This window comes from Osmia bicornis, unplaced genomic scaffold (genome assembly GCF_907164935.1).
Source record: "Osmia bicornis bicornis unplaced genomic scaffold, iOsmBic2.1, whole genome shotgun sequence".
Lineage (NCBI taxonomy): Eukaryota > Metazoa > Arthropoda > Insecta > Hymenoptera > Megachilidae > Osmia > Osmia bicornis.
In genome coordinates this window covers 32,435-104,523 of record NW_025791328.1, presented here as the reverse complement: position 1 = coordinate 104,523, position 72,089 = coordinate 32,435, and the positions used below count along the sequence as shown (strand labels likewise).

At 39.4% G+C, this 72,089-nt stretch overlaps 3 protein-coding genes across 3 annotated transcripts; all 3 read right to left on the bottom strand.

The window, feature by feature from the left end:
• Positions 1–13,708: 13,708 nt before the first annotated feature.
• LOC114881554 (putative nuclease HARBI1) lies at positions 13,709–14,680 on the bottom strand. Its single transcript, XM_029198369.2, has 4 exons — positions 14,399–14,680; positions 14,132–14,318; positions 13,930–14,041; positions 13,709–13,886 (listed from the first exon to the last, which is right to left on the bottom strand). The coding sequence occupies exons 1-4, from the start codon at positions 14,678–14,680 to the stop codon at positions 13,709–13,711; spliced, it is 759 nt and encodes a 252-aa protein (XP_029054202.2).
• A 15,174-nt stretch (positions 14,681–29,854) lies between these two features.
• Positions 29,855–32,756, bottom strand: LOC123989033. Its single transcript, XM_046289749.1, has 2 exons — positions 31,866–32,756; positions 29,855–31,362 (listed from the first exon to the last, which is right to left on the bottom strand). The coding sequence occupies exons 1-2, from the start codon at positions 32,754–32,756 to the stop codon at positions 30,289–30,291; spliced, it is 1,965 nt and encodes a 654-aa protein (XP_046145705.1). The 3' UTR covers positions 29,855–30,288.
• Positions 32,757–36,131: 3,375 nt separating this feature from the next.
• Positions 36,132–40,067, bottom strand: LOC123989032 (uncharacterized protein K02A2.6-like). The gene has a single exon (XM_046289748.1). It carries the CDS (start codon positions 40,065–40,067, stop codon positions 36,132–36,134), a length of 3,936 nt encoding a protein of 1,311 aa, XP_046145704.1.
• Between the last annotated feature and the right edge of the window lie 32,022 nt (positions 40,068–72,089).

Here is a 72,089-nt window from a genome sequence, read left to right as displayed (position 1 = left end):
AACTCGAAAACGAACCAACATTTTGGCAAAGGAAAAAGCTGTTTAGTATCTACTTAGCAATCATCCCTCTTCGGCTGTCGAGGTAGTCGCGTGACACGCTGTATATCCGCGATGATCCCACTTGCAGAGATTTATGAAATTTGTTGTTTATTAACCTTTTAAATCCTGTCAATTTTTTTTCGGTTTATGGTTATTAGCTAAGCAACGAAAGGCCAAAATCACCTTATACTATCCTAGAAATACTACGGGTTCCACTAAAAAGTGTGAAATAAAATAATTTTTAACAAAAACCAAATCCGACTTCGTAGTGCGCTAAAAAGTGTTAAATAATTTCTATTTCATTTATACCAATATTCCATAGCTATTAATAATATCTACTTAATCGTTAAATAGGATACCAAATACATTTCAAAGTTTTCGGAAGCGGCGCAAAATTAAAAATACCCAAATATACGATGCTGCCAATAACGATTTGATTGCGGTATGGCAAGCTTGGTTATTTAATAAGTCGTAAGAGAAAAATTATAGGTACGGCTGAAAACATTTGTAATTGTAACGATTGTATGAGAAATTGGCAGCACTCCTGATGTACATGCACTATACTGCAGTTCACAAGAGACCATACTTAACTCCCGTCGCTCACTAGGTCCAGAGAGATTTTTAATAACGTGTGTTATTCCCCTCTACAGCTTGCTTCTTATTATACTTTGCAATCATGTAAATGGTGGGCAGAAATATATGACGTGCGATAACTGATAACCAGTGATGATATTGTAAAGTTTCGCGATACAATGAAATTCCTATTATTTGTCGCAAAAAAAATGATGTGAACGCAAAGGAAGAAGCAAGCTGTAAAGGGAAATCACACGCACTATTAAAAATCTCCCTAGACCTCAGTAGGTCACTAGCTGCGCGAGTTAAGTGCGGTCACTCGTGAACTGCAGTATAGTTAATTCGCAATGAGTTTGTTGATTCCCGTTGAGTATTGTTTACTTGAAATTATCAAATGGGTGATTTATCATAGGGTGCCGACGACCGAGTTAGGATCTATCTAGAAGAGGAATAGTTTTTAATTTTGCGCCGCCTCCGAAGACTTTGAAATGTATTTGGTATCCTATTCAACGACTAAGTAGATATTATTAATAGCTATGGAATATTGGTATAAATGAAATAGAAATTATTTGACACTTTTTAGGGCACTACGAAGTCGGATTTGGTTTTTGTTAAAAATTATTTTATTAATAATTTAAAATCATAATGTTATAAATGAATACAACTTGAAAAGTTTTTTTTGTAATAAATATTGTCGTCATTGTTCTTTATTTTTCGTAGTCCTTAGAAACACTCCCCACCATGGTGCCCTATGTTTCTCCGTATTGCATTTTACGATTTCGTGACAGTTGCATTCGAAGCAAGAAATAGATAGCATCATTGAATTTATTTCAAAGCTTTGAAAGTGTGAAGTGATCAAAGTGAGAGGTGAATATTGTTGTGTGATAGTGACAGTGAGTGATAGTGAAAATGTTCTCACGATTGAAGTGATTGAAGATAGGAGAAATGAATGTGAACATCAATGTGTGGCGGATAATAGAAGTCGGCGGCCAAAATATACAACCAGTACGAAAAGATATTCGAAAAAAACAGCATGTCGCGGAAGAAGGCGGCGGTTAGCCCTTCAGAAAAGTTCCGTACAATCAACATCCGATGGAAAAAGATACACCCCCGAGAAAATTTATTTGCCATTGGATGAAGAAACAGAAACGGCAAATTCGACCGAAATTTTTGAAGAAACGACGAATGAATTGTTTGCAATTGAAGAACGAAACAATGCAGAAGATGGGAAAAATATTGAAGGCACAAATTCAGAAAATGAAGAATTGATGATACAGAAAGTTGTAACGAACGAGCCTGAAGAACAATTCTGTATATCAAATGGCTTCAGTGTCGTGGACATGCAGCACATTTTTGCTGAATTTCAGAAAATAGGCAACCATGCTAGAAACAGGGAGGACTGTGGAATTAGACACCTAAAAATAACCGGCATGAAACGGTCTGGCCTGAGGACCACCCTCAGTGTAATATGCGATATGTGCAAATATAAAGGTGAAATCCACAGTGAACCTGACGAAAGCAATAAAATGGAAACAAACCAGTGTGCAGTTGCTGGAACATTTGTGAATGGAGGCAGTTATGCCCAAATGGAGGAGTTCCTTGCAGCGATGAACATACCCTCCATGACGAAGAAAGAATTTAGAAAGCATCACGATAAAATCGTGAAAGCACTAATTGTTGCTGCAGAAGAAGAGGTGGTAGCAGCGGCAGAGGAAGAAAAACGCTTGGCCATTGAAAGAGGCGATATTGTTCCTGGATTTGGAATCCCTCACATCCCCGTTGTGGCCGATGGAAGCTGGATGAAACGATCATATCAGACTGGAACGTATGATTCCGCGTCTGGAGTCGGCGTTATAATTGGATACCATACGAAGAAAGTTTTATTTATCGGTGTGAGAAACAAGGTGTGCCGGATTTGTCGATGTGCTTCGAAAAAGAAAGAAGAGCCACGGAAACACACCTGTTTCAAAAATTGGAGCGCAAGCCAAGCATCAACGGCTATGGAAAGTCACGCTATAGTCGAAGGCTTCAAGACCAGCGTAGAAAAACGTGGGCTGATTTATTCAACACTGATTGCTGATGGGGACAGCAGCGTTTATAAAAAAATTATAGATGCGGATCCATATAAAACGCAGATTCGTGTAAAAAAATTGAATGCACAAATCATTTGTTGAGAAACTTTTGCAGAAAAATGAAAGAAGTTGTAAAGATGACAACACCTGGTCCATTGAGAAGAATCGTTGAAAGCAGCATTCGGCGAATGCGTGCGGACATAGTAAAAGCCGCAGAGTTCAGATACAGTCAGCAAGTAACAACCGCTGAGAAAATTAAGAATTTGTATGCCGACATACACAGTGTTCCTAGCCACGTTTTTGGTGAACACGCAGATTGTTCAAAACTACAATACTTCTGCGATGGAACGAGTAAAAAAGATGAAAAGAACATTGTTCCCGAATTGATGAAGATGGGAGTGTACGAACACATCAAAGAAATACTTCGACCTCTGTTGGCGCATGCTGAGAGTTTGCTGTATAACAGCAACAATAATGGCGTCGAAAGTTTCAACGGAATCATCGCAAAACACACAGGAGGTAAAAGATTGAATTTCGGAGAGAGAGGATCTTACACGGGAAGATGTGCTGCTGCTGTCCTACAGTATAACACAAAACAAGTGTTGTCGCGTCTGAATACGGCGATGAACAAGAAACGGCCCGTTATTTTACGCAAAATAGAAAATAGAAGGAAGAAAGAAAATGAGAAATACAGTGAAAAGAGAAAGGAAAAAAAAATTACAAAGCACGTGCGGAAACAATTCCGTTCAGAAAAGGATTCCAATTACAGACCAAACGCTGAAAAGCCGGATATGGCCAGCAATATTTATGAATTAGAGCAAAAAAAACATATGGAAATGTTACAGAATTGGCAAAATAGAAGAGATGCCATTGAAGAAGAAACCATCGGTCAAGCGAAAAATCCGAGATGGTTGAATTACAAATCTAAATTATTGACGGCTTCTAATTTTGGAAGAATATGCCGTCGTCTAATTGGTACGCTCTGTGGAAATTCAGTGAAGTCATTAGTGTATCCACGACTGATTAGTGCACCTGCAGTACAATATGGACAGGAATGCGAAAAATTCGCACGTGAAGAATTAAGTGTGTGCATTGGTGTTGAAATTATAGAATGTGGATTATTTATTGATAGTGCCATCCCGTTCTTAGGAGCTTCGCCAGATGGAATTATAGACGAAGAGGGCATTGTGGAAATCAAATGTCCGAGAACGGCGGAGAATTTATTGCCGGAGGAGGCAATCAAAAGTGTTGCAGTTATTCGGCGTATATTTGCAGATGGAAATGCATTGAACAGGAACCACTACTATTACTACCAAGTACAAGGACAATTACATGTCACAGGTAGAAAATATTGCTTGTTTTATATTTGGACCCGAAAAGGGTTAAAGTACATTAGAGTCGATAGAAACGATAACTTTTGGCAAAACAATATGGAGCCAAAATTAATTCAATTTTATTTATTGTGCATGTTACCGGAATTAATAGATAGCCGGTACAATAGGGGAATGCCCATTCGGGAACCTCAATTTATAACAGAGGAGAGAGCAAGCTTAGAAAAGCGCAAAAGGTCTCTCTCAGAAAGTAGCACGAATACTGCTGCTGTCCGGCGTCGCACTACACTGTGAAGTGCAGTAACACTGACTCTGTTAGTGGTTCACAATTGCATGAAATAGCAATTGTACTCGCGGATCATACGATCTCGTGAGTTACGCGATGCCATACTATATTTCTTAATTTGTTACAGATTTTCGAAGGAAGGATTCCTGAGAAGAGGTTTTTTGGAGCGAAGCGAGCGTAGGACTCAAAATTTATTTTTTCAGCTGAAACAATTTTTTTCTTATTCCCGTCATGAAATTATTAATGTCCTATATCATGTATTTCCATTAACTTTTTCTTTTTTCAATATTTATCTTCATTCATCTTCATTCATCTTTGCATGAACATTTTTGTCGTTTAGAAATTAAACACAGCATTTTCCTCTTCTCGAAATAAATTAAAAAATTATATATAGGTATATTCAAGAAAGCATTACCTACCAGGACAAATGGAATGCAAATATGCTGTCTGATCACGTATAATCGGCAAGTATAATCTTATATAATTAACATTACGTTATCTATACTGTTACGTCCGGATTATTTTTAATAATCCGACCGTGGCTAGGATCTGTTTTCCCTTTTTCTTTACTTTATTTTCGATAGTTTATCAGCTAGGGTGCCTAATTTGTGTGCCTCGTTGATGCGACGCACTTGGAAGTATCCCAGACGAGAAACACAAAGAAGGCTATATTTGGCTCTTTCAAATAATACAAATTAATCTTCCTTGGAACGATTGCCGTTGGAACCACGTGTTAGAAATGTACAGAAATTTGAAACCGTTAAGGTCAAGGAGAGGTATCATAACATCCTTCGCTGCGCGGTTAAGCAGTGCGACGCACTTGGAGGTATCCCAGCTTAACCGCGCAGAATAAAGAGAATGCGATTTTTGCTTTACTTTACAAGCGGATGCCTCTCACACCTGTAAAGCATGCGTCAGCCGGTCCTTCCACGGGAGAATGAGTGCAATAAAGAGTGAAAGTGATTTGTTTGAAATATTATAAAATGATCTGAATGGAATGAAGGGCGAGGTTTGCGTGACAACCACTGAGAGTTTGAAAACGTCGACGAACGTCTAGGAACGTTCGAGACAACGGTCGACGGGGATCGTAAACGCGTATTGTCACAAATAGGCAACAAAAACTGCCAAGCAATGTTCTGGAACAAATTCCAAGAATATTTTAACGGATATATGTATATTATTCGATATGCGTGAACTTGCGAAAACGCGAATAGAATGTTCCCGAAACTAATTGAAATTAAAACATCAATCTCTTTGTCACGGAAGCCGGAAAATGCGTGTAATAAAACAAACATCGATTATAAAATACCGCGAATGAATCAAAGCCCTAATACTATTATTTACGCGAATACTATAACAATTAACATAAAATAAAACGTTAATCGACACCAGAGTTCGTTCCTAAAAACTTCGTTAATTAATTAAGAACCGAATAAGATCAAATAAAAGTATTTCGAAGATTCTAGAAGGCATAGAAATTGCGACGCACGAAATTTACGAAGCGCTGTAGGGGAAAAGAGAAAGACGGTCAACCATTAGACAGAGTCAGAAGAAGGTCAAGGAGGGATGAGAACTCGGGAAAACGCGCCTAGACAAAACCAATACGCGCGGGCCATCCCCTTCGACACGTACCCCGATTTGCCAAATGATGTCCCCACTTTGGGCCCATGATCGCGGGTCGAACCCTGAGATACGATCGCTTGACTGAGGCAAATGACTCTTCGTCGAAAAATCGCAAGGTACGTGACGGGGAGCCCGTGTCCGCGTAGAGACAGAGTTGTCTATGGTATCGTGAGATCGGATTGCCCGGCAAAGTTCCTCCGTGTAACGAGGCAGAGTGTCGGGAGTGTGTCAATTCGCGATTATCGTGTCAAAGACTCATACGGATACGTAAAATCTTTCACACTTTTCAATTTCTATCCTTTTTCTCTTTCATTTTAAATCGTTCGCTAATAATTATATTCTTTTCTCGCGTCGCGTTGTATTTCGTATATTTTGTCAATCGTATTCCGTAATTCGTAACACCGTACAAAGCTCAAACGCGAACGCGTAGTGCGTGTGCAAATAGTTCTCATCCTCTCTTCGTTTTTCCAGATTTCAGACCATCACCACAGCGTCCAGAATATTGAACATATCGCAAATATTTTACTTTTTGTATTACATCGAATTGGTGAGTTGCACATTTTATATCTTCGTTAACACAACGAATCTGGTGTCGAGTGAGGGCAAAACGGCAATCTGAGAGACTGCTAGTCGTGGAAGTATCCAACTAGATCGACTTTTTCCTGTCAGTTTCTGTTAAAAGTTCGTTCATTTCCTTACAGTAATTTAACATCCGTTCTAACATATTATTTTCTAACATTTTTCTCATATATTTTATACAGCTCGTATACTTTGTGAACTAAACTATTTTGTTGTACTTATTTTTCTCAAAATTATACACATCTTACCCATATTCAACTTTTAATCATTTGCATTCAAACACCCTTAACATTTCCTTATTAACACGCCTACCTTCTTGCACGAATTCACACGAGGGGCCTGTATAGGAGCAGAGCATTGACGAACTCAATAATTATATTGAGAATCTTACTTCAAATTAAACGATTCTTTTTAAATTGTTCTGATCGTTATCGACCTAACATCGTCGAGCGCGATTGGGACCGGTGGCAGCGAAAAATACCGTTCTCATCCGCGTATCAATCATCAATTAATTTCCTTTTCTTATTATTTTTAAATTTGTACGTCGCGCGCCGTATCACGCTCGCGACGTAACAATACATAAATTACTTTCTTCACAGATGGACGAGGAAGAAGAAGAAGAAAAGAAAGAGGATAGAAGAAACAGGAGAAAGGGGTCTAAGGAACGAAGTCGGATAAAAGGGAACAGAAACGAGAATCCGAGGCCGTCAACGTCGCAAGTAAGTAAAGGCGTTGATTCTTCTATGTAATAAATGTGGCAGAATTAGATTTTTCGTGAAATGGAAATTATGTCTACAACAGTAGCCACTGAATTTCCATGATTGCTTTTACAGTATTGCCTCGTAATAAGCAAGTGGTCTCGACTTCGAAATAAGCAAGTCGCTATCCCCTCTTCTTTGTTTGAAGTCGCCCGCAAAGTGAGAGGTACGAGAAATGAGTGAGAGGTCCATGAAAGCGCGAAGCCGATGTTTAGGGTAATAAATTTCACGCTTGACTGAGCAGTGACATCGGTTAGTAGAAGAAGGATGGAATATATGTATATAATGCTTTCTATCCTTGTTCAAAAAATAACATCGCTGCTCGGCCGATCACTTTATGATTTGCCGCTACCTCGCGTTCTCTATCGTCCCGTTTCGAGAACAAAGTCAAGCCGAATAGCTACCTCCCTCGAAATAAGCAACGGTTCGGTCCCGAGCCACTTGCTTATTTCGAGGCAATACTGTACTTCTTATAAAACATTCATTATTATTTTTCAGATAAAACAAATTCAATACCACATGACTGGGATGGCTGTCATGGTAATCGACGATGCAGACGCCACGGAGAAAGAAGAGGCCGAAGCGGGCGGCGGGCGGCGGGCGGCGGGCGACGGGCGACGGGCGGCCAATTACTGTTTATATATATTGATAATATTTCAATAAATAAATATTGTATATATAGATCAATTTACATCTGTTTATTTTCCATTCCTTTTCTGAAATTATTAATGCCATGTAGTTTTTATTCGTACAAGTTTTATAGTCGCGTACATTATGTGTATTACAGTCTCATCGAATCTGTCGTGGCGTGTGACTGGAATATACATATGTATTTCCGCCGATCGGTACTACGTTGTTTGATTCATGATACTCCTTCTCTTTCTATCGCGCTGTCCTTTTCTATGTCCGCCTGGAATCAAAATCTCGCTCGGCTCGAGCGAATTCATTTTGCTAGATGGTCAGGATTGTCACAGATGTGGCAACACCGCGACAGAACTCTCAAATGATGTGATTCGACAACTACGCCACCTCACTTTCGTTTCTTATTCTGCATAATGACGTTAGATGTCACACCGTCAAATGTCACATTTATCAATTATATGTTTTCACGATTGCCCGATTCTTTATAATGGCGCTTACATCGATTCGGAGGAGGCCTCGAAGGAGTCTGTGCCCTTGACGTGCACACTGCGCCAACTAAATAGTTGGGTTGGTAGTGAGTGCGCAGACCAGCCTACAGTCGGTCGATTGCTCTGGAACAATTTGCTAGTTGACGATTCGTGAAGAGAGCGGTTGCATAATGAAAGTTAATAGAATATTGTCCAGAAATGTTATTATTGCTTTTATACAACGGAGGAGAAGGATCAAGAAGAGAAACCGAGAGTATTGGGTGCATCCCATCCACAGTGATAGATGATTGCGAGGAAAGTTTTACACAATGCATTCCAAATTTATTAGATTATCCGAAAAAATTTCTCGCCTTTTATCGAATGAGCATAACTAGCTTCAATGAACTTGTCAAATTAATTGGACCAGCAATAGTGAAAGAGGATACACATCTTAGACTTTCTATACCTGTAGAGGAGAGATTGAGCATTACGATACGGTAAGATAAACGACAAATACTATTAACTGTTTTTTATTAAAATTAAAATAAAATAATTTTTAACAAAAGAAACATCCGACTTCGAAATGCACTAAAAAGCGTAAAATAATTTCTATTTCATTTATACCAATATTCCATAGCTATTAATAATATCTACTTAATCGTTAAATAGGATACCAAATACATTTCAAAGTTTTCGGATGCGGCGCAAAATTATAAACTTTTCCTCTACTAGGAAGATCCTAACTCGGGCGTCGGCAACCTATGATAAACCACCCATTTGATAATTTCAAGTAAACAATATTCAACGGGAATCAACAAACCCATTGCGAATTAACTATACTGCAGTTCACGAGTGACCGCACTTAACTCGCGCAGCTAGTGACCTACTGAGGTCTAGGGAGATTTTTAGTAGTGCGTGTGATTCCCCTTTACAGCTTGCTTCTTACTTTGCGTTCACATCGTTTTTTTTGCGACAAATAATAGGAATTTCATTGTATCGTGAAACTTTACAATATCATCACCGGTTATCAGTTATCATACGTCATATATTTCTGCCCACCATTTATATGATCGCAAAGTATAATAAGAAGCAAGCTCTAGAGGGGAATAACACACGTTATTAAAAATCTCTCTAGACCTAGTGAGTGGCGCGAGTTAAGTATGGTCTCCTGTGAACTGCAGTATAGTGCATGTACATCAGGAGTGCTGCCAATTTTTCATACAATCGTTACAATTACAAATGTTTTCAGCTGAATCTATAATTTTTCTCTTACGACTTATTAATTACCTAGTTTGCCATACCGCAATCAAATCGTTATCGGCAGCATCGTTTGTTCGGGTATTTTTAATTTTGCGCCGCCTCCGAAAACTTTGAAATGTATTTGGTATCCTATTTAACGATTAAGTAGATATTATTAATAGCTATGGAATATTGGTATAAATGAAATAGAAATTATTTTACGCTTTTTAGTGCATTTCGAAGTCGGATGTTTTTTTTGTTCAAAATTATTTTATTTCACACTTTTTAGTGGAACCAGTAGTATTTGTAGGATTGTGTAAGCTGATTTTAGATTTCTGTTGCTTAGCTAATAACCATAAACCGAAAAAAAATTGACTGAATTTAAGTTGTTAATAAACAACAAATGTCATAAATTTTTGCAAGTGGGATTATCGCGGATATACCTCCTACTAAATATGAAAGGTTTTATCGCTATCGGTACATTCCCTGCAGCATAAACGCCGGAAGATATAAATGAAGTATTACGTATTTTGTGATAAAAGTCGTTAGGAATGAAAAAATACAAAAATCTTTTTGCAGGACCAATTGGAAGATATACTCTACAAGATGCAAAATTTTCGATCTGACTGGTCCATCCGTCTCGCGGGAATCGGTGAAAAATATAAATCAAGCATTACGTTCTTGCAAAAAAAATCGTTCGCAATGAAAAAATGCAAAATGCCTTTCTGACGGGAACAAGTGAGAGATATACTCTACAAGATGCAAAATTTTCGATCTGACTGGTCCATCCGTCTCGCGGGAATCGGTGAAAAATATAAATCAAGCATTACGTTCTTGCAAAAAAATCGTTCGCAATGAAAAAATGCAAAATGCCTTTCTGACGGGAACAAGTGAGAGATATACTCTACAAGATGCAAAATTTTCGATCTGATTAGTTCATCCGTCTCGGAATAATCGGCGAACATTCATTTTAAAAAAAAAGTCATTAGGAATGAAAAAACGCAAAATATTGTTTTTACAGGACCAATGGGGAGTTATACTCTATAAGACGGAAAAAGTTTCGTTCCGATTGGTCTATCCGTCTCGGAGTAGTCGGCGAACGTACGGCGCACGTACATGAAATAGTACGTTTTTCTGCAATAAAAAGCGTTCGGAATGAAAAAATATAAAATGTTTTTTTAACCGGACCAATCGGGACACATACTTTAGAAGATCCAAAAGGTTTCGTTCCGATTATTTCATCCGTCTCGGAATAATTAGCGAACATACATTTAGAAAAAACAGTCGTTAGGAATGAAAAAATCCAAAATGTTTTTTTAACGGGACCAATCGGGAGACATATCCGACAAGATACAAAAGATTTCATTCCGATTGGTCCATCCATCTCGGAGTAATCGGTGAACAAAGCCAGGAAAAAATAAAAAATAAAAAAAAATATATACTGATCGAATTGAGTATCCTCCTCCTTTTCGAAGTCGGATAAATGACAAAGTTAAGTATTTTTTTAAATCATAAAGTCAAGTAAGCATTTTGAAAAATTAAACTATTTACAAGTCGTATATTTGTGAATCATTTGAAATATTAGAAAATAAAGACTGGCCTGTATCGTTGGAATTGCCTGGTGATGGAACCATAGGCAAATTGGGGGATGGAGTAGAACTGGTTGTACAAACTAATAGTTGTGCTGGTAGCAAGTTGTTAGTCCCTCGATGATATACGGGAAAAGAGGACAAGGGCTGCTGTAATATGTTGTAGTTACATGTTGATTGAGGGGTAGTCTGTACACGCCTGGCTAGTCTTATCTGTTTAAAAATGTTAAGAATAGCAATCTTAGCATCGAGTTTTTCTTCTGCTGTTAAATTCTCGAGTGAGGGGACAAGAGATAAAGCAAAGTTTGTATCTTCATCAACAGTGTTAGTCTCATTTAAGGCTTTTAATAATGCTTCGTCCAAATCCGTTTGCTTCGGTACATTAGTCCTCTTCCTCCGCTGAGGAATAGGTGTGGAAGTGGAAGGACCAGATTCGTCATCATCTTCATCATTTTCTTGAGAATCATCCTGTTCCAAGTTTCCTTCTGTTCGTCGATTTTCCATGCGTGGAAGTAAAAATAGTAGTTGCTCAAAATAGACATATTTACACCTCTAGGTCGCAGATTGTCCTGACTTTGTGTTCTTTTGTGCGTTCAATTCCCGACGAAAGCAAGTCCGTAAATTAGCCCATTTTTTTTGCACATCGTGACCTGAAAAACAATAATAATTCTTTACAGATATCTGGCTACCGGTGCTAGTTTCAATACGTTGTCTTTTGATTATCTGATGGGAGCTTCTACAATACGAGATATTACTAAAACTACATGTGAGCAAATATGGAACATACTTCAACCGTTGTATATGGCAAATGTTGTATTGCTGATGAATTCTATAACCGCACAAATTTCCCAAACATAATTGGAGCGATAGATGGAAAGCATATACGGATGATACAACCAGAACATTCCGGGTCATCATATTTTAATTACAAAAAATTCTTCTCTTGCGTTTTAATGGCTTAGACAGATGCAGATTATAAATTTGTATACATAGATATTGATTCTTATGGAACAGCTAGTGATTCAGAAATATTTAAAACATCTGAAATGGGTAAAAGGCTTTCTGAGAACGGATTAAATATTCCCTCCGGAAGGTAACTGCCCAATGAAGATGACGGAAATGTTATTCCATTTGTAACGACCCAGAGACAGGTACGTCACTGCACCGACGTACAGGGAGAGCGGTTCCCCGAGAAGGCGACTCGTATGAATGAAATAGGGATTATAGGTTCGCGTGGTGTGCGGTTGAGGAGTAAAATCCAAACATTAATGGGCTAGACTAATAGTTTATTCAAATAGGTAAGTGCTTGATAATTGAATGTGCTTCTTCAAATTATAATATAAAATAATAATGTTGGTATAACAATAAGTGCGGGCTAGAATGTGGAATACAGTAAGAAATTATAATAAGTTCGCCCTAGATTAGAAAATACAATGGAAAATATATGATTAGTAATTAGTATATGAAATAATATCGCGGCTTAATCTATGGATACAGCCAACACTCTGTACAATCACCAACTACACTAAGTATTGGAAACTATACTTCAGTGGCTTGTACGGTACCCTCAGACACGAGCGGATTTTGCCTACAGGTCGCAATCGGTTTCTGGACTGGCCAGAGTTGTGTTAATACAGGCCGTTTCAAGGAGCTTCGCTCCTCGCTAACTCTTTATACTTGAGTATTGGCTTAGTCGAAACATCTGGTTAACACGCTGCGTACCATGAGTAGGGTGTCCACAGATCCGAAGTCTCGTACGTCACCACTGAAAGAGAAGGACAAAGCTACTCTTGCGCTCTATAGTTGCCTAAGCAATTCAGCGCAGAGCTTTCCTCTACATCCAGAGTGCTGTCTGTATTTGACCGAAGTCGGAGAAGATCTGATCTGATACCGCGTGGAACGCCTCTATTTGTAGTCAGATTCTGCTGACTTAGCGCTTTTTTTCATTATAGGATTCCTTTCGATTTCTGGAATTCCCCATCACGTGACGGCCGAGCACCCCTGCTCCTTAATCTACGCGGTCTCCCTACTCTAGGGGACGTATTCAGAGTCGCAACTTAAGGGGGTAGACACGGGTAATGCAGCGAGATGACATTACCGGCAAAAATGGGCCTATTAATGGGTTTACGGGAATCGGTTATTTGTCCTTATATGAGAACACATAGGGCTGGGTGAGGGCTCATTCGAAAGAGGAAGGTCCAATGCACGGCGGTCAACTCATGGTTTAACGAAATTGTGTCCATATTTAATAATATCAGTATCCAAAGTAGAAGAAAAAATCGACAAAATGCAGTTGCGGAATCGAAGCATTTTTAGGCCACTAAAAGAGTTTTATACCTCAAACGGTGAGTTGACCGCCCTGCATTGAACCTTCCTCTTTCGAATAAGCCCTTATTGAGCTCAAGATCTTCTTATATAAGGACGAATAACCGATTCCCGTAAAAGCATTCCCACAGACAAGTTCCGCCATTATCTGGATATTACAGAGCAAGTCACGTGACAAATTTAGTTCAGCTAGTAGTTGTAAAAGGCAGACATGGATATCCACCATCCCCGACAAGGATTCCATCTAATTCTCCCGTCGCATATCGCATGTGTAATCGGGATGTACGAAAAATTCTGCTATCATGAGCACTGCCAGGCCACTCTGGTACGATATCCAAAAATTCCATACAAGGGCCCAATAGTTCATTTCAATTAATATTGGGTAAAATAAATAACTTAATGACATACCTGAACATTCAATGAAAAATATCCTTTTCTATTCCGGTACAGTTCTTCCATGTTGTTGAATCTGGATGCTGTTAATCTAATGTGGGTGCAATCAATAGCGCCATCCACACCTGGTAAATCAATTACATTGTATACGTATGTATGTATGTATGTATGTATATGTATATATAGAAAAAGTTATAATGATATAAAATCCACACCTGGTAAACCAATAGTTCCGTCTCCGTGTCCCAGATTATTGAATAACCTGCGATTTTGAGTGGAATTGTCCGGATCCCTGGGAAACTTAATATACTCTGTGATCAGACTGCCTATTAGTGAACGCACCCTAAACACTATGCGGGAGACTGTGGGCTGAGAAACATTCATCGTGTCTCCCAGAATAAGCTACAATTACAGTACATATATAGATAATCTTTATTTTTTTCTTTTACGAGTAGTGATACTGATATATTTATATGACTTACTTGAAAACTTGCAGTAGCATAATACCGCAAACAAATTAAGAGCTGCATCGCAGGAGGGATCGGTAAACCGCGATTATTACTTTTCTGTAGCCCTGCTTCAATTTTAGGCAAAATTTCATTTAATACAGAGTCTTTCGTGAAACGGTAGCGTCTACGGAATTCGTCCTCGTCAAAGCAATCAAACGGATCACTCCCGTCTCGAATGTATCGCCTTGATATTTCTGAATGTTCATTCTGGATGTCCTCAATGTCCTCGATATCATCGATATCCTCGAAGTCCATTTTGTATTTAATCAAAATAAATTGTTTAATACCACAGTAACACCTTCAAACGCGTGCTTAAGTCCTCAATATTGTCGACTTAAAAATCTAACCTCAATAAAGCCAAATAAGAACTCGTTTTCTACAAATAAGGCGGACTTATTCGACTATGAATTCATAAGAGCTTAAGACTTTATTAAGCATCGACTGTGAATCTACACCGATAAGCATTTACTTTTCTAAGCAAATGTTTAAGCTGAGACTTAAGACGTTGCTTATACCCCCTGTGGCTCGGGGGGCTTAGAATACGGCCACGGTATCCCCTGCCTGTCGTAAGAGGCGACTAAAAGGGGTCACACAGACACATACACGCACGTACACACACACATATACACCGATGAGCAGACTCTAAAAGTATGGATTGAATGGGGCTTAAAAGTATGGACAAGTATGAGTAACAAAATGTAAAAATGCGCGAGGTTTGGTGTTGGCGGGGCTGCCAGCACATCCCCGAAGGCGCGTGGCCGATAGCGTTCGTTGGGCAATAAGGGGACAGATAAGTCCCCAAAAGCGCCGGCCCCTTAAGGGGCGAAATTAAGAAGAAGAAGAAGAAGAAGACGTTGCTTATTCGGCGACTGTGAATCTAGCCGATGTCGTAAGGTGATGCGAGCGTCCAGGCCGAACTTCGACTTCCGGGTCGGTAAAACAGTCAACGTTTCATCGAAAATTAGGCCGAACAGAAACTGATTTCAGCGCTACCTCAGTTATTGCATCCAACTAACGGCATGCTATTCTACGTCACTTTTCGCATACACCTAAATGACACACGGATGCTACGATAGCTATATGTATTATGTACGGTGAATCAGACCAATTTTTGCGTCTCGCCGAAGAAACTACAGTTTCTCGAGCGAGTTCGGCTCGCCTTTGATGTGGTGACAGCCGAGAATCGAAGCAGCGTACAGGGAAGAAAACAAGTTTAATACCCGTGTACGTGTGAGACAATACTAACGCAATCAAAATTTAAGATTAAAACCTTTTTATTTTTGAATTTTTTTTAATGACAATGTTACTAACGTATTTATGAGATTTTTCTGATTAAAACAAGATCAAACATGACATAATTTGAATTATAATTATTTATTTACTTATTTATATCTAAATAAGTAAAAATAATGTAAATTACATGGTGTTTGGTCTTATTTTAATCAGAAGAACTTTACAATTACTTTGGTAAAAGTTTCATTTAGCAAAAATGAAAAATAAAAAAGTTATTGTTGAATTAATATTGTATCACTCAAATGTTTTTTCTCAGGCCCTTTAATTCTCGGACCACTTTCTCTTTCGCTATTTGTCATTTCTACGTTCGTCAGCATTGAAGAACTCGCTCCGGCGGTGTTGTTCTTCCAGCATCACATTTTCGTTACCTATTCATCCAATATTTGGGCGTAACGCAAAATCAGGAGAGTCCAGCATAATATCACATTGTATGCTGAAAAAACATACTAACTTATCTGTCTAAAAAAATTTTAATAACTCTGGCAACAGATTTATTTTCGGACTGCCTTTCATAAGTAATCAGTATTTCACCAAATTGTTCAGAATATCAATTTTTATAACATATCAAAAAATCATTGAAATCGGGAAGGACGTATTTGTTCTTCAGTTTCACTAAAAAAAAGAATAATAATAGCAACAAAAAATAATGATAGTACGTCTTGTGACACATGGGTTGAAAATCGCTATGTTAGTCGACAGAACGATGCGTGAAAAAAAAGTTTACGCGTCGGAGTTCATCGCCGTTTCGAGACTCGAACTTCCCATTCGCCACGATACAATGTATCGTCGTCGACGGTTCGGTCAACGCACATATATTCACATATACGAGCTGCGAATGAGCGCGCGGTCGAGCACAGAAAACGAACAAACTGCGCCCTACAGAAAAAACGAGGAACTAAATTTGTGGTCTGCTTTACCTTTTTGACGTCTTTCGCGAGTGAACAATCAACGAAATCGTAGAACACACTATTTTTCTAAACGAAAGCTTGTACACCATTACCCGAGTGCTCGTTTTGCTCTATCCGATCCAAAGAATGGCGCTCTGGTCTCTATTTGGACATTCGATTCGCAAAAATGTTTATATTACGAATAAATTAATGCAGGTGAGTCCGATCCGCCATTTTCTTGACCGTGGACAGACAGTAATTTCAATATTTTACACCTTTTTGACGATTTCGGTAAAATAAGGACCAGAGCGCCATTCTTTAGGGCCTCCTGAACACGTCCGTCAAATTTCTTTGCAATCTGTTCAGCAGGAACAAAAAATCATGTGTTCTACGTTCTAGGGATTAAGGTGATGCGAGCGTCGAAAACTTTACCGACAGTCCCTAGAAAAGTCCCTAGACGCGAGTTTTCAAATTACGTCCTAATTTCTAAACAGAATGAAAAAAAATTTGAGGGTCGTGTTCAGGAGGCTCTAAAGAATATTTGTCTGGTCCTTACATTATCTAAATCGTCAAAAACTTATAAAATATTGAAATTGCTGTCTGTCAACGATCAAGAAAATGGCGGATCGGACTCACCTGCATTGATTTATTCGTAATATAAACATTTCTGCCAATAGTTTGTCGAAATAGGGACCAGACTGATATTCTTTGGCGCGGGTATAATAAAACGAGCACCCAAGGGATGATGTACAAGTCTCCAGGAAGAAGTAATTTGAAAACTACGATTTCGTTGATTGTTCACTCGCGAAAGACGTTAAAAAGGTAAAGCAGACCACAAATTTAGTTCCTCGTTTTTTCTGTAGGGCGCAGTTTGTTCGTTTTCTGTGCTCGACTGCGCACTCATTCGCAGCTCGTATATGTGAATATGCGTGCGTCGACCGAACTGTCGACGACGATACAATGTATCGTGGAGAATGGGAAGTTCGAGTCTCGAAGAGGCGATGAACTCCGACGTGTAAATTTTTTTTTCACGCATCGTTCTAACGTCTAACTTAGCGATTTTCAACCCATGTGTCACAAGACGTACTATCATCATTTTTGTTGCTATTAGTATTCTTTTTTTTAGTGAAACTGAAGAACAAATACGTCCTTCCCGATTTCAATGATTTTTTGATATGTTATAAAAACTGATATTCTGAACAATTTGGTGAAATACAGATTATTTATGAAAAGCACCCCGAAAATAAATCTGTTGCCAGAGTTATTAAAATTTTTTTAGACAGATAAGTTAGTATGTTTTTTCAGCATACAATGTGATATTATGCTGGGCTCTCCTGATTTTGCGTTACGCCCAAATATTGGATGAATAGGTAACGAAAATGTGATGCTGGAAGAACAACACGACTGGAGCGAGTTCTTCATTGCTGGCGAACGTAGAAAAGGACAAATAGCGAAAGAGAAAGAGGTCCGAGAATTAATGGGCCTGAGAAAAAACATTTGAGTGATACAATATTAATTCAACAATAACTGTTTTATTTTTCATTTTTGCTAAATAAAACTTTTATTAATGTAATTGTAAGGTTCTTCTGATTAAAATAAGACCAAACACCATATAATTTACATTATTTTTACTTATTTAAATATAAATAAGTAAATAAATAATTATAATTCCAATTATGTCATGTTTAATCTTGTTTTTATCAGAAAAATCTCACAAATACGTTAGTAACATTTTCATTTAAAAAAATTCAAAAATAAAAAGGTTTTAATCTTAAATTTTGATTGCGTTAGTATTGTCGCACACGTACACGGGTATTTAAACTTGCTTTTTTCCCTGTACGCTGCGTCGATTCACGGCTGTCACCACATCAAAGGCGAGCCGAACTCGCTCGAGAAACTGTGGTTTCTCCGGTGACACGCAAAAATTGGTCTGATTCATCGTATGTACATAATACATATAGCTATCGTAGCATCCGTGTGTCATTTAGGTGTATGCGAAAAGTGACGTAGAATAGCATGCCGTTAGTTGGATGCAATAACTGAGGTAGCGCTGAAATCAGTTTCTGTTCGGCCTAATTTTCGATGAAACGTTGACTGTTTTGCCGACGCGGAATTCGAAGTTCGGGCTCCACGCTAGCATCGCCTTAAGGGGGTAGACACGGCACGTGACCTGTCCGATTTGGCCGGTCGGTATTACAGCAGATTTTTCTGCACAAAAATGGTAATACCATAGACATACGGGTGGCCGATGAAAACGAGAGGGCGCTTTTTACTAATTCTGTATTCTATTCTGAATGTAAAAGAAATAGTCAGCTGTCGCATTGTACTTGACAAAATTTTTACGCAAAATTTGGTTGATAGTGCAAGCGTAGAAAATTTATTATACTTTTAATTAATTAAAATATGCTTATGCTACAATATGTTACGTTGGAGTGAGGAACTATAATTGAGAATGAAAAATAAATGATGGGAAATCCCAGAAAAATAAAGTTTCTTAGGTTACATCTTTTTTTATATAAAAATACTAAACGGTTAGGTTATGGTTAGATTGGTAAATAAATAGCGAATGAATATTTAAACAAAAAGGGATTAAAATACTACCCATTAAAGAACAAGCCTTTTTTATTAATAAAATAATACAGTAGAACATGAACTCTATACACTTATAAGATAATTGAAAGCAATTATTGAACAAACATTATGTATACAATTTGGTTGAGACGATTCCGGATCGCTTGTACTATCATGCTGTACATCCTTGATCTGTAAAAATAAATAAGTTAATAACAATTTCCTTTTGATTTTATACTATTTGAATGTAACAACTGTTACTTACACTTCCTGATGAATCCACTATTAGTAAAGTAAAAATTAATAGGAGAGTGTGAAGAGACCCACCACCACCCCCGTCAAAGACGGTCCTCTTCACTCTCCACATCTGTACATTTGTGCATTTGTATACTTACGCTTTTGAACATTATTGGAGAGCTCTTCATATGCGCTGTGTGCACTCGCAGGTGCAATTGCGATTTTCGATTGTAATCCTTTACTGCTAAATAAATAAATACATATTGCGGACCTCCTAAATAAATAAATAAATACAACATGATAATGATTATAAATGAATTCACGTACAGGTAATAAAAATAGAAGCTTTGTACTGTGGGATCAGAATAGCGGGGAATATTTATTTCACACGATAAAAACAGCGTGGATCTAGATTTAGTATTTATTATAAGAAAAAGTACAACTTTCGATACGCATATGACCGGAAATGAGAGAGAATATGGCTTGCGACAACAACCACGCACATATCGACCGTCTTGTCCGTTTTTTCGTCCGTTCTATCGACCATTAACGACGCGACTGTTGATTATCCCGCGATTGCTACGCGATTTATGTTTGTTCAATAATTGCGACGCGATGCTGTTACTTGGCAGAGCTTGCTCCGAAACAGCCGCTCGCGCGTTTGCTCCAAAGCAGCCGCTCGCGCGTCCACATACACGCACCACAGTACTTACCTTTTTATACACGTGTGTTCCCGTTTCCTCCCAGATTATAAATTGTTTTCTCTTCCGATAAAATGAACAAGTAGCTGAAAGTAAAAATTAATAGGAGAGTGTGAAGAGATTCACCACCACCCCCGTCAAAGATATTATTATACACCTCATCATGTGTGGTGTGTGCACCGCCGAGTGTAGTCTCAATAGACTGTAGAACAGCTCATCATATGAGCTGTGGGTACTCGACGGTGCAGTCGCAATAGACTATAGAACAGCTCATCATATGAGCTGTGTGCACCCGCAGGTGCATTGCGACCTTAGATTGCAATCGTTTATTATACACTTCATCATATGAACTGTGTGCACTCGTCAGTGCAATTCTGATTTTTATGTACATCGTCACATGTATTTTCTTGTGTACTGCTACATGTATTGTTGCTCTGTTGTATGTATGCAGGCTCTCTAATCGGTTGCTGCCGATTAAATCTACTGTCTATAATTTCTGGCAACATGGAGTCTTCATAAAACCCTTTCAGTTTTTGCTCCATTTCTGTTGCCCAGAATCTGTCGTCTCTTTGTACTTTTGTAATTTTTATTACTTTCTTTGTCCATAAACAGAATAGAGCACTTTGTCTATTCGTTATGTGCAACTGTCCTTGCACTTGATAATAGTAGTGATGAATTTTATTCATTTCATCACCCCGGAAAATACGCCGTATTGCAGGAAGTTGCTCTATAGCTTCAGCAGGCAATAAATCCTTGGCCGGTTCTGGACATTTTACTTCGACGATGGTATCATCGTCTACGATGCCGTCAGGTGTTGCACCTAAGTAAGGCACAACGGCATCGATGAAGAGGCCACATGGTCGAATATGAATTCTTAATTCGTCTTCTAATTGCCTCAAGGCGTTTGCCTCGTTCTCCCTTCCGTATTCTAGGGAACGTAAATTCGGTATATGCGGATACATTATACTCTTCGAAGTATTTGCCCGCGGTGTATCTTTTCGTAATCTGCATATCCTGCCGAAATTTGATGCGGTTAATAATTTTCTCCTGTAAGCTATCCACTTTTCGCTTTTCGCTTGATCGCGAGTTTCTGCTTCAATGTTATGTCGCATCGTTTGCCACTGAAGGAGTGTAAGCATGTGCCTCTCACACTCAGAAGAGAATATTGCTTCTTCCATATCTGGTGTTTCTGCCGTGGGGCCGTAATCTTTGTCGCACGATTGCTTTTCGTATCGAGATGCTTTGGCTTTTTCCTCATATTTCGCTGCCATTTGCGATGCATGCTTACATCGTTGTTCCATATTTTGTACGATAGCTGTCGGTTCCTTGTTCATAGCAGTACTCAATCGGCTGAATGACTCTCCTGAATTGAAATGAAGAACAGCAGCAGAGACTCTACCCTGATACGAGCCCTTGCGTCCAACGTTTATTCTTTTGCTACCGATGAATTTCGCAATTATGTTATTGAAACTTTCCACTGCATTATTATTTAATCCATATAACAAGCTTTCAGCTTGATGAAAGAGCGGTTGAATCGCTTCTTCAATGCTTTGATAAATACCGATAAATACTGATGTTCACCGAAAATATGGCTCGCTACATTTTTCATATCTGTTTTTAAATTTTTTATTTGATCAGCGAGTGTTACTTTTTCTTTGAATCGGTATTCTGCAGCTTTCTTCACACCAGTGCGCAGGCGAAGGGCATTCTCTTTTACAATAGGTCGTAGTTCCTTGAAGCGGCCTTTTGTGGCGATCTCATTTATTTTTCTACTAAAGTTGCGTAGCAAGTGATTGGTACATTCAATTTTTCGTACATGCACCATATACTCTTTGTATGGATCATTGTCCAATATCTTTTTGTACACACTGCTATCACCGTCGGCAACTAATATTGAATATATCAGGCCGTGCATTTCTATGCTGCATTTAAATCCGTCTACAATAGCAGCACTTTCCATACCAGTTGAATTCTGGTTACGACCCCAATTTTTGAAGCAACGATGCTGCCGTGCCTCGTCCTTCTTCTTGGCAGCGGTTTGGCAAATTATACAAAATTTATTTTTTACATTGATGTAAAGCACCATTTTGGTGTGGTATCCCGCGATGGCTTCTGCACCAAACAGAGAGTTGTAATCACCTCCACGGTATGATATCTTCATACAGCTGCCATCTGCGACAACTGGAATCCATGGTATATTACAGCCTGGAACTATATCGCCTCTTGCTATGGCTAGCTCTGTTTCTAATTTCCCTGCGTCTTCTATTTCTCGTTGCGCAGCCAATTCGAACGCATCGATTATTTCATCTTGGCATTTTTCGTAAATTCTCTTGCTCATGCACGATACGTTCATACCAGAAAGTATTTCTTCTAGTTGATTGTATCCGCCGCCTGTCATCATTGTACCACAAACAGCGCTGCGGTTAATGTCCATTGCGTTATCACTGTTATGAAGGCACGATACGCACTCAACGTGATTACACATTTGGCATTTTACTTTATACTTTTTTTCCAGTCCGTTTTGTTGATATCCAATTATTTGGAAGTGTTCGACGCCACAGCCGATACTTGAATGTTTTCCAAGCTGTATTATTTGCTTGAAAACATGTTGAAAATCGACGAAATCTATCCCGTTAGAAACTGGTTTTTCTTCTAACTGCGGTGGTTCTGCTGTTTCTATCAATGCGTAATCTTCTAAATCAGATTCAATTTCTTCCAGCTTTTCTTCATACGCTTCAATTTCTTCCACGTTTTCTTGGTACGCTTCCACGGTAGAAAAATCATTCGCAGCTGGCGAGTGTGGCAGCATCTCGTAAGAGGTGGAAGGTTCTTCAATCACAGAAAAATCGTCCGCTGCAGGCGAGTGTGGCATCTCATAAGAAGTGGAAGGTTCTTCAATCGCAGAATAATCATTCGCAACAGGCGAGTGTCGCTTCTTTTCGGAAGAGCTGATACCTGCATCGTCTACGGTACAGGTGCTCTGACTTACCGCGAGGTACGCTGCCTTCTTCAAACGTCGCCTAAGTAGAAATAACACACACACATGCAGGTACCAAATAAAAACAATTGCTTATTACGGAAGGTAGGACTATTCAAAAGTTATGGCGACCGAATAAGTGTGAAGTTGAACGAATGAGGCGAGTGTGCATGAGAGAGAGAGAGAGAGAGAGAGAGAGAGAGAAAGAAACCGGACCGTTCAAATGTTCGAGTACCTTGATCGCAGCTGATAGCTTGATCGCGACGGGTAATCCGACACATTCCAGTCATACAGGATTGCCTCGAAATAAGCAAGTGGCTCCGGACCGAACAGTTGCTTATTTCGAAGCAGGTTGCTATTCGGCTTGACTTTGTTCTCGAAACGGGACGATAGAGAACGTGAGAAACGAGTGAGAGATCAGAGGTAGCGGCAAATCATAAAGTGGTCGGCCGAGCAGCGATGTTATTTTTTGAACAAGGATAGAATATAGCATGCCCTCTCATTCTCGCACTATGCGTTTCCGAAGGCATGTAGAAGCACATGAACGAAACATGCTCCAATTTACTAATTGCGTGTTACACTTCCTCTTATTTCTTTTGACGATTATTAATATTAGTGCACATCTGTGTACGACAAGGAGTTTTGTATATTTTGTATATTGTTGTTGCTCGCAGTATAGTAATTCCTCCGAGATTGCGACTGTGGTCGGAATCGAAATGTTGCAGTGACGATAAAGGAGACTCGAAATTCTATGACTGAGCGGCAAGACTCTGTCGCCGCGGCTCGCCTTTGTAGTAAAAGAGGGTCGTAAAAGGGAAGGATAGCATGAAAGGCTCGGAACACATCAGAATAGCTAATACTAGAATGAGAAAGCATATTCCATCGTTCTTCTACTAATTGCCGTCACCCAAACAAAACATCGACTTCTCGCTTTCACAGACATCTCACTCATTTTTTGCACCTCTATTCTAAAGGAGAAGGATGGAGAGAGAGCTGGAGCAGCGTAAAATTGCCAATGTTTCACGATATACGTCGGATTATTTATAACAGAGCTCGGTATGATTTGCACTTTTCAGCTGATTTTCAGCTGGCTCCGCGTACCACTATTCCCCTTGCCTCGACGTTCAGCACGCAACCTACGATCCGTTCGAGGCTCAGGAGCGTATCACTCATAAACTTACGCTGGCAATAGCTTTCCACCTCACCCACGAGGTATTATTGTCGATGCGTTTTTTTTCAAGTGGTTGCCAGCATACGTTTACGAATGATACGCTCTTGAGCCTTGAATGGTTCGTAGGCTGCGTGATGAACGTCGCGGCAAGAGGAATAGCGGTTGGCGGAGTAAGCTGAAAATCGGCTGAAAAGTGGAAATCTTGCCCAGCTCTGATTTATAACAATCCGAGTTTGTAAGAAACGATAATTTATAACAGACATTGTAACCGTAACAATGATAAAAAAAACGTGGGCATCGCGGGACGGCCGATAAGAGCGAAGCTCAAGTCATAATGCGTAACTTTACAGTTTAGAATTGATTTAGTAATTTCATGGTATAATATTGAAAATGAAAATAAAATGGTCAGTATTAGAGAAACGATATTTATTACTATAAATAAATACGGCGAGATCATTTTTTGTCGCGAACGTTCTCGTACGCACGATCGACGCGAAATTTCGCTGGATATCCGCTTTCAAAACATGCGAATGGGTGACAAATAGCGGAGAGGGGCCGGAGAATTGGAGTCGATGGTACGCGCAATCATGGTAGGCGCCGAACGCGCAAAGGAGAGCTCCAATATAAAGAATGAAAGAAGGGAGAGAATGAGAGAAGGGAATATGTAATATTGTATTACATATTATATAAAATAATTTTTAACAAAAAAAACATCCGACTTCGAAATGCACTAAAAAGTGTAAAATAATTTCTATTTCATTTATACCAATATTCCATAGCTATTAATAATATCTACTTAATCGTTAAATAGGATACCAAATACATTTCAAAGTTTTCGGAGGCGGCGCAAAATTAAAAACTATTCCTCTACTAGGTAGATCCTAACTCGGTCGTCGGCAACCTATGATAAATCACCCATTTGATAATTTCAAGTAAACAATATTCAACGGGAATCAACAAACTCATTGCGAATTAACTATACTGCAGTTCACGAGTGACCGCACTTAACTCGCGCAACTAGTGACCTACTGAGGTCTAGAGAGATTTTTAATACTGCATGTGATTTCCCTTTACAGCTTGCTTCTTCCTTTGCGTTCACATCATTTTTTTTGCGATAAATAATAGGAATTTCATTGTATCGTGAAACTTTACAATATCATCACTGGTTATCAGTTATCATACGTCATATATTTCTGCCCACCATTTATATGATCGCAAAGTATAATAAGAAGCAAGCTGTAGAGGGGAATAACACACGTTATTAAAAATCTCTCTAGACCTATTGAGCGGCGGGAGTTAAGTATGGTCTCTTGTGAACTGCAGTATAGTGCATGTACATCAGGAGTGCTGCCAATTTCCCATTCAATCGTTACAATTACAAATGTTTTCAGCCGTACCTATAATTTTTCTCTTACGACTTATTAAATAACCAAGCTTGCCATACCGCAATCAAATCGTTATTGGCAGCATCGTATATTTGGGTATTTTTAATTTTGCGCCGCTTCCGAAAACTTTGAAATGTATTTGGTATCCTATTTGACGATTAAGTAGATATTATTAATAGCTATGGAATATTGGTATAAATGAAATAGAAATTATTTAACACTTTTTAGCGCTGTTACGAGCCGGAGGGGGCGGCTGCGTAGCCGGGGCTTAATTTAGGTAAATGGTAATTGTTAATGGCTTGACCAGTGTTGTTATTAACACTGGGAGCCTAAGGAAGTAGACGTGGAGACGAACCTACGTATGGCTAACGTAGGGAGCTCCAGGAGGTTGGCTATGGTGGACGAACCTACGTATGGCTAACGTAGGGAGCCACAGGAAAGGTGTAGAGTGGAGGACGAACCTACGTATGGCTAACGTAGGGAGCCTCAGGAGAGTGATATGCGGACGAACCTACGTATGGCTAACGTAGGGAGCTCCAGGAGGTTGGCTATGGTGGACGAACCTACGTATGGCTAACGTAGGGAGCCACAGGAAAGGTGTAGAGTGGAGGACGAACCTACGTATGGCTAACGTAGGGAGCCTCAGGAGAGTGATATGCGGACGAACCTACGTATGGCTAACGTAGGGAGCCGCAGGAAGCGTTAGTATTAGGTCTCGTAACTTGATTGATGTACCTCGAGCGGTAAAGGTACACCTTAGTGGGTTTCTGGACAGTAAATATAATTGTACAATAGTATGTAAATTAAACTAGTATGAGTTTATTCTCTATTCCGGACCTTACAATTGTTGTGTGTAATTGTCGCGGTATTCAATGAATTGAACTCTAAGTTGCACGTTTGAAATGAGTTGAATAAAATAAGTTTAGTTTCGATTCCGCGAAGCAAGAATCTAATCCTTCTCGGTTTTCACGAACACGAGCAAACGGGGGCGGATTACAACGATTATAATAATGCTTAACAGCCGACAACGTACTGTATAGTTACTGTGAGTGCTTGAAAGGGACTTGAATACCCGATCTCGCAGAGTTTCCTCGTTGCAGAGATTATCCGAAAAGAACGTACTGACGTGTATCGAACTGATTCTAGACTTCAACTAGACCCGAGGTGCCCTTGTCGCCACCCTTTTTATACTCAAAAACTAGAGTAAAAAGGGTGGTGGGGACTGACTCTACGTGACCCGTAGGACCGCGCCCTTGCTTTGCGTTGGTCTCGAATTTTCTAGAAGACGGTTGGTGTCGGGTGCACACATCCGATTCCATATAAGGAAATTTCTTGAGAAGGGTTTGTAACACCATATAAGGAAATTTCCAAGACGGATACGTAACATCTCCCCTCTAAGATGAAACATCGTTTGTTACGATGCTTTCACCATTCGGAGTCGGATGAGTACACCAAAATTGCCAAATGATTCTATTACTTTTGAACTGAACTATTGCGATGTGTGGTGTGCGTGTATGTAATTGTGTATATGTGGGGACTTAGCTTAGGGAGTCTTTGATTGATGGCCACCGTTGCTGGTTGATCGGTTGGATGCTGGTCCTTGGAGTGGCTGGTCCCATGTTGGTGGAGGGGTGCCTGGGCGCAGTTTCCTGCGTTTCCTCAGGCTATCACTCGGCGTCCAGGTTGTGATGTTGTCATCGGTGATCTGGGCCAGGAGCAACCCATTCTCCCAGATGTAGGACACCGCAGGTTGTCGGTTCTCCTTTCCTCGTTGCGATGCCATTGAGGTTCCCTGGTCGATTGCCTTTGGGTCTCGTGTCTGGCTGGCACGTCCAAGGTTGAACTTGCCGCTGCCTGGCTAGAAAGGTCCCTGTGACCTTATAATGGACCCGGTGCGGTACTCCTTGAGCCAACTACCCATTTGTCCGGTTTGTATTGCGATCGTCCTTTGCGGTGTTTAAATTATCTGCTGCTATGTTGCGGGTTTCAGTCAGTCTTGTGATTAGATGAGTGAGGTAAGTTCCATAAGTATCCAATTCTTCTCCTTCTGGAAAAGAACTTGGTTGTCGGGCTGGTTTTCCAAATATCAGCTCGTGCGGGGTGAAATTGGTAGCTTCGTGAACTGACGTGTTGTAGGATAGCGTTGCGAAAGGTAGGTACAGGTCCCAGTCCTCGTATGAATCCATGTAATGTTTTAAGTATTCTATAAGTACGATATGACTTCTCTCCAGAGAACCATTGGTTTGTGGTCTGTAACCTGAAGTAGTAACTTGTTTAATTTTGAAAATTTCTGCCAAGTGCGTCATGACTTTTCCCATAAAGCTTGTTCCTCTATCCGTTAAAATTTCACGAGGTGTTCCGAAAATTGAAATGAAATGTCTCGCGAACGCATCAGCTATGGTTGTAGCTTTGATGTTTGGTAGTGCAACGGCTATGCAATATTTGGTCAAGTTATCCTGCATGGTTAAGATGTGGCGGTTTCCCCCAGAAGTCTCAGGGAGTGGTCCAACAGTGTCTAGAGCGATTTTATCAAACGCTTCCAATGGTGTGTCTGTGATTAGCATCGGTTGTCGAGTTTTCGCTCTCACTAACTTCTGTTCCTGACAGCTTTTGCATTTCCTGATGAACTCTTGAATATCATTTCTCATTCCTGGCCATGAATATTTTGCTCTTATACGTTTGTAGGTTTTTGTTACTCCTTTATGTCCTCCTAATAAACTGCTATGGGCTTCCTCTATTATTTGTTTTCGGATGTTTTCAGATGGTAACCTTATTGTTCCCAGGCATAGGGTAATCTCTATGCTGGTATCTTTAAATACTTTATTAATCAGGGCTTGATATCTCTGAATGGTAGGTCGATCCTGCTTCCTGGTTATAGTCAGTCGAATATTTGTTGTCCTGGTTTCTCTGAGAGCGGTTCTCAAGTTTTGCAGTGCCGAAACGACGTCTTCTTCTTTGATTTCTTCCCAAAAATTCCGTGTAACAAAAACGGTAAAGATTTGAAATTCTTGCCTGGATGTGGTAATGACTTGTCCTTTCTTTGGATTATTGTTGCAGAGGTCCTCCTTTCCGAGATAGCCAACATCGACAAGCATTCTTCCTCCAGGATCAATTAGTTGGCAATCTGCGGATGTCAAGTGTGCGTAGTTTCCCTTTGTGGTGATGAGCGTTTCTTCGCAATTTATTATTTTACAGCGGCCGTGATCATCTTGTTCTTCTTCCGATGATGAGTCTTCTGGGTGTGATGATAATGAGTCCGCTGCTGATTCATAGCAGATGAGCAGAGTATTACTAAAGTGCATTGGAGTGCTTTCTTGAATTTGTGTACCCGGTGGAGTCTGCGGTCTGGCAGGTTGTAGGGGTGGTTGTAAACCTTGAACATCTGGTCCGTCTGTTGGTGGTGTAGGAGGGTCAGGTAGTTCCACGACAGTAGACGCAGGCCTTATGGTAGTCTGACTGTTTTCCTCTTCGTCGAAAGATATTAAATCTTCAGTATTTTGTGGAGTCTCGGAAGTGGTTGGACTTGGTATGAAATGACCAGCGGTTTGAGTGGAATGCGCTATTGGCATAAATGGAGAGGTTAGGTTGATATCATCCCGTAGTTCCAACAGATTTTGTGAAGGGGTAGGTAATGGTGATTTTATGATTGGTGTGATCCTGTCGGTTGGATCTTGATGTATTTTCCTTCTTCTAATTGATCGGGGTTGAGGCGTGATTGTCGCTTCATCAGAACTGCTGGTATCTTCCGTGTATGTTGGTCTTTTCTCCCGATCTCGTCGCAATTCATGGATGCGTCGACCAATGGTATCCGGCTGAGGGTCCGGGTTTGGTATTGGCACTTTGAACTCCTTGTCTTCTCGTGGAATCAAAGGGAGACAGACTGTAGGAGGGTTCCGGGATAAAGCGTCTGCGTTTTTGTTTATTTTCCCAGGCTTGTGAATAACATCGTACTCGTACTCTAAGAGTCTTAATTTCCATTTTACTAGCCGTGAAGTGGGGTCTTTAACTGAATGTAACCAAACCAGCGGTCGATGATCCGTGACAAGTGTAAATCTTCGTCCGAAGACATATGGTCGGAAATACTGTACTGCGTATACCATGGCTAGACACTCCTTTTCCGTTGCTGAATAATTTCTTTCGGCTGGATTCAAACTTCGAGAAGCGTATGCAATTGGTAAGTCTCGTCCAATTTCTCCTTGGCTTAAAACTGCCCCAATCGCATGATCCGAAGCATCCGTCGTGATAACAAATGGTCGTTCAAAATCTGGATATTGTAATATTGGTTGTGTACAGAGTTCTTTACACAATAGTTCAAAACTCCCTTGTTGTTCTTCAGTCCATTGGAAAGGGGTTCCTTTTCCCAACAGCTGAACTAGTGGTTTTGCCTTTAGAGAGTAATCCTTGATGAATCGGCGATAGTATCCCGTCAGTCCCAGAAACTGTTGCACATTCTTCTGTGTTTTTGGAATCGGAAAGTTTTTTACGGCGTGAAGTTTCCTAAGATCTGGTTTAACCCCGTCAGCAGACAAAATGTGTCCCAGATAGGCAACCTCTTTGCGTAGGAATTCGCATTTATTAGTCTGTAGAGTAAGTCCATATTCCCTGAGGCGATCGAATAGTTTTTTAACTTTAATTTCGTGTTCACGCAGCGATGAAGAAAAAAACAATCATATCATCTATGAACACAAGTACGTTTTCCAGGCCTGATGTTACCCGGTTCATGACGCGTTGGAATGTCGGTGGTGCGTTCTTCAAACCAAAAGGCATACGCACAAACTCGAAATGTCCATGTGGGGTTGTAAACGCGGTCTTCTGTCTGTCCTTTGGGTTCATTTCAATCTGATGAAATCCATTTGCCAAATCAAATATTGAGAAGTATTTTGCTCCGCCTACCTTGTCTAGTATTTCTGGAATATTAGGTAATGGAAACTTGTCGCCTGTTGTTTTTTCGTTTAATGCACGAAAGTCGATTACCATTCGCCAACGTTTGTTACCATCGGCGTCCGGTTTCTTCGGTACAATCCATAAAGGAGAATTGTATGGTGAGGTGGATGGTCTAATAATACCCTGCGATAGCAGAGCTCCAACCTGTCGTTGTATCTCCTCCTGATGTACTGGTGGGTACCGATACTGTCTAGTATTAATCGGAATGTCGTCTGTTGTGTAAATGGAGTGATGAAAATTTGGAACCTTGCCCAGGTTATCTCCAGGTAGGAAGAATCTATCAGAAAATTCCCTGACAATTTTGAACACATGTTGTCGTTCTTCAGAGTTTAGATGATCGGTCCTTAAAAGATCTTGGATACGTGTAGTTCTGTCTTCCTTTGTTTCCTTTGCTAGATACGAAGGAATAGGATCGTCATCTGATGAGTCAAAAATCTCATACGGATGTATGCGTTGTGGTTCAATGTCGATTTCGATTTCGTCTTCTCCGGTGTTTGTGGCTAGGACATAGCAAATTCCATCATGATTGCAGACTGCTGCTTCTCCAATGTAGACCTGTTCAGGAGTCTTGATTCGTGCTAGGTACCCTTCCATAACCTCCGGATTTGCGACTGGAACTGCAATTTGGAGAGCTGTGCGTCCTGGCAATCTATGTTTAATTGGCAATACTGGATGCAGTTCCATCTCCTCAGCGTTACTGAAGAATATAGGTTTATTAGGTTGGTTACGAGTTACCAAGGTTTTATGGTAATAGGAAATTTCAGCCCCTTCCTGTAATAAAAAAGGGCTTCCTATGAGTCCATCAGCGGAAATAGGCAAGTCCTCTACTACGTAAAATTCCGTAGCAGATCCATTAATTTGCAAACTGGTAGTTCCCAAGGTTCGGATCGTAGATGATGCGAGCCCAGCGATTTTAAGACCTTCCTTCGATGTGATTCCGGCCTTTTCTCCTAGAGCATGAAGAACTACCAGATTTACAGAAGCTCCTCCATCAATTAGAAATTCTCCCGTTCCTTTTTCCAGTTCTGGAACCTTGATCCTGATGCGTGGGGTTGGTGCTTCCTTGATTCGTCTTCCTGTTTCTGGTCTGCAAATCGGACCATTTTCCGGCGATCTTCGTTGCGTACGCTCACCGCCTCGCCGTTTGGGTGAGCGTTGTTGGAGTTTAAAGGTTTCCTCAAAGGTGAAAAATCACCTCGTGACTCCCTTCGATACTGGAATCGGGGTCTTTCGCGGCGAGGTGATTTTTCACAATCCTTCCAACCGTGTCCGACCGTACTGCAGTTTGCGCAATAAAAGTCGTAAACATCGTGTTTGGTGTTGAACGGCTCGTCATATTTTGGCGCCTCCGGTGAGTGGTTTGGAGAGCGTGAATAATCATGCTTACGTAAAGTCAACGCCGTTGCACGTGAAGCTCGTTCTTCGAACTCCGGTTCGGAACCAGATGTGCTGCGATCCCTTGGTCTTTGCCGATAGGGTGACGGTGACTGAGGGTACACACGCCTGTGTTCCTTCTCTCGAGGACGTCTCCAGCTGAGAAAATCCTCTTCTCTACGACGACTAGGTGATGCCTTCTCCTGAATCTGTCGTCGGTTCTTGACGCGACGTTCAATTTGTAACACAGCTTCGTACGCCTCTTCTAAAGTTTTAATCTTTTTGTCCAGAGCGGCGATTCTCCAGGCCACACGCTCCGGTAAACCCTCAAGGAAATTCTCCAAGATGTCCATTTCCATCTCCTTGATGAGCTGATCCACGTTGGTCGTGTACCTCTCGCGGATCGCGATACGAGATCCATGGGCAAGTTTGCTGGCTCTGTCGATGTACTTCCTTAGCGATTCGTCCTCACGGATCTTAAGGCGCGAAACCTCAGCTTGGAAATACGCCAAGTTCTTCCCAGGAGCGTATCGTTTTTTCAAATGTTGTAACAATTGAGTTACATTGTTGAATTGTTTATCTTGGATACTAATCCACGCCGGACCGGTGAGTTTAGTCAACACGATACTCAGATACTCTGTTTCCGACGTATCTGGTATTAACGCGAGCCCGTTTTCTACACTCTGAGCGAAAACCGACAAAGCTGGATTCTCGCCATCGAAAGTGGGTATCGGCGCGGTAGCGAATTGAATACAATTACGCTGTGTTAACAAGGCCATAGAATTAGCCATTGTTAAGGTAAGATTCGCGACTTCGTCAGCCGAAAGCCTGGTTTCTGGCATTTTAACGCGAAAATCCTATAGAACAATTATAATACAAGTCCAGTTGTATCCACGGTATCCTTACGGATATTTATTCAGTGGATCCCACCGCTGTCACCAGTTTTGTTACGAGCCGGAGGGGGCGGCAGCGTAGCCGGGGCTTAATTTAGGTAAATGGTAATTGTTAATGGCTTGACCAGTGTTGTTATTAACACTGGGAGCCTAAGGAAGTAGACGTGGAGACGAACCTACGTATGGCTAACGTAGGGAGCTCCAGGAGGTTGGCTATGGTGGACGAACCTACGTATGGCTAACGTAGGGAGCCACAGGAAAGGTGTAGAGTGGAGGACGAACCTACTTATGGCTAACGTAGGGAGCCTCAGGAGAGTGATATGCGGACGAACCTACGTATGGCGAACGTAGGGAGCCGCAGGAAGCGTTAGTATTAGGTCTCGTAACTTGATTGATGTACCTCGAGCGGTAAAGGTACACCTTAGTGGGTTTCTGGACAGTAAATATAATTGTACAATAGTATGTAAATTAAACTAGTATGAGTTTATTCTCTATTCCGGACCTTACAATTGTTGTGTGTAATTGTCGCGGTATTCAATGAATTGAACTCTAAGTTGCACGTTTGAAATGAGTTGAATAAAATAAGTTTAGTTTCGATTCCGCGAAGCAAGAATCTAATCCTTCTCGGTTTTCACGAACACGAGCAAACGGGGGCGGATTACAACGATTATAATAATGCTTAACAGCCGACAACGTACTGTATAGTTACTGTGAGTGCTTGAAAGGGACTTGAATACCCGATCTCGCAGAGTTTCCTCGTTGCAGAGATTATCCGAAAAGAACGTACTGACGTGTATCGAACTGATTCTAGACTTCAACTAGACCCGAGGTGCCCTTGTCGCCACCCTTTTTATACTCAAAAACTAGAGTAAAAAGGGTGGTGGGGACTGACTCTACGTGACCCGTAGGACCGCGCCCTTGCTTTGCGTTGGTCTCGAATTTTCTAGAAGACGGTTGGTGTCGGGTGCACACATCCGATTCCATATAAGGAAATTTCTTGAGAAGGGTTTGTAACACCATATAAGGAAATTTCCAAGACGGATACGTAACAGCGCACTACGAAGTCGGATTTGGTTTTTGTTAAAAATTATTTTATTTCACACTTTTTAGTGGAACCCGTAGTATTTCTAGTATAAGGTGATTTTGGCCTTTCGTTGCTTAGCTAATAACCATAAACCGAAAAAAAATTGACAGGATTTAAAACGTTAATAAACACCAAATTTCATAAATCTCTGCAAGTGGGATCATCGCGGATATACAGCGTGTCACGCGACTACCTCGACAGCCGAAGAGGGATAATTGCTAAGTAGATACAAAACAGCTTTTTCCTTTGCCAAAATGTTGGTTCGTTTTCGAGTTATCAACAGAAAACACCGACCAATCCGAGTGCGTACAGCACGCGGGCTCAGGGACTGCAATGTCGGCTACGGAAACAGGGCCTGACGTAGGTCGCGAACGAACGGCACGGCACCCCGTTGACATAGCCCAATAAAAAAACTGAACTGGTAGAACATTTTTAGTCGTTTAAAATGAATACGGAACTTAATCTCTTGTCGCCTGTCATAATGTAAAAAAGGAAATTCTAAGCATTCTAAACAATAAATAAAAATGATTGAAATGGAATAATTAATAAACGTTTGAATTGTAGGCTACGTTAATGGTGAAAAATTTGAAAACAATTTAAATGAAACTTTCGCATTCGTTCCTAAATTAATCTGCTACGCTGAAAGCAGATTATTGTCACTGGGAAACCAGGAAACACGTTCGGTAGAACAGCTGTTTTCATGATAGGGCCAGTGAACTCCCCTCATTTATTGCACTTAGGTATGAATAATAGGCGAGGTGTTTCCTCGTCGAATGTTCAGAATCGACACAGTGACCTAGTGGAAATTATTTGCTTTCAGCGTAGCAGCTTAATTTAGGAACGAATGAGGAAGTTTCATTTAAATTGTTTTCAAATTTTTCATCATTAACGTAGCCTCCAATTAAAACGTTTATTAATTATTCCATTTCAATCATTTCTATTTGTTGTTTAGAATGCTTAGAATTTCCATTTTTACATTATGACAGGCGACGAGAGATTTGGTTCCGTATTCATTTTAAACGACTAAAGATGTTCTACCAGTTCAGTTTTTTTATTGTGCTAGGCCAACGGGGTGCCAAACCGTTCGTTCGCGACCTACATCAGGCCCGGTTTTCGTACCAGTCAGTGCAGTCCCTGGGACTGCGTGTTATACGCGCTCGCATGGGTCGGTGTTTTTTGTTATTAACTCGAAAACCATGCCTTAACCAACATTCTGGCAAAGGAAAAAGTTGTTTAGAACCACCATAGCAATCATCCCTCTTCGGCTGTCAAGGTAGTCGCTTGACACCCTGTATATCCTACCAAATATGAAAGATTTCACCGCGAACGATACATTCCTTGCAGAGTAACATGAAGGAATAGATTTTTTGCTATAACAGTAGTTACTAATAAATTCCATAAATTTTTGCAACTGGGATCATCGCGGATATACCTCCTACTAAATATGAAAGGTTTCATCGCTATCGGTACATTCCCTGCAGCATAAACGCCGGAAGATATAAATGAAGTATTACGTATTTTGCGATAAAAGTTGTTAGGAATACAAAAATACAAATATTTTTTGCTGGACCAATCGAGAGATATACTCTACATGATGCAAAATTTTCGATCCGATTGGTCCATCCGTCTCGCGGTAATCGATGAAAAATGTAAAGCAAGCATTACGTTCTTTGCAAAATAATCGTTAGCAATGAAAAAATGCAAAATGCCTTTCTGACGGGACCAAGTGGGAGAAATACTCTACAAGATACAAAAAGCTTCCTTCTATTTCGAAGCTTGGTCCATCCGTCTCGAAGTAATCGGCGAACGTGCGGCGCACGTACATGAAATAGTACGTTTTTCTGCAATAAAAAGCGTTCGGAATGAAAAAATATAAAATGTTTTTTTAACGGGACCAATCGGGACACATACTTTCGAAGACGTGTTGTGTACGTCGGTGGGTGTAAGGATTCGGGTGCCTCGGATTGAATATGTACAGTTCCTTAAACAGGCTTACTTTATTAAATGGTAGTTACACAAAAAGAATGCGGTGTGCATCGTGCGTGCACGTGAACGAGACTGGTTCGATTCTCCGGTCTCTTCAAAAAACAAAAAAGAAACGTGGACAATTGAAATGACGCGACGTCATAACGCCCGCGCTGTTTGAACGCGTGACACTCTAACACCCCCTCCCCTTGAGAGGAAAAATTCTAATGTACATAAACTTCGCCGTATCGCTGGGGCGGTCTTCGATTTCGCATGTGTCGTTCTAGCGTTCCCGTATCCCTCATCTGTTCTGGGGGATCTTGAGGGCCGTTCTGCTCCTCACTCTGCGGTTGCGCGGTTTCCGGATCTTCCGGTGGTTTGTAGTCGAAGTTCCAGTCATCATTGGCTTGAACTTGCGTACCCCGGCCGATTTTTTGTATCTGGTTTATGTGGCGCCTCCACGTTCGCCCGTCGTCCAATGCGATTTCGTAATTCAGCTTTCCTATACGCTGTTTGACTGCTCCGAAACACCATTTCTTTGATCCAAAATAATTCCTACACTGCACTCTCTCTCCCCTCTCAAGCTCACGCACTCGCTTATCTGTATTTACATCTGAACGCGGTTGCTGCTTGGCCGGCAAAACTAAATCTAAACGCGTTCTTATTTTCCTTGAAAACATTACTTCCGCTGGGGATACATTTGTATTCGCATGTACAGTCGTTCGGTAATGGAGTAACAATTGTTGTAACGCAGTGTGAATATTTTCTTCTGTTGCTTGTTTTTGTTCTAGGTTCTCTTTAATACCAATTTTTAACATTTGGACGAAACGCTCCGCCTGTCCATTTGTCGACGGGTTATACGGTGCCGTAAATTTCGGAGTAATTCCGTTCGTTTTCAAGAAAGACATGAATTCCTGGGAGCGAAAACTAGTACCATTATCCATCACCATAATTCGCGGGATACCGAATGTACTGAAAATTTCCCTACATTTTTCTATTGTAGTTCTTGATGATGTATTTTTAGCTATTCGAACCTCTGGCCACTTTGAAAATAAGTCGACCAGCACGAAGAAGTAATGGTTTAAGAAAGGACCGGCGTAATCAACATGTACACGATCGAAAACAGTATTCGTAGGCTCCCAACAATGTGTGTCCACTTTTGCCGGATTGTTTCTATTATTATTACAGTGTACGCAATTTTTAGTGACGTTTTCTATATCTCGATCTATCCCCGGCCACCAACATATTCCTCGAGCTAAATGTTTCATTCTAATTACGCCAAAATGCCCTGAATGTAATTCTTGTAGTATTCTGTTTCGTAATTTTCCGGGAATAAACACCTTATCGTTGACCATAATGATACCTTGTTGTAAACTATACGCTGTTTGGTTAACATTGAATCGGTCGCGGGCGGATAGCAGCTTCCCGCTTTGTAATGCTACTTTAATTTTGTGTAATTTATCGTCTGTTTCTATTTCTTTCACTATTTCCTCGGCTGTAACCGGTAAAGTATTTATGCTATTTAACTCGTGAGCATCTACCACGTCATACTCGAAATCAGTTTCGTTTCGTACGGGTAAGCGCGATAAACCGTCCGCGTTACTGTGTAATTTCGTATTTTTGTATTTAATATTAAAAGAAAACCCTTGTAAGAATAATGCATAATGTTGCATTCTCATGGCACTGTAAGCGGGCAGTGCTTTAGTTGGCGAGAATATTTGTACTAACGGTTGGTGGTCGGTGTACAGAGTGAAATGATTCCCGTAAAGATATTGGTGGAATTTTTTAATTGCAAAGATGATTGCGTAGGCTTCCTTGTCGATTTGTGAATATCGACGTTGGGTTTTCGACAACGTTTGTGACGCGTATTGCAGAACCCGTTCCGATCCATCTGGGTATTTATGCGAGAGTATTGCTCCGACACCGTATGAACTAGCGTCGGTAGCTACAATTAACGGTAGTTGCGGATTGAAATGCGCCAGGACTTTGTTACTTTTGAATTGACATTTAGCATCTAAGAACGCTTTTTCGCATTCCTTCGTCCATTTAAATGGCACGCGGTCGCTCAATAATTCGTACAGGGGGGAAAGTAACGAGCTCAAGTTTTCTATAAACCTGCCGTAATAGTTTACAAATCCAATGAACGCTCGTAGTTCCGTTATATTTCGCGGTCGCGGCATCTTATCAATCGCGTCCATTTTTGTTTTTGTTTTGTGAATACCCTGTTTATCAATTCTGTACCCGCAGTATTCGATTGAATTCTTGAAAAATTCGGATTTTTCCGTATTGATTCGGATATTTGCTTCGCCTAATCTAGTTAATACCTGTTCTAGGCGTTGCAAGTGAACTTTATCATTTGGAGCGGTAATTCGAATATCATCGATGAACACTGAGACTCCCGGAATGTCTCGTAGCAAATTTTTCATTTGTCTTTGCCAAATTGCGGGTGCGCTTGCAATGCCGTACAGTAATCTGGTGCATCTATATAATCCTTTGTGTGTATTTAACGTTACCAGTTCGCGGTCCTCGGAACGAATTTCTAATTGTAAATACGCGTGTTGTAAATCGATTTTCGAAAATTTATCTCCGCCGGCCATGGTTGCAAACAATTCGTCGATTGTCGGGAGCGGATGCTCGTCTACGACTAAATGCTTATTTAAAGTTACGCTGAAATCGCCGCACATTCTAATTGTATTATTCTTTTTTAGAACTGGGACAATGGGTGTAGCCCACTCGGACGCGTTTACCTTCTCGAGTATTCCCTCTTTTTCTAACGTATCGATTTCTTTCGTTACCAACTCAGCCAGACGGAACGGTACGGTACGCGCTTTGACAAAAACCGGGTTCGCATTTTCCTTTAATGTAAGCCGCGCTTGGATTCCACGAATCTTTGAACTGGTCGGATCCAGTTTTCCCTGGTAATTCTTTAAAATTGTGTCTACTTCATTATGCGAGATCGCGGTCGCATGTGCAATTTCTTCCGTTAACGAAATTTTGAGCTGCCGGATCCATTCTCGACCTAATAGCGGTTTCCGGTCTACATTCGCGACGTATACATTTAATCTTTTCACAATACTTCGATATCGGACTTGCACGCTGTACATCCCTACGATATCCACGATCGTTTTGCAAAATGTTTGTAATTTAAGTGCAGTATACCTTAGAACTTTATTCGGAAACAATTGTTCGCTCATTCGCTTACTGATGATGGTTACTGCGGCTCCGCTGTCTACTTCGAACTTCACCGGTGTATTCTCGACTGTTAGGGTGACGTAGTATCCCTGCCGATGTTGTAGGTGCTCGACCAGCAGAATTTCCTCCAGTTGCTTCGTATTGGCTCTTGCTTTTTTGCATACTTTGGCTAAATGTCCTGCAATACCACAGTTTCTGCACCGGATGCCCCGATCCAGGCTGCAATGGGTGGCCAAATGATTTGCGCCGCACCGGAAACAAACAACGTTTGTTGCCGCTCGTGCGTTTGTATGTGGGGTCTTCGACGACGCGGGGCGCGATTGAACATCTAACTTCATCGGTGCCGGTTTCTTCGCTGGCGTATTGTATCTTTTGTCTCTAGCCGGTTTCCTGATCTGCACCGAACCGGTGTAATCCACTTTAGCCACCCCTGATTGCAGCTGCGTAGCGTCTTTTTCGGACAATTCCATCGAGGTAGCGATCTGAACGGCTCTATCGAAATCCAAGTCTTTTGTTTCTAACAGGCGTGCTTGTGCCCGTTTGCTGGCTAAGCCGAACACAAATTGGTTTCTCAAAGCCGTCTTTTGGTAGGCCCCGAAATTGCAATTAACACTCAATTTATGTAGTGCCGCCACGAAGGATTGTATCGTTTCTCCTTCCGTTTGCTTTCGCAAATGAAAACGGTAATTTTCCGCAATCTCTAGTGGGGTTGGTGCGTAGAAGTCTTCCAATTTAGCCGTGATATTTGCATACGTTTGTTTGTACGGGTCGGCCGGCGATAGCTTATCGCAGATCATATCGAAAGCCACAGGTCCTATGAAATGTAAAAGGTAGGCCACCTTTTGATCGTCAGGTACCTTGAAGACTGTTACGGCGCCCTCAAATCGCTGCAACCATCTTTTCCAGTTTGTAACCGCTGGATCGAACGTATCTATGCTGAAAGTGCCTTGTAATACCACTTCCGTCATCGTTTGTTGTAATTGTACCCACTGTTTCAGTATTGGTCCACCAAAAAAAACTATACACTGTATTCGTTCTGCACCTTGAAACACTACGTAAATTGTACTTAACACTTAGAGACACTACGTAAATTGTACTTTTCACTTAAAATAAAAAATATATATATACATGTAAATTGTCCTTTGTACCAGATCACTGTACTACGCATTCCCGGCGTACTTCTACGGACACCCGAATCCCATCCTCGTCGCCAAGACTGTTGTGTACGTCGGTGGGTGTAAGGATTCGGGTGCCTCGGATTGAATATGTACAGTTCCTTAAACAGGCTTACTTTATTAAATGGTAGTTACACAAAAAGAATGCGGTGTGCATCGTGCGTGCACGTGAACGAGACTGGTTCGATTCTCCGGTCTCTTCAAAAAACAAAAAAGAAACGTGGACAATTGAAATGACGCGACGTCATAACGCCCGCGCTGTTTGAACGCGTGACACTCTAACAAGACGCAAAAGGTTTCGTTTCAATTAGTTCATCCTTCTCGGAATAATTGGCGAACATACATTTAGAAAAATAGCCGTTAGGAGTGAAAAAATGCAAGATGTTTTTTTAACGGAAGCAATCGGGATACATACTCTACCAGATGCAAAATGTTTCGTTCCGATTGGTCCATCCGTCTCGGAGCAATCGGTGAACATACATATAGAAAAAAAGTCGTTAGGTATGAAAAAACGCAAAATATTTTTTTTACGGGACCAATGGGGAGTTATACTCTATAAGACGCAAAATGTTTCGTTCCGATTGGTCCATCCGTCTCGGCGTAATCGGTGAACATACATAAAAAAAAAATTTTTTTAAATATACACATCGAATTGAATATCCTCCTCCTTTTCGAAGTCGGATAAAAAAATTGAATAAGCACATCCGCCGAACGCTGACGCAAGCGATCAGTACTCAACTTAGTAGATGCGTACAGTACGTCGGTGCAGTGATGTATTCACTCTGGGACGTTACAGGTTCGAGCGCGTCTCCAAAAACACTGCGAAGTAAACAAACGATCATCTATTGTCGTTAGACAGGTGCGAGTGCGATAGCGCGAATGCGAAGTATCGATGCGAGGAAACAAAGAAAGTATGTACGAGTGAGAAAGAAAGAGCGAATGAGAGAACGAACGTGAGCGACATAGGTATAAAGGCGTGAAAGTCAAGACAACGCACACATTTTTGAAGTGATGGCGATACTGCGATTCAGCGAGATTTTGGTAAATATTTAGAATAAGGGAGCCACCTCCGATTTCGATCACCTTGAAATGTGTTGTGTAACGTTTTTTTCTTTTGCTACTTATGCGAAGGAGAAGATAACGCGAGTACGATTTCCCCTACGCATCTCAAGGAGTGGTTCGCGTTCGCTGCGCGTTCGCGAAGGCAGAAGGAACGGTGAAGTCAGTAACGAGACGTAGTTTTGCGGTGTAACAAAATATTGATTTATTCAAAAAATGGTGACTGGAGTATGGCAAAAGAGCCTATCACAGAATGGTAGAAGCACCGCAAATATTATGGCAATTTACGCGTTCAACAATCAACGGAACGCAATTCTCATCTACTAGATGTTCAATAGACGCGCTAATTATAAAAATATAATATATAACGGACGTGACTAGATTGATCGTCAATAATTCGTACCAAGCACGCAGATCGGATTTGCACGAATTGGAAATGTAATACAAAAATGGTAACGCAAAAGAAAATATTTCAACCAGTCGAGCGACTTTAACGCGACCCAAAAACTCAGTCTTCTTTTAATACGGAAAAATGACTGGTTGAATAACGCACTTAAATCTCGCGGAATGATTATAATAGAATATAAATTAATATAAGAAAATATAACGAAAAGAAAAGATCTCAACCAGTCGAGCGACTTTAACGCGACTCAAAAAACTCAGTCTTCATTTATCGGAGAAATGACTGGTTGAATAACGCATTTTAAGAGAATATAAGAAAATATACGAAAAAGAATAACGCAAAAGATCAGAACGCAAAATCGTGACTCTGCTCGGAATGCGAAAAGTAATATACACACGACGGTTACAAAATTTCGTTGGTCGTCTACGATTCAAACGTCTTTCGCCAAGGACGAGTTATTGTTCGCTCGATTTGTTTCGGAAACATACACCGAAATCACGACGCACGAAGGTCGCGTGATCGTGGAGCGCGTAGGCATAAAGGAACGTTTAAAGTTAACCGTGCAGCGAAATATTAGTTTTTACGCGCCTCTTAAATCGCAGAATGGCGAGCCAGTGGATTCCGAGGATGCTTCCGGTCCAGCGAGGTTTTCACCTGCGAACTTCAGATCGACAGGGGCACTGACTTCACGATTTCACTCACAATCAAAGGATGAGAAAGTCGCGCACTAAGTCCCGACCCTCGACTCCTTTGCAGATTGAAATACGTGAATTTAAGAGTATCCGATAACCGTGGATTTGCCGGAATCCGTCAACGTTCTTCCTGTTGTACGAAGCGTACTCAAGGAAGAAATTACGACTGCCAAGAGCGAGATCACGGCCCTCCAAATTGCAATGTGAAATTGCCAGAGCACAAGCAAAACGAAGGTGACTCGACTAGGTTTCCCTAGGAATCAACGTCGTCTCGGATATGCCTGCGTAGAGCGATCTTTCAAGGGTGCTGAGTCCCAAGATAGAAGGCCACTACTAAATGAAAGGGAGATGTCCAAGCTCGGGCTCTAGTCACGACTTGCTGGATCGCAATCTTTAGACGGTTATGTCTAGGAAGAGAGCCGTAGGCGAAAGCGTCCGTTCTGCTTGTCGTTTGGGACCAGAGTGTCGATCGATGGATCGACACTGAGCTCCTTCGATTCGGCGTTCGAAGGAGGGGATCCGCGCACGCGCTCCACAGTGAAAAATAAGTAGGGATAGCACATACCATCGCTATAGTTCCGATCTCCCAAGAAAATCTATACTACTTGTACTAGACTACAGTAAAACCTGGATAAATGCAACGAAAGAATGCTTGGATAAGTGCAACATCGCTATCCCCTCCACTTGGGGGGATCCCCCTAGACGAACCGATCCGACCGTAATATCGGTGTGACTAATACTAATTGAACGATAAAACTTTTTTATTTTTAACTTTTTCTTAATGAAACTTTTACTAACGCATTTGTGAGATTTTTCTGATTAAAATGACACCAAACACGATATAGTTTGAATTGTATTTATAAACAATAGTAATACAATAAACAACATAGAATTGACACCACGACTGAATATAAATGATGTCGGCTGAATACAAAAGATGTGTACGGACACAGAATCGGCATGTCGGCTGAATACAAAACATGGGTACGGACGCAGAATCGACACCTCGCTTGGATAAATGCAACATTAAATGCCCAGAATCGACACCTCGCTTGGATAAATGCAACATTCAATGCCCAGAATCGACACCTCGCTTGGATAAATGCAACATTAAATGCCCAGAATCGACACCTCGCTTGGATAAATGCAACATTAAATGCCCAGAATCGCCACCTTGCCTGGATAAATGAAACCTTTGAAACCAGAGCCGACACCGCGACTGGTTTTGATTTCGATCTCTGTTGCTTTTCGCGAACCTTTAACATCAATTTTAGCAAGTAATTATAATTGAAACTATATCGTGTTTGGTATCATTTTAATCAGAAAAATTTCACCAATGCGTTAGTAAAAGTTTCAATAAAAAAATGTCAAAAATAAAAAAGTTTTATACTTCAATTAGTATTAGTCACACCGATACGTTTCGGCTCTTTCCTTTGATCATCAGACCTCTCTCTTTCCGCCACTGTCTGTCCCTTTCTACGTTCACGCTTGGCTGGTCGTCGCGTGTAACCCGAGATTCGACACCTCGCTTGGATAAATGCAACCACTGGGTCCCAATCTTGGTTGCATTTATCCAGGTTTTACTGTATGTAACTGTACGAATATACGGTTACAGTTGTGGAGGTCGTCATTCTACACAATGAATGATAGTCGGACTCTTTTAGTTTTCGTGATATTTGAGAAAATAGTTATCTTAAAGGTACATAAATTTTCGACAGCATTTTGCGTTCAATAGAATGCCTTGTGTGTATATGTGTATTAGGGTGGCCCTTATTTTTCGACTTCCAATTTTTCTTCGTCGCACCCGCTAAAATTTTGACACTTGGTGAAAAAATGATAATTGCAAAGTCTCAGCATGATTGAACAACAGCAACCCGTGCCGCAATCGAGTTGAAGTTTTAAGATTTATACGATTTCGCGTTGACATCGAATGTATTTGTGTCATTTTGTTTTATAAATAGTAGCAAATATTTTGTACTAAAAATATAATTTTTTACATGTATAATTTTATCGTTTGTGTACGATTTTCAAAAATATACTAAAAATTACTGAATCTTACCACTAAAGTTAATATGAGTCTTATTGCGTAGTTGCGGAAGCGGCTATCTCAAATACGAAAACCAATCTCCTATTCAGCTAGCCCTTAGAGTTCTTATATAAAATTAACCAAATTAAACAATATATTCTGATATTAGAAAAATGTATAGTAGAAGCTCTGCATGATAGATATACAAAAAGGTTCCCGGCAGTGGTGAATATTACCTCATTTTACCTGATCAAGGGATCAAGGTTTTTTGGTTTTTCACAGCAGAATATTTTAGAAGCGATCGCGTTATATCGTTCGAGGGTGTTTTATGATATTACCTGGTAAAGTCTCTAATGACTAAATGTATCTACTGTTAGTCACAGCGGTCATTTTTCATTCTGTTTTGTGAGTTCGAAGTGTTCGTATCGTGAATTTAGTTTGAGAGTATAGTGGAATTGAAAAGATGGAAACCAGAAGCGCTGACAGAATATTTTTGTTGGGGCATGATGAAAGCCTAATTATTGGCTCCAAATTACTAAGCAATGGACAAGTTTTGCGTGTTCTGTTTTATAATATGCATAAAGTTAAACTGGAGCTCCGTCCAAGCGCAGCTATAGTGATAAAGGAAGCGGAAGTTTTCTGGGCTAAAGCACGTATAACTACAAGAACGTACCATAGCATCGATAAGTCGTTAAAATTGCATAATAATTGGCATTTGTTACAACAATCTCGAAAAAGCCGAAATGAGATACAAGAAAGAAAGGAAAGAGAGTTTCTTGATTCGTTGGATGATCTTTTTGACATCGCTCACTCTGACGCTTTAAATATTATTAAAATCGAAGAAGATAAACTTTTTCTACCAAATCAGCGAAAAAAAGGACGACTTTTTTTGGAAATGCTTGGTACTGGCAAAAATATAATGGCGAAGGAAAAGCGACAAGCAGTTCGGCTCCAGCAAGAAGAGTTCTGAAAAGAACGATTTGAAACCATGATGGAAGTGTAAGGTATGACATATTTTTAATAAAGTTTTCCTGTTGGTCTATGCATTCTATATCTTATTTTTGTATCTGCATTATAGAAGAAACAGAACTACAGTCTTCATCAAGTAGTGGGACAGAAAATATTGTACACGATACTACAGCTATTTCATTTGTGTCTGAATCTCTTACAATACAATCAAGATTATTAGAAAATTTACAAACTGTTGAACAAATTGTATACAGCTCCCAGTTGCCCAGCAGTTACATTATCCGGTGGCTCAAACGCTACGTTACATATCAAGTTTAACGCTAAAATCTAATAATTTTGTGTATATTGTTGTTTGAGAATCCGCTCAGCCATGATGGCGCTCACGGTCGATCGATTTATCGATCGGGAGTCGACCATCTAGGTGACGCGTGAGCAGGGGTCTTCTCGCCGGCTCGCACGCAACGACGCCATTATCATTGATCACCGATCAAAGTACGCACCACGTGCTCGTGAATTCTCAAGTTTGTTCAAGTGTTAATCATCAAGACACGATCAAGACCGCTCAAACGACCCAAGGAATCCTCTGCAACTGTGCAGTGCAACAGGATTGCGAAAGGTACAGATCAATTACAACTAATTCATTGCACACGTGAGCCGCCAACCACGTGTCGATCAAGCACGAGATCACGGGCACCATCACAGCAGCGGGCCGAGTTAATACAATTAACGGCGCTTACAAGCTCGCTGCTTGCAAATTGTAAGAGCATTGCTCATGTAACACCACGCAGGTGACAGAGAAATTCAACAATCAATGTGTTTCAATTTATGTAAAATCATGCTTCACGACGAATCATTGTAACTGCAAGGAAATCAGACGGTTCATTCTCTCACGAAAAGAGTCAACGCGGATCATCGTACCGATCACACATTTGTATTGTTTGCTCAGACACTAATTGTCAGATCAGCGTGTTCATTTCATTTTATAATTGACTCGAATAAATCAATTTGTGAAACCCGAACCAGTAAGTGTAAAATTCTTTCCCAGCGCAATCCATCCAGGATTTCCATCATTCCTGAACAATTGTTAAAAGCCGAATACACATGCCAGTTTTACACGTGTAAAAAATTATATTTTTATTACATGATAGTCACTGATACTTTCAAAATAAAGGGCCCTGTTACGTTGCGCGACGCGAGGCGAGCGATTATCAATTTTCCTGATTCAATTAATCGGTGCGATGAGAAAGGTTTCGCTGCCACCAGCTCTGACCGCGTATGACGCGTTAACGTCCTCTACGAACAGAGCAATTTTAAAAAGACGGAAATTTAGATAGAATTTATTTCCGTTGGGTTCGTCAGTGTTCTAGGTCCCATACGGGTCCCTCCTTGAAACGTTGTGTTGGCATGCGTGGATTTGATGTAAGAATAGGTGTTGTAACTCAAAGTAATAAAGTAGACTGGATAATGTGCAACAAATAAAGATGTAATTCAAAAACTATTGAAGATAGTACAACTGAAAATGACTATTGAGTTTAGTGCTATTAATACTTGGTGATATTAATGATTACTATTAAATAAATTCAATTTAAAAACAATACTGGTTTAACAAGGGTAAAGATGCTTAACCTATCGTATAATAATGACTATTGTTTTACCCGAAAAACGTGTGATATATATATATATATATATATATATATATATATATATATAGGCTTTGATCAGAAAAGGTCTTTTTCCTTTGATTTACAATGAGACTTTCGAATATAATTTTTTTAAACGGTTTATTGAAATCTCGGTGTTAGACGACTTGCTCGGCCAAATATAGTACAAAGATGGAAAATTAGCGGCAATCCGCGAGGAAACGACCTGAATGGAGAGACTCTCACAACTCCCGAAAGGGCTTTACAGGTCGTCCGTGATAAAATATCGCAGTCGAGACAATCGTCACACACGAAGTCGCACAGATCAAAATTTGAAATATTAATATAGCGTATAGTTTATAATTCGGTACCTGAACGTGAAAATCGAGACGATCTAAACTGGAGAGACTCTCATAACCCGTAGGCTTATTAGATCGCCCGTTTTGCCTGGTCGAAAATAATCACAATGCCGTGCTCGACGAATTAGTAATTAACAGGCTTACCGTGGAAATGTAGAATATGATATACGATAGATCGCTTTGATGTTCGCTTTTTAAATCGTGGAATAATCGCTGTTGAATCTGGAACACCAAGAGAGAGATGAGGAAGCTGTCGCACTAACACTTGTCGCGCGCCCGATTGCCCTTTATTGCGTATCAAAATTGAACTAAGACGAACACAAGGCGATTACGATTTTGAAAAATAGAATAATTAAACGCGATGAATTTAATACGAAAATTACGCGATCAACGGATTAAAAGAAAGAGAAAAGATAGAGGTTTAATAGTATGAAAGCTTAACGTGCGCGTCTCTGAGTCCTTGCCGCGTATTCGCGAAATTCACCCTCACGACACTCTGCCTAACGGGTAGGACTTGCCGCGCAGCTAATTTACACAAAGTACAATCGGCAACTCTATCTCTAGACGCACGGGCTCCCGTCACGACTTACTCGATTGTTCGACGAAGAGTGATCAGAATCGATCGCGATCCTGGCCGGAAGGGCCGGTCGCGAGGATGATGTCCTGCGTGGGGACATTCCAACAAATCATCGCGCGTGACGACAGCGTCGCGCGCGTCGCTATTGGTCGAAGACGCGTGCTAGCTAAATTCCTCTAGACTATGTTCTTTCTCTCTCTTGGTTTCCATCTTTTTCTAACGGCTTTTGGTGTTTCTACGCCGTAGAATTTTTCTGAAATATTCTATTTCTCGCTTATAATTTCAATATCAGATATAAACGGACATCAGCAATTATTTAAATCTGAACTAATATTTAAATCAGAAATTCAAAACAATAAAAACGAATAATTATGAATATATTATACTATTATGTGTAAACTATTAATCAGGGATCGCGAAATTCTTTGATTAACAATTGGCGGTTTCGTAATTGTTGTTCGCAAGTCGCAACGCGAATTTCGCTGGTACGCATGTTGTAAAACATTCGGTATTTAAATGAAATCCTCGATTATTTAGCATATCCTTTGATTATTAAATCGAATATTCGCTATTACATTAGCAGCGTAGTTAGTTCTAGAACGTTCTTACTATTCGAAAATTACCGTTGGGTCTTGGTTTCAGGCAAATTCTCGGAATTCGATACAAAGACTTTTATTGCCCCTAAACAGTCTTCGAACGCTTGCTAACGCTTGACTGCGAGGGTTCTCATTCCTCATTTATTCTATCAACCAAATGTTCAAATAGATAGATTAATCCGCGTTTCCATTCCAGCATTCATTTCACGCATATGACCGAATTAGGGACCGACTGGCGCCCACGCGTGCAAAAGAGGAGAATATCGATTGAAAATCCAAAAGATAAATTGATCTTTACGCTTTTGCGCAGTTAACCATAGGGCGACCCCTATAATGCGAAGCACTGGCTAACTGCGCAGCGAACTGCGCTGTTTATGATATCTCTCCTCGGTCGAACCGAGTTTTTTGTTTAGTTTGAAATCTGTTACTACGCAGTTGAGCACGACGATAGTTTCAAGGAGGGGTAATAATTAAAGAAAAGAAGCGAGAAATATAAAGAGAATAAAGGATAGAAAAGACAAAATAGAATAATTATAAACTCAAACTCTTCCTTGTGCTTTTCCCACATGATGAAGTCTCTTATAACCCGAAGGCTTGATGAGAAAACACAGAGTCGAGGAGAAAATTGAAAAAGATGAAGCAGTAATTCGCCCTCCCCACGTCCCTTACATGAGGAGACTCCTATAACCCGAAGGCTTGATAAGGAAACGTGAGGCGGACAAATTTGAAAAATTTTCCAGACGTGACACCCCAAATATATCCGATGTTAACTTGAAATCTCATCAATTTTAAAACTTCAACTCGATTGCGGCACGGGTTCCTGGTATCCAATCATGCTGAAATTTTGCAATTATTATTTTTTCATCAAGTGTCAAAATTTTGGGGGGTGCAAAAATGAAAAGGTCGAAAAAAAATTTGGAGCTCTATAACTAAAGGCCACCCTAATGTATATACAGTAGCCGAAATTTCTATAATGTCACCTACATTTCCATAGATATTTCAAAAATACTACCAATTTTGTTGCTTTATCGTATCTATTGTTATGTTTTGTTAACATTCGTGTAACGACCCGCTAAGAAAATCCAGCCTATTTTTCGTTTTTACCTTTTATTATTATAATCAATTTTTAGCAGTGACGTACCTATCTCTGGGACGTTACAGTAGCAGAAACAAGATCTACCACTCTGATTGGAACACAAACTTTTATAAATACGGACCACTTTTTCTATAATCTCCATTTACTTTTAAACATTAATGAAGTCTTCCCCAATGTTGGGCGAAACCATCTAGTAGAATCACTAAACAGTTATCAAGCAGGCGACTCTGCACAGGATGCAGAAAACACAATAGGTTCCCTACATGAGATAGAACACGAACTGGGAAGATTGGAAGTACATCACCGCGAAAAGAGATTTCATTTTGGCCTAACCTACAGAACCATAGCAGCTCAAGCAACAATAATACTGGGAATAATACTCTTTTATTTTTGGAGATCAACCTTATTTTGGGTAACCCGCCTCTGCGGAACAAATAGACGACCAACTCCTACAGCCGGATCAACAACGATTCCCTTAGAAGAATCCGCAACCGTTGTTACACATCCATTACTTCCTCCGAGAATAATAGTGAATTAATAGTTATGGCGGTCCTTGAATTATATACTTTCTCCAATTTATCTTACAGTCTTATGGAACACCAAACCACGAGAATGTTCCGACGTGGCCCTTGCCATAACTGGTCGGTTGGTTTCCTATAGCTTATACCACTGTGTTCGATACTGTAGGTTAGTAATGGCGACTCATCAAGGGCGCAAGGAGAACAAGCTGGGTCGCCGAGTTTTCGTGAGAAAACAAACTTCTGGATATCTTCCTACCCTATGAGGCGGAACATGCAGTGGTTCTGCGAAGATTAACAGGGTACCACACTTTCATCACTTTCCGGACTGAGGAGGGTGCCGGCCAGGCATTGGAAGCAGGAAGCCTTGGCATTGTATGTCAAGGAAGAAGACTCAAGGTTTCTCCAGCGGATCCTTGGCATGAAGCAAAACTTATATCACCACTGCCTGCCGTGCATCCCCTTCCGGAGGTCAATCTATCACAGGTGAACCTGTTACTATTAGAATTGATGGCGAAAATATCTCAGTACCTACCCTTCGAGGATCGATACAGACTGGAATTGATGTCAAGGCGGTGGCGACTTGGAAGTCTCGCTTCCTATACCGATATCCGACATCTGGATTTCAACGATTGGTGTTGGCCACGCAGATGGGAAGGGAAAAGGGTGACCACGGAAACATTTTACTGGTTAATTGAAAGAGCAGGAATATACCTTAAATCATTTAAAATAACCCGAAGTATTTATAGCAGAAAATTTAAAACCACAAATAATTGCAATTGCCATTAAGCACTGTCCGAATCTAACCGAAATCGATTTAACATTCCCAAATAATCAGACCTTTAGCAATTAGAAATTTAAAAGAGGTAGGAGCGAAACTCACCAACCTAGGTTTAGGGAGATATGAGGGCGTAATAGAATCAGAATTACAGGCACTATTCGAAGCGGTCACAGCCTTGACCACCCTAAAGGCCATAAAGACTGCGATGACTGGAAAAGCACTCATAAATATCAATTCAAAATTACAACATTTGATTTTACAAGAATGTAACAAGTTAAATTCATTCTTTCTGGCTGCTGCCATATCGAATTTACAAACTCTAGAAACCATAGACATAAACGCATGTCTATCACTAACTAATCACACAATTTTACAGGCCCGATTCAACAATAGTCACTTACCTAATACATTACACACAATCAAATTTTATTACTGTACAGGGTGTAAAAAAATTAATGGTCACGGCTCCAGGGGGTGAATCTACACCCTAGGATCGGTGGACATTTGTAAAAAAAAACCTGCCGCAAAATTGTTTATAACATTGAAAATTGTTGTTAAATTTTTTTTTTACACCAACACATTCTGCACACTGAGAGGAGAAAAAGTTTGAGAGGAACTATATGTCGCAAACGAACCGTTTCATCAGGAAAAGTTATTAAATAATTCATAGCGATTTGATTGTGTAGTGTTGCACGTATAGGCGAGGGCCTACCACTACCCTGCCACTTGAGCGTATCTACCCCAACGCTGGGGCCTGGCACAGCTGTGCGCCGTACCCCTACCCTAAACTGACACCATGCGACGTTTAAAGAGACAGTAGACCTAGTAAGGTGCATTGACCTACTTGTATAGGCTTCGGTCAAGTGACTTTTCTTATCTTTCACCGTTGGGGCAATACCATTTTAGAATAGCGGGCAAATATTTAAAAATCTGAAAAAAATTGAGGATATAGTCCTATTTGTCCCTTTTACGGACCTGTTTTCAAAAATACGAACACTTTAAAATTGGCCATAGGAAAATTAATTAAACTTAACGCTGCGTCAGGACACGCTGGCTCGACCGGCCGAGTTGCGCGGTGCTAGTAGCGGCCAAGCGGCTATACCTGCTATTGTTAATAGGGTATGGGACCGCTGTGAGGTCTAACAACTATTGAAAACTCACTCTTTGTCAATGATACTTATTGTTATATACATTCAAGTTGTCATTGTTCGATGGAAACCACGAGAAGGTGGTGAGTATTCTTCCATCAGGGTGGGATGGGATATGATTAGATTAGGTTAAAGGATAACTATTTGGTTATATTCATGAGCGTCTAATTATATCAATTATTTATAAATTATATAAATTATGGAATGCCCCTGTTTAAAGTAGAATATATCAATACTAAGAATCTAGTACCCTAGGATTTCATGCAATAATAATATATTTACTTACCAATTATCTCTGTCTTTGCCTCTCCCACAAGACACTGCCGTACTCACCAATGCTCCGTAACAGTCTTGCTTGGTCACCAGCTTCAATGTGTCCACCACCACTGTTTACACAGTTTTCTAATCTGTATTTTAAGTTTCTACGCACTTTATAAAAAATGTCTGCTTTGTTTTGAATTTTTTCAAAGGCATAATTAATACGTCCTTTTAAATCCGCCACAGTCCTTATTTCAGTGCCCGATTTATACACAATTTGCTTCACTGCGCCCCACAGAAAAAAATCCAGTGGATTTAAATCGGGGGAGCGTGGAGGCCACAAATGTGGAGCAGGTGTTCTCCCAATCCATCGCGATCCAAACATTTGCGACAAATGTTCGCGTACTGGTCTGCTAAAATGTGGTGGCGCGCCATCGTGCATAAAATAAATCCTTCTTCTTCTTTGTTGGGGAATGAGCCTTCTTAATTCTGTGATCAATTGCGATCGCAAAAATTGGCAATATCGTTGGCTAGTTAATGGCGCCGGTAGATAAATAGGACCGATTATATTATCACCGATTATGCCAGCCCACACATTTACTGAAAACCGGCCTTGATTAAAATGCTGTTGCATAACATGCGGATTTCTTTCTGCCCAGATCCTGGTGTTTTGCCGATTTTGGATGTTGGTGTTGGAGAAACTACTTTCATCCGTAAATATAATGTCTTTAAAAAAATCCTCGTTATTCTCCACTTTCCTCAACATCCACTGACAAAAGTTTGTCCTCTGTTGATAATCCGATTCCCTTAACGCTTGGACCTTCTGGATACGATATGGTCTCAAGCCTTCTTCACGGATTACACGACGTACCGTCATATGTGAAATATTCACGCGTCGTGCAATGCCACGGAGTCCCATGAACGGATAAGTTCTTGCAAGTGCAATCACTTGCTCTTCCGTCCTCCAATGCGTCCGTGGTCGACCAGCATGGCGGTGGTTGTTGCCGGCGTCTGATAGTGAGGCTTCACTAAAACGGTGGTCCAGTCTTTGGAACTGCCCTCTATCAGCAACGGATCTCATTCGCATTGATCTTCCACTATTTTCTAGCCATTCGCGGTATATATCCCGAGCTAGGGTATAGTCCCTATTAGCTGTATCGATGGCACGGAGCATTTGACGCACATTCACAAATGAATGATTATTGTTTTGGCCACGACGCTCCATAATGCACGGGTGTTTATTACTAATTATTAAAATTAATAACACTAAATAACACTAAATAACACTAAATAATACTATTAACACACTATGCCACACTAGTACTCTACACTTAATATTAACACTATTACTACTACGATAAATAATAATAAAATACAGAAAAACACAAATAACTACACTATTGTTATAATAATAATAATAATAATAATAAACGAAATAAACAAAAGTTCATGCAAAGTAAATGCTTTGAGTAAAACTCGAAGGAAATCGTACTCGTTGCGAAATGTTCACTCTGTCGATGTCAAAGCGATTCTGACGTTCTAGAGTTCTTGCAATGGCTTTCCAAACCCCAATGAAATTAGTGTTAGTTTTCCACAAAGAAGTCAAATGCGTTGTAGTTGGTTAGAGAAAGTTAAAAATGTGTTTTGGAAGACCATTGAAACCGACAGTTTGGAGTAGAACAAAGTTTACGATGTTCGTATCCTGTGGTGCTTTCCCATCAGAAATTCAGAGATGACAGTAACCAGTTACAAATTTTGCGTGTCTTTTTCCTAGAGACATTCTTTGCAAGGGTAGGCGTCGACAATAAAGAAGAGGAACGCACGTTTTAACATCTGGATTTAAGTAAGCGAAGACATTAGGTTATTTTTTCTATTTTCGATTCCTATCCTTACGCGGAGTATCCCTGAAAAAAGGATACGTGAAGTTTGTAACTGGTTAGCGTCAATCCCGAATTTTTGGTGGGAAAGCACCACAGGATACGAATATTGTAAATTTTGTTCTACGTCAGACTCTTGGTTTCAATGACCTATCGAATCACTCCCTGCATTCTTTATAATTAATTGCATTAATTGCAGCGCATTTTTCCTCTATGTAGAAAACCAACACTATCTTCATGGAGTTCTTGAAAAGCCTTAAAATCGTTTTGACAACAGTAACGAGAATATTTCCAAGCGACAGTCATTCTCCTTTCAGTTTCAATTGAAGCATCTACTTTATTCTTAAGTCTATAATGTTTTCATTATTATCATGATTGCTACCATAATATAGTAATTTATATGTTTTCTTCATTTTTTAATTATGTATCGTAATAGTAATAGTAGTAGCATTGTAGTAATAATAATATTAATTGTGAGTGTAGAATGGTGGTATTAATAAATTTGTCAATAATCCATAATAAATACTCGCACATTATGAAGCGTCATAGAAGAAATAATAATTACACATTTATAACTGTGCATTAAGTGCTTCGTACCATCGATGCAGCCGACAGAAATCATGCCGTATTGATATATTCTACTTTAAACGGGGGCATTCCATAATTTACATAATTTATAAATGATTGATATAATTAGACGCTCATCAATATAACCAAATAGTTATCCTTTAACCTAATCTAATTATATCCCATTCCATCTTGATGGAAGAATACCCACCACCTTCTCGTGGTTTCCATCGGTAAAATGGTATTCCATTCTAAAATGGTATTGCCCCAACGGTGAAAGATAAGAAAAGTCACTTGACCGAAGCCTATACAAGTAGGTCAATGCACCTTACTAGGTCTACTGTCCCTTTAAACGTCGCATGGTGTCAGTTTAGGGTAGGGGTACGGCGCACAGCTGTGCCAGGCCCCAGCGTTGGGATAGATACGCTCAAGTGGCAGGGTAGTGGTAGGCCCTCGCCTATACGTGCAACACTACACAATCAAATCGCTATGAATTATTTAATAACTTCTCCTGATGAAACGGTTCGTTTGCGACATATAGTTCCTCTCAAACTTTTTCTCCTCTCAGTGTGCAGAATGTGTTGGTGTAAAAAAAAAAATTTAACAACAATTTTCAATGTTATAAACAATTTTGCGGCAGGTTTTTTTTACAAATGTTCACCGATCCTAGGGTGTAGATTCACCCCCTGGAGCCGTGACCATTAATTTTTTTACACCCTGTACAAGGTGTAAAAAAATTAAATGTCACGACCTATGTGGGGTGATTCTACACCTCTGGATCGGTGGAGATCTGTCAAAGAAAGCGACCGCAAAATTGACCTTGACCCCTAATTTTAAGGTCAAATTTTTTTATTGGCTTATCGTATAGTGCTCATCGAGGGGATAAAAAATCTGAAAGGAACCATGTGCCGGAAATCAACCCTTCTCCTAGAAAAAAGCCGTCAAAGTTTCCATATACGTTAATGCATTAAACGTTGAGTCGCCCGGTACCCCTCTCCAGTGATCTGGGCGCGTCAGTCTCGCGTATCGCTCGAATTTCATGGTATAGGACAATTCTTCAATTTCAATTGCAATGCCAGCATATAGGAAGGGTAAATTCTAAGAGAGCATATTTAAAAAGACAAAATAACTACTGCGTGTAAAAGAAAATAGAAATGCCGCACCGTTACCACCAGATACAGCAGTACTTAAATATATTTCTCAGTTTAATTTGCAAAAAAATGTAGGTTGAAGATAACAATAATTAAAACAGTTTTTCATAATGAAACGTAATCTACTAATTTTGTGTTTTAATACAACAATACTAAGGTATTTGCTTTGAAAATAGCAAATGCGTTATTTTTCGTGTAACAGTATCTCTACCAGTTGAAAAATACTGTTTATTTTTAAAGATATGTAAATATTATATTTAATTGCGAGTTCTGCAATTGTTTGATGTCTGATTGCCCGCACATTCTACCACTTAAAAGAGCATAGATCAGATTGTACATATTATTGAGTTAGATAGGTTGCAAATTTAAAATTTATGTCATTTTTGTCAATTTTGTTGTTATACTCATCGGATGATTGTTGTTCTGTTCCGTTTAATGTTTACCGGGGCAAGACATTAATTAAATTTTTACTTTAACACCCTTTCTATCCTTATATGCAACGGTTCATGTTCCAGATCCTTGTATCTGGGATTAAAGAAGCAAAAAAAATATGATTCAACGGTATAATGCTGTTTTCATTTCAAAATGTTGTATAATTTCATAAATTACAGTTTGCTTAGATATATGAATAATTTCATAATTTTTTTATAACTTCAACTGATGTTGGTGAGTGCTTTTCTCTAAAAAAGAGCGTTCTTATAATTTGGAGTAGTTTTAAAAATTTATCAGTGATAAATACTCTTTTCCTTCCACTGATTCTCCGTTATTTACTTTCCGCTGCCTTTAAATTTATTACATCTATTGTGTACAAACGATCGAATATAAGAAAAGTGCAGTTCCATCAGTTGATACAACATTGTAGTAGCGTCATTTTTTAACCGACTTCGAAAAGGAGGAGGTTACTCAATTCGATCAGTATGTATGTTTTTTTTTTTTTTTTTTTTTTTTTTGTGTGTTCACCGATTACTCCGAGATGAGTGTACCAATCGGAACGAAACCTTTTACATCTTGTAGGGTATGTCTTCCGGTTGGTCCCATTGAAAAAAAATTTTTCATTTTTTCATTGTTATTGTAAAATACAGGAAGTTTTTAATGTCAAAATTGGACGATTTCAATGAACTTTTAATATGTTGTCGGGGAAATGATTCTGAACAACTTTTTCATTATGCATAATTAACGGAAAGCTTTAGTTTCCGAGATATTCGTAAAAAACTATTGTTACTACTACATTGAATTCTACGTATGCCTACGTGTCTTTACCGGTGTATGAGTCAGCATGCAGTCGCCGATTCTCTACTGTTTCTTGTATACATGTATACTTTCCAAGGCATGAACCGATTGTGATGAAACCTTTCACATTTCCGCGATATCTCACTTGCAAAAATTTATGCAATTTGTTATTGTTAATAACTATTGTTATAACTTGTATGGAACTTGTTATCACTAAAAACTATCGTTGTTGCAATTAACCAATAAGAACGGTAAACCACCTTACGGCATCCTACAAATACTGCTCGTTCCACTAAAAAGTGTGAAATAAAATAATTTTTAACAAAAAATACAACCGACTTCGAAATGCACTAAAAAGTATGAAATAATTTCTACTTCATTTATACAAATACCCAACAGCTATTAATAAAACCTATTTACTTGTTAAATAGTATACTAAATACATTTCAACCTTTTCGGAGGCGGCGCAAAATTAAAAATACCCGAATATACGATGCTGTCAATAATGATTTGATAGGTTATCGACGCTTGAATCTTTCTAGTATAAGAAAAGTTTTTAATTTTGCGCCGCCTCCGAAAAGGTTGAAATGTATTTAGTATACTATTTAACGAGTAAATAGGTTTTATTAATAGCTGTTGGGTATTTGTATAAATGAAGTAGAAATTATTTCATACTTTTTAGTGCATTTCGAAGTCGGTTGTATTTTTGTTAAAAATTATTTTATTATCACTGTTGTTTTAATTGAGATCCTGTTTGCGCCATAGTGAAATGGTTTAAATCACTAGATATTTTACTGTACTGACAAATCAGATATCCTACATTCTCTTCCATGATCTTATTTAGTGTAAACTACATGGTATAAGCTACACATATCGTGGTTTAAATTTTTGCTCCTTCGCTTATTAAGAAGATTGCACATAAGTTCGTGCTGAAAAACCGTAATCATCCTTTCATTCTGCAATTTCTTCCCACTTATTTGGACTTTTCTTCAACACTATTTTATAAGCTATTTTAGAGGATGCCAGTATTTTCAAACTTTTTAGTTATTAAAGTGTCGTAGTGCATAGAACAAATGAAAGTCTGATAGGGAAATGTCCAAAGAATATGAAGGACGTGGTAAAATTTAACAACCCAATTCATGGTTTTTTTTTATATTATCCTCGCCACCTTGCTTCTATTTACTAAATCCAAGCGTTTTTTGGTACTTGCTTGTTTGAATCCTTATAATTGGGTGAAACATTTATGCGAATTAATGGTATCACCGTTTGGAAAATGTTCAAAGCATAAATTTCCTTTATAATCTCACCATACACAGAGAAGAACTTTACGGTCGTGTAAATCTGGTTTCTCACATCGTTGAAGTGATTGGTTTCGTTGGGACCAGCTTCGCTTCCTTTTTCGTGCCCAATTACCAGTTATTTAAGTATTGGTTCATATTTGTTGCGTGCAAGTAAAGATATGCATACTGCTCAAGACGGTTCCATTCCGGAAATTCGTGAGTCACCCAAACGTCTAATTTTTAAATATCAATGGACTGCTGTCTTAAGTGTTTCTAAAATTTGTTTGCATATTCTCAACTTTGTCTTCACTTGTTTGAGAAGCATGTCCGGAACGTTTCTTGTCTTCTAAACAAAAATCATCTTCTCGAAAAGATTGGAATTACATACTTATTACACGTTACGAGACGAAAGAACACTTCCTCCGCAAACAGCACATATGTAATTTGTGGCGGCTGTTACTATTTCACGACTTTATGGCTATGTATGTCTCTTTTAAACTGTTACCAAACACCTAAATTGAAGTGTATTGTTATGTACTGTATTCATAAATCTGGGCACGGAATGGGATGATCCAATATTTCGAGCACCATGTGTAACCACAGTAACAATTATGTCAATTATTTTCCCCTCCATATACAGCGCATTTCGCAATTTATTTAACGAGATTTCCCAAAGGATGAAGTCCTTCCATTTTAAGTGCAATTAGTCTATAATGTATGTATCTTACGATAAAATAATTTATCGTAATGTATGTGTCTTAGGTAGAAAAAACTAGCAATCGGTCGTACATGCTATCTGTACAGCAGCTTTCAGGTATTTCTTGATGTTTCCGTCAACGGTTGTCTTCAAAACAATAATTTCCTTTTGGTTATTTGTACTTTAGAAATTTTATAATTAGATTTAGGAACATTCATAAAATTTTTTAAAACCGAGACTTGAATGGAAGAAGCTGATTTAATGCTATTAACATAGGAAATGCTTCGTTTTGTCTCCTTGGTTCTCCTGAAGTTTTCGCACTCGTATTTTTACGATTTTCTTCTACATTCGTTGTTATGCCACATTTCACTGCTAGTTGTGAATTACAAGTGTCGTTCTCGATCAATTGTGAACTTCAGGTCATGTATTACTTGTACATGTCTATGCAATAACCAGTTGTTCCAATAACATATTTTTCTCTAATATGCGTTATGTACTTCCACACCCGACTTTTCGGTTTTTACATTTGAAATATCTTTTAAAACCATGGCTAATTAATGGTAGAACTGCACTAACCAGTCAGAACTGAATTCACTACTTGCACATTGAAAAGCAAACCAATGTAAAAATAAAAGAGTCACGCCAACAACATATCAAACATATAATAAACGTAGTCATTGTCAACTGTTACTAGCATTAATAAATGACCAATATAATGAAAACAACATTACATTTTTGTGTTAGTGATTTATCATTTTATGAATAATCCCTGATCTAACAAGGAGACCGCCAAGGTGAGGACATCGCTTTTGGATCGGCAGTAGGTACAAGTTGTAGTATAGATACAGTATTATAAAACCCTCATTGGTTTTGATAGAATAGGCCTTTGTTTTCGAGATATTGCAGTTTAAACAATTCTGTACATATGGTATTCCAGTTATGAGAAATCAGTTACAACAATGGCGTCGTAGGTGAGTGAGTAAGGTAACAGGCTGGAAGTCTGGAGGTTGCGCGTTCAAAACGTCTTTTTGGAGGTTGAAATTTTTCTTTCTTTAAAATGATTTTTTCCATGCAATTTATTTTTGAGTTTATTCCATATTAATTTTAAAACAAAGAAATATTAGTAAAAACATTTGTGTATAAAAAAATATTGTATTTCTGATACAGTGTATTGCTCGCGTCTGGAAGTAATTTTGCATATATGTACTGGAGAAATGTTTTTCTGTTCGGAATTGTTATACCGAAGGTATCGACGTCTGGAATTTAGGATTTTGTACTTGTCAAAAAGTTGCGTTATTACAATGTGCGTGGTGTGCGAATAAGTTGTGCTTCCATTATTTTTATGATATGTATCACCCTCAACATTGTGCACAATTCCAGGCGTCAATACCTTCGGTGTAACAATTCCGAACAGAAAGACATTTCTCCATTATATACATATATGAAAAATTACTTCCAGACTCGAGCAATACACTGTATCAGAAATACAATATTTTTTTATACACAAATGTTTTTACTAATATTTCTTTGTTTTAAAATTAATATGGAATAAAATCAAAAATAAATTGCATGGAAAAAATCATTTTAAAGAAAGAAAAATTTCAACCTCCAAAAATAAGTTTTGAACCCGCAACCTTCAGACTTCCAGCCCTTTATCTTACTCATTCACCCACGGCGCCGTTGTCCTATACCATCTCTTACAACTGGAATACCATATGCACAGAATTGTTTAAACTGCAATATCTCGAAAACAAAAGCCCATTCTATCAAAACCAATGAGGGTTTTATAATACTGTATGTATACTACAACTTGTACCTACTGCCGATCCAAAAGCGATGTCCTCACCTTGGCGGTCCCCTTGTAAGATATGATGATTTGAAGCACGAGCCTTCGCATATAAACCATAAAATTTATCTTAACACATTTGTATTGGGCTATTTTTCACAATGAATTTATCAAGAAAGCGCACACGTGTCGCAAAACGAGAATTCTCGTTTGCCGGCGACAACATTTATTTTTTTAAAACGAGAACTCTCGTTTCCCGATGCTAATGTGTTAAGATGAAGTAGTTATCCCCACATACATATATTGAACAGAACACAACAAAAGTCATCCTACAAAACCGCTCTGTGATTATTACAGATCGATAAAATAATGTATATACAAGTTTTGCTAAGTTATAATAATTAAATTGGATCTTTCCCAATGATAAAAGATGCTGGCAATAATTTTCATGATACCGGTTATCATTAGAACGAAGAATCCTCTTCAGTAAAAACATGTTCTTTCTTAGAAATTACAGACATTTTAGTATTCTTGTATTGAAACAGAAAAATAATTGAATAAATTTAAATCGGAAGGGTGTTATCTTTCATCACGACAACGCCAGACCTGACACCTCCTTGCAGACTCGTCCTACTTTACCTACCATACTCGCCCGACCTTGCACCTTCGGATTTCCACTTATTCCGATCCTTACAAAATTTTCTTAAAGAAAAGAAGTTCAATTCTTTTGAAACCTAATAAAACTTCCTAGACCAGTTCATCGCCCAGACAAATGCCAGCTTCTGGGAAGATGGAATTCTGAAGCAACCTCAAAAATGGCAAAATGTGGTAGAACAAAATGGCACATATGTGATTGAATAAATTTATTCATAAATATCTAAATGTTGTCTTTGAATTTCATGCAAAAAATGTTACGAACTTTCGTTCCAATCCAATATTATGACTTATTGTTAGCAATTCGTCGACATGCAGATTCAGCTTAACCTTTTATATCATTATTCGCAACACTTGCGAAAAGTGCCAACGACGATGTATCGTCGCGTATCGGATGTGGTCTTACTATTCGCATTGCGAGAAAACTCTATCTCAAAATAAATTTATAAAACGTTATAAATGGTTTAATTTCATTGCAAAAGAATAAAACAAATTGTTTTTGGGTTTAACTTTTTATTATATTCTATGCTGGTTGGTGCCGAGACTCCGTATACGCTGGAGCGATAAGGTAGAAACTCGACACGGGACAGTTTCTTGGGACCGTAATCACAACATGGTGATGATAGCTATCAGAAAACTCGTGTCACGAAAGAATGTTGCATCGACACGGCGAGACTAAAATCTTTCTTTCAGTCTGTCCTCGGCCTTTCCAAAGAGCATTTCTTAACAGTCAGTGTTCGAAAACCGTCACCTTTTTGATACAATTATAATTAGCAGCAGAGAATTTTGTAAATTTTGTTGCTACTTTTTAACAAAAAGTACACCCCGTTACGGATATGGATGACGCAGAATTAGTTGGATTTATTGACGCGATACCACTAAGTGAAGAAGATGTTGACAGTGATGACCAATTGTGTGCACTAAGCCGTCGCGTCGATGTGCTTGAAGAATATATAGCGACAATGAAACTAGCGAAGAAGTATCGCAAGATGAAAAGAACGATAGTGATACTGAGGATTCTTTGAAGAATTTCCACCAAGTTACTGTAACAGGTGATAGGAAACCACGGGTCCTAAACATATGCCACCGAACAATTCGAAACCTATTAATTATTTCAATTCATTTTTTACTGATGAATTTCTGGACACATTAAAAATTGAAACAAATTGCTACGCAAGACTGTTTTTCACTTCTATTATCTCGAAACTAATACAGAGTTTAACAGGAAATAACAAGTGGCAATTACACGGATCAGATCTGGGCACACCCGATTGACACATACGTGCATTTTGAATAATGGATCGCGTATGGTATGTGAAGTATGCAACGTGCCGCTTTCGATCGATCACATTATCACTAAATGTGATAAATACAATCCAGAAAGAATGAAACTTAACATTAAGTCGCTAATGATCCTCGCTGTCGATGCGACTTTAATTAAAATAAATAAATAAATAATAAGACTGTTTTTCGAAAATACCAGAGTACCAGATGAATTCCAGAGTACTAGACTCGAAGAAAACCACAATCCCAGAGTTGAGAGCTTTTATTGTCGTTCTGCTTGAAATGAGAATTACCCGTAGACCTACACTTTTTAGTTACTGGTCAACAATTCATAGATATATTCTATGGTTTGGACAAATGTTCAACCGGAATAGATTTCAAATGCTTTGGAAGTTTTTTCACGTTATGGACAACAGCACCTTACCAACACGGAATAGCCATGAATATGACCCAGCAGCGAAATTTGAACCTGTTGTTGCTCATGCAAATAGAAAATTGAAATTTCACTATTTACCTAGTCAGCATTTGAGCATAGACGAGTCATTAGTAGGCACAAAAAGTAGATCAGTACTGACACAGTATTTGCCGAATAAAAAGCACCATAGATGGGGTGTCAAATTTTTTATGCTAACCGATGCGACCTGTCATTATTGCCTTTCATTTTATTGCTATCGGGGAACCAAGGATCAACGTGACAAAGTAGAAATAAAAGGTAAATGCCTTGCTCATGTTGTAATACACAAATTACTGAACATGGGTAATTACTTGATGAAGGGATAGCACATAGTAGCCGACAATTTTTTTACAAGCATTACATTAGCAAGATCTCTGCTTGAGAAACACATATTTTTAACCGGTACAATACGCAGCAACAGAAAATATATTCCACTGTATCTCAAACAGAAATTACAAGTGGGCGAATATAAGTATTTCCGAAATCGGAAAATATTATTATTAACATACAGAGAGAAAAAATCGCCGAAAAAGAATGTGTAACTATTATCAACACATGGAATAGCCGCAAATAAAACAACTGTAATTCAAAGACGGAATCAAAGAGAGAAGTCGAAAAACCAGTGATCGTACATGATCCAGGCGGCGCTGATGTCACTTCTCTACATGCATAGCTTGTATCACTGATTTTAACATACGTAACTAAAGATATCGTCACGTCATGTTCCCGCGAAATTTGTCGCCGCGTTTTTCAATTGTTTCAAAATTTAAAGAGACTACAGATTAACGGTCATTAACACGTTGACTGCCGCGCGCGTGTACAGTGAAATTTCCTTCAGGCCACGCGTACCGCTGTACGAAGCGTATTCTGCTGGGTAATCCCACCGATATTTTAAAAATGCGAATCGCTGATTGTCGCAAGAATAATCTCCTGCCCCGTTTGTTTCCATGGTATCATGCTCGGTCAATTATTTTCGTTACTTCGCATTTGTTTCTCATCTCGCCACTGTACATTGAGTTGCATTGAACTTGTCGCAGTGAAGTTGGCCATGCATTCACTCACCGACGCGGCGTGAATACGTTAGTGAATTTGTAGCCAACTTCACTGCGACAAGTTCAATGCAACTCAATGTACAGGATCAGTTTGACTCTTTGCCGAGTAACGAGCGCTATAACTTAAAATTTCTACCCTAATTCGTTGAAATGTCGAAAAGAAAAAGGGAAAACTTATTTTTTAGAGAGTCAAATAGCAATGAATAAGAAAGCTTTTACGAGGCTTACACAAATTCAAATAGCAGCGATGAGGAAGAAATCAGATTTCCTAGAAATATAAATATAAATAGAATTACATCATCTGATTCCGATTCGGATATTGATCAGTGCAAAGGTAGTGATACTGAATGTAATGAAGATTCCATTGACGAGATTTTGCAAGAATTGGTCATTGATGAAGACAGAAGAACTGATGATACCGAGGAAAATACAATTGAATTTGGTGAATAGAATGAATTTAGTGGTCGACAGAAGTCATTTTCTTTTTCCGAGACGGGCGGTCTCATTAGGCAATTACCAGGTGATGTTCATCCATATGATGTGTTTGCGCTGTTCGTTGATGATGAAACAATAGATTTACTTGTATCAGAAACAAATAGATACGCGGAACAAAAGTTAAATAAATCTGACCTAACACCGTGTTCACGGATGCATAAGTGGAAACCCACTAATCCCGAAGAAATAAAAAAATTCTTGGGACTGATTTTATATATGGGAGTTGTAAAAGTAAACCCCATTGCCAATTATTGGTCGAAAAGCCCACTGTATAATTTTCAATTACCGCGTACTATAATGTCACGAAATAGATTCGAGTTATTATTGAGTAATTTTCATTTTGCCAATAATGTGTCCATTGCCCGTAACGATCGACTTGGAAAAATACGTCCACTTTTCGACAAACTGGAGGAAAACTATCAAAAAATATTCACGCCTGGAGAACACATTGTTATTGATGAAACGTTGATTCCACGGCGCGGAAGACTCATTTTCAGACAATATATACCAAATAAAGCGCACAAGTATAGAATCAAATTATTTAAATTATGCTCAAGCACGGGATATACATGGGCGATGAAAATTTACTCTGATAAATCAGCTGATGGTATTAGAGAAACGGGGTTGGCACATAATGTATGTCTTCAGCTTGCAGAAAAACTTTTCCACCAAGGACGCACATTGTATATTGATAATTTTTACACGAGTTATGAGTTAACAATATCATGCCTAAACCGCAAAACCCATGTAGTGGGAACACTTAGGAATAACAAAAAATTCCTCCCAAAATTTCTTCATTGCAAACTCAGAAAAGGGGAGATGGTATCCAAAGAAGATGATAACGGGATTGTGGTACTCAAATGGAGAGATACACGGGACGTAAGAATTTTATCAACAAAACACGCTCCTATCATGGTACCAAGTACAAAAAAAATCGTAGCATTCGTACTGTTTCTCCAAGTCAACAGACACCTGCAACACTCAAACCACTAGCTGTTGTTGAATATAATGCAGGAAAGTGTGGTATAGATTATTCCGACCAAATGGTTTCTTATGCCACCACAATTAGAAAAGGAATCAAGTGGTACCGAAAGCTTGGCATTCAACTACTTTTGGGAATTTCTGTTGTAAATGCTTTGACGGTTTACAAAATTGCAACAAAGAAGGATGTAAATATTAGAAGATTTAGGGAAATATTAGCTGCAAAATTATTTGGGTTGGGTGAAAATACAACAAATCCTTGTCTTCATCGGAGTCAGCATAATATCGCCGTTAGAAAAAATGATTCCGGAGGAAGCATTAGACGCGCATGCAAACAATGTTATGCAGATAAAAGTCGTCGAATGGGCAGATCAAAGACACGAGAGAATTTAATGAAAACAACAACTTATTGTCCAAGTTGTCCTGACCAACCCCAGGTTTGTATAGAATGTTTTAAAGTTTTACATTCTACATAATTTTGTTAATAAACCATTTTCGTATTACTTTTATAACAATAGTTTATACTAAAAAATATTCTATTAAAAATTTAAGTTATATTAATAAATATAGCTTATATTAATTAATATTCAATAGTTTTGTTACTTCCTCTGCAAAATATAATTTCAAACACATACGACTGTTCTGCGCAAGTAGTCAAATAAGCGTCACCCCAATACGGGTGACGCGGCCCGATCAGAAACTTTACTGACATCCGAGTACGGGTGACGTGGCAGTCAACGTGTTAAAGCGACAGCGTGGGCAGTGACACTGATACTGAGTTTTCAATTATATTGTATATCATTGTTACTATTATTATTGTTATTATTATTGTTATTATTATTGTTATTATTATTGTTATTATTGTTACGTCCCTAGTTATAACCCATTTTCGTCTTTCGCCATTCCAAGGAGGTTTTGCTCTGGAATCCGCGAAACATCAGCGTTTTCTCGCTTAGCGACACCCGCGATACGAAATCCGGGAACTCGCGGCATGCGATGGCGAAAACCCTTTGCTTGCAGGTTTTCGCAAGCAAGAAGCGTCACCTACTCCCCTTTAGGGAGTATAAGTTATCGGCGCATCGCAGGTACGCCAGTTCCGTGATAGCGTATAGCAGAGACGAAGTTCTGCCCATCCGTGACCCGCAATAGATCCGCGTGTAAGGCTATTTAAAACCAGGAAGATCATCGACGACGTGCTCGGCCGACGGTTCAACACGAGTGTATCGCCGTGGCCTGAGATAGCAGACCCATAATTGGACCAGTTTCCAGGAGTGCACCCGTGTGCTGTGCAGGACCACCACCAACCGCTTGTATCTCCAAGGTCGAGTCGTAGCCACACGCCGCGAGTCTAGTGTTACGTCCGAAACGCGTAGTAAGTGTGAAACAAGACCTCTAGTGTGAATGACCAGCGAGTGATACGAAAACGAACGAGTGACGCACAACACCTGAAGTCAGCGAAGGGTATGTAACGACCAAGACAGAATATATATATACCGATGTTGAAATTAGAATTTAGCTTATTAGTCCTTCGTTGGGTTCGTTCAACGCTTTAGGTCCCGTACGGGTCCCTCCTTGAATCTGTATGTGATGGTAGGCGTGTATAACTGAAAAGGTGTTAGGTGTGTTTGAAATGAAATTGAAACTGTTTAAGTAATGAAACTGGTTTAATTTTGAACGGAAAAGTCAAGTAAATAACAGAATATAAAATGCCAAAAATTGAGATGTAAATTAATTTGGAAAACTCGTTATTGAAAATACCAGTTCATGCAAATTGTTTAACAAGTGTAAAGATGCTTAGTATAAATTTAACAAAAATATATAATAATGTACAAACGCTCTGATATCATACTTGAAACTGTATAACTAATATACCGGTCGCGTAAATGGTTGCTATTTCGCTTTCCTTCGAATTAACGTGAAATCGGCGTATTTTCGCCGTGAGAGTACACCCCAGCCGGAGATACTCTCGGCACCCTCGAAAGGGCTGGACTAAGGTGTCCCTTTTGATATTATAGAAAATAGAAAACGAAACCGCAACAACCGAATAGCAACAATAGTCGAAAATAATAATTGATACCTCGTATGATGGAACGACCTGACCGGAGATACTCTCGGAACCCCGGAGGGCTGGACCAGATCGCCCGTTTCGCCAACAGATAGACGTCGTGTTCAAAAATGTAATAAGATCGACTTACCGAAACGCTGTTTAATATAAAACAAGATAATATGTTTGCTTGTAGTTCGCTTTATGTATTCGCTTGATGATCTGGAACACCAAAGAACGGTAAATTTTCGATCCTTCTACACTTGTCGCGGCGGAAAACGAATTAATTATTCGGACGAGTACGTCGACGAGAGACAAACGAATACGAATCGAAGGAAAATATATTTTGATATTTAATTACGCGGAATGAAGTTAACGGAATTATTACGCGAGCAAACGATTTAAAATCAGAAAGAAAAAGATAGCAATTTAGGTAGGAAGAAGGTTTTACGTGCGCGTCAATGAGTCCTTGTTAAGAATCCGACGATTTCAACTACCACGGCACTCTGCCTCGCTACGCGGAGGTCTTTACCGCAGAGGAAAACTATCGCGATTTCCGAACAACTCTGTCTCTCGGACACACGGGCTCCCGATCACATACCTAAACGATTGATCGATCAAGAGTGACAAATTTTGCGCGAGATCGACTGTCGAAGGACCCGTCGCGCGATCATCGTCCTTGGAGGGGACGGTTTGACGAATCGTGGCACGTGTTCAGTAGTGTCGCGTGCCTGGTGATTGGCTAAGACGCGCGAGCTAGACGAAGATTCTTCATCCCCTTTCTTTGGTGTTCCTCTTTCTTTCTATTTCGTCGCCATGATGGTTTCAACGGTTTTCAGAAACTACGCAGTATTTCTCTGTATGTGTATAATTATAAAATGATCGATTTAGTTGATTGTTGGATAATTAACTATTAAATTCTATTAATTTGGTTAAAATGCAGAATGAATCTGAGATTAAAATATATATATAATTTGAGAGATGAAACCGTCATCCGTATATTTTCCCTTAACAGGATCAAAATTATTTACTTTCCCGATTTATAACAAAGATCTTATCAGTGTAAAAGCGGACGATGCATTTACGATAATCGCAATGCCGATTATGCATTCATTTACAATTTATTCGCATAATAATTTCGGTGGATTCGGCATTTCGTTTTCTATGAATTTAAACATTCCTTCGAGAACGTTCCTTTGTTCAAAATTTGCCGTTGTCGCTAGGCAGTTCTTAGAATTTCTATTACAATAGTGTTTATTGCTTTGAACGACCCTTGATTTTCGAACGACGACCGAACATTCGCGACGTTTGAATTTATAAGGGTTCTCATTCCTTAGTTTCATCGTTTTGCGACGATAGCCGCGGATCGGCGTCGCGCATCGCGGGCCCCACCACGGCGGCATCCGCACTCCCGTGCGACTAGACTGTAAGTAGGACCGATCGATGCGATGATCAATGAGTTGCCTCGGGGCTTCGGCCCCGAGGGGACCTCCTAAGAGGTCCGGACCGGAGCACCAGAGCTCTCGACGCCATGGGTTTCCTGGCGAAGAGATCTCTGGCCAACATGTCGTAGCATTGCACTACGCCATTACCTCGCAGCTCCTATAGGTCCAGCGGCCGTAGGCGCCTAGCCTCGTCAGTCCCGTGGTTGACCCGGGGTGACCAAGCTAGTGCGCGTTCATAATCTCTGCTGGTGCTTCCGCGGGGATTCCGAACGCTAGCCTACACGGCACCGTATTCTGCCTTTGGCAGCCGATTCCGTCCAGCTTCGTGGCGCTTCCCAGGCTGGCCAGGATTGGTCGTCGTCTCGTTCGCTGCACAGTGGTCCAGAAACCGGTTTTTCGTGGCCAAAATTCAATTTTTCAACTTTAATATTTTCAAAAAATTTTTTTTCCTACTACCTAAGAACACTTCAAAACTAGGAAATCCAAAATCATTTTCATTTTGGACGATTGTGTAACCGTGTACAACATGCTGAAGTCAAAATTCCGAAATTCGAAGTGAAACTAATTTTTGTAAGTATTCATTATAGATCATCAAAAAATAGTTTTTGAGAACAACTTCATGCATATTAGTACTTCTATTTTGATTATTTAATTGCGTCGGAAGTGTTCTTTAACTTATGTATAAATAGTGCAATGTTTTCAACAATTGAAACTTTGCGGATGGTTTTAAAAAAATGCTTAAAAGTGCTAGCTACCAGATTTGTTTTATAAGAAAGCTTAAACATTTCTGTAAAGAATTCTATAAATTTTAGGTTCAACCTTCCTCAACTTTTAAAGTTATACGAATTTCAATAAATGACGTTGCGGCCACCGCGGCAGCATACGTATTGCTCGGGCCGAAGTGACTTCTGTCTAGAGTAATACGAAACGTTTTCTTTGCGAGACTCTTATCTCTTGTTAGTATTAATTCTTATAAACAGGAGATAATAATCATTTGGAGACGTATTTCAGCTTCATCGCCGTAGTCTTTTAGTGAATGTGCTAGGCGAAGCATCGATGCTAAAAAGTGTAAATTTAGTATAATTTTATTATAGTTATGCTTATTTAACGTATTTTTTAGTTTTAATTTTAATTTGTTATAAGTATTTCTAAGACTATATGCAGTAGTGTCCGAAATGTCCTTAAGTATGTTTTATTTCTTTCTCGCACTTAACAGTTTCGTTTAGATAGAGTTAAATATTCTTATTTTTGTAGACGAGTATTCGTTCCAATATGAAGAGCTTTTTAATGTTTGGAGAAGTGAAGTTAATAAAAAAAAAAGGGTAGGTGCTGTTTCAGCATATGTTTTTAATAGAATGGAGGAAACTAATTTTTCTGAAGAGTACAGAAAATCTGTTCAGGAAACAGTGCGGAAATTTAGTTGTAATTTATGTACAAAGTGGGCAAATTCATATAGTATAGTAAAAAAGTTTAAAGAAAGGAATCACGAATGGTTAGGCAAATCTCTCATTATAAAAAAATATTCGAATATTGTTATGAGTCCCGAACCGTCAACATCATCAGTAGGACGACCATCTCTTTCATATGAAGAAAAGTCTACCAGATCACAGAGACGGGAAGCATCAATACTTTCTGAAGAAAGTATCAAGAATTAAAGTTAATAGTGCACGCAGCATCTATATCAGCTCGTAAAAGGGGAAATACAGACTTGGCGGTTGTCTTGGATGAAGCAACGAAAAGCCCCGGAAGAGCGAAAAAAATAAGGAAACTATTTTCTTCAGGTAACTCAGAACTAATTCCCTTATCTCTGGATGAAGCAATAGCATTTTTCTACGACAATAACCTTAGTAAAAGGCAATACACAAATATGAGAATAGAAAATAAACATAGAAACTCTGATATTTATCCCACTTATAATTCACTACTTGAAGCACGAAAACACTGCATCCCGTCTAGCATTATAGTAACTGAAACAGCCGCAAAAGTATCACTTCAAAATTTATTAGAACACACAACAAAAAGAATTGTGTTGTTACAAACAAATGTAATTGACAGTGCAATTACAAAATGTAATACCGATACAGTTGAAACCGAGTTTTTCTTTAGCTACTTTTTTGATGGAAGTACGGGACAGTCAATATATAAACAGAAGTTTAAAGAGTCAGAAAATTTAGCTGAATCTGATCATTGTTTATTTGCTACCACGTTAATACCACTGAAGTTTTACACACATGACAATATAATATTATGGAATAATAAGACTCCGCAATCTGTTCGATTCTGCAGGCCGCTAAAGTTACAATATATAAAGGAAACTGTACAACAAATAATGGAAGAAAAAGAAGATACTGATTACGAAATAAACAATTTAACACCTCTTATTTTACAACATAATAACAAGGTTTTAAAGATTAAATTTAAATTGATTTTAACATTAATCGATGGAAAAGTTTTAAGTGTAATAACAAATACAACTTCATATCAACGTTGTCCGATTTGTGGAGCCACATCTCAACAAATTTTAAAAATAGATGATTTTAAAGCCAAAGAATTCACAGCTAAAGAACAAAATTTAAATTGCGGAATAAGTCCTCTTCACGCTTGGATTCGATCCTTCGAATGTATTATTAATATATCGTACAGAATAGACGTACAGAAATGGCAAATAAAACTGCAAGATGACAAAGAAAAGTTTA

Coding starts and splice junctions, on each gene's coding strand:
- LOC123989032 (XM_046289748.1), bottom strand. CDS start 40,067: ATGACGGAAGTGGTATTACAAGGCACTTTCAGCATAGATACGTTCGAT.
- LOC114881554 (XM_029198369.2), bottom strand. CDS start 14,680: ATGGACTTCGAGGATATCGATGATATCGAGGACATTGAGGACATCCAG. Junction 14,042..14,131: donor CGGAACTATTGGTTTACCAG/GTGTGGATTTTA, acceptor TTGATTTACCAG/GTGTGGATGGCGCTATTGAT. Junction 13,887..13,929: donor TTTTCATTGAATGTTCAGGT/ATGTCATTAAGT, acceptor TAATTGAAATGA/ACTATTGGGCCCTTGTATGG.
- LOC123989033 (XM_046289749.1), bottom strand. CDS start 32,756: ATGGCTAATTCTATGGCCTTGTTAACACAGCGTAATTGTATTCAATTC. Junction 31,363..31,865: donor ATTGCGCAAACTGCAGTACG/GTCGGACACGGT, acceptor TTTTTATTACAG/GAAGGGGCTGAAATTTCCTA.